Below are 72,089 nucleotides of genomic sequence, written 5' to 3' on the forward strand. Positions count from 1 at the left end.
TGAACTTTGTAATTGAGAGATATTTCAATGAGGTGACATGTTAACTATGGCATCTATTTTCTTTGTATCCACCTCAATACCATGATGTGAGACTATGAACCCTAATAGTTTTCCACTATCCACACCAAAAACACAATTTTCGGGGCTTCGAACGCATGTTGTATTTACAAATTCTTTCAAAGATTTGACGAAGGATCTTAACATGGTCTTGACGAGATATAGACTTAGCTAAGATGTCATCTACGTAATCCTCTAAAATTTTATACATGTAATCATGAAAGATAAGTCATTGCACGTTAATAGGTAGCACTAGCGTTTTTCAACCCAAAAGGCATCATAACCCAACAAAACATATCCAAAGGAGTAGTGCAAGTAGTTTTGAATTAATATTGAGGATTAATGAAGATTTGATTGTATCTCGAGAAACCATCCATAAAGGATAATAAATCATGACCAGCAGTAGAGTCTAGTATCATATCAATCTTTGGAAACAAAAAAATCATATTTCAAAGAAGCCTTATTAAGATCTCGAAAAGTGCACATCCTAATTTTGTTATCAGGTTTAGCCATGGCAACAATGTTCGAAACCCAAGGAGAATAATCAATAGAGTGAATAAAACTAGAATCTAAGAGCTTTTCAATTTCAGCGTTAACAAGCAAATCTATTTTGGGATTCATCTTCCTAATTTTTTGCTTCACAAGTTTAGCATCGGGAATTAAGACAATGTTATGAGTGACAATTTTAGGATCAATGCTAGGCATGTCGGAATAGATCTAAGAAAAGATATCAAGAAATTCATGCAATAATTCAGATTTATTTTTTTTGTTCCTCGTTAGTTAGACATCTCCCAATCTTCATGATCTTCTCTTCGTTACAAGGATCCATCTTGACATCAATAGTATCACTTATAAGAAGGTTACTTTGTTGGGGAATATCCATTGGTTGAGGGAATTCCTTTATCATCTCATCATTATCTTTAGTTAATTTTGCATCTTTCCCAAAGTATGCTTCCACATTCAAACAATAGGATAATCCATAATTATGGTGATATCGAGGAAGGCTATCATAAGCTCCTAGGAACTCAACCAAGGAATCATCAGTATAGATTACATCAAAGGAAGGTGAATGAGTATTAACATCAATGTATACGAAATGTTTTAATGAAAGTGAATTAGAAGAAGAGAAAATGACAATGACATTAAGGGATGGTCTCTTAGAGGCTTTGGTGGGTTTGAAGGGATTAAATTCAAGTCCAAAAGATGTTTCATGAGTGTTATTCTCTAAAGGAACCTTTATCCCTTGTTCATGAGCACCACAACCATTTCCATTGTATCCTCTCTTAGCTAGGATGTGGAAACCAGGACCATAAAGAGTAGCCTTTTCTGCAAGGGAAGGTGGGGTCTCATATGTCTGAATGTCATAATCAGATGAAGTAAAAGTGGATTGAAGTGTAGATTTTGAAGCAGCCACAAATTTGTTACTTAATTGCTTAGAGAAAGTGGGTTACTTTTTAGGTTCATGCATATCTTTCTCCTTTTCAACCTTAGGTTCTCTTTGAGGGACTTTATATTCTCCTACAAAGGTAGCTGTAAATTCTAAAGACTCCCAATCATCACCTAAGAGGACCTCCTCAGGAGAAGAAGTCTCTTTGGGAGAAGATGGTGATTTGGTTTGAGTGGAATCTTTTTCGATTGGAATCACTAGGAGTACTTGAAGAAGTAGGAATGTTTGAAGAAGAATCTGAAGTAGTTGAAAAAGATTTAGAAGATGATGTTTTCAAACAAGCTTGTAAATTGGTATCGGCAAACAAAGTATACATCTTATTGTTGTAAATGAGCTGAACTTGCCTATGTAAAGTAGAAGGAACAACTTGCATATTATGAATCCATGGTCGTCCTAACAAAAGATTGTAGGTCAAATTATCGAGCATGACATGAATAGGTGTGCGTAAAATAATGGGTCCAACCTTGACAAGTAAGTTATAATACCTAATGAAGACCTAGCGACATTATCAAAGCCCTGAATAGTAAGAGAATCTGGTTTAATAAGAGATGTGTACACCTTAAACTTATGTAATAGATTAACGCTATAAACATTAAGGTCGGAGCCATTGTCAACAAGGGTTCGTCTTATAGCATTACCATTAACGAAGACAACGATAATAAGAGGATCATACTGGTGTTGAACCTCATAAGAGGGTAACTCATCTTATGTGAATGTAATTTGAGCTTTAAGTGTCGTCATGGAGTCAATCAAAGAATCCATATTATTAGGTGCCATTGTGGGTGGGACAACTAAAGTCTTTAAAGCATCTTGTAGCATTCCATGATGCATGGATGAAGTTTGAATTAGATCTCAAAGAGATATCTTGGTGGGAGTAGCTTTAAGTTGTTTAATATGTTCATACTCCTTACCAAGAGTTTGTGAAATACGAGGTGCTTGTGGGAGAATAGGTTGAGAAGTAGGAAGTGAATATGGAATAACAAGAGGAGGATTAGGTTGCCTATTGTTCCTTGTATTATATGTATGAGAGACCGAATTGTAACTCTCTCTAGTAATTTGTTTATCATACTCATAAGGACTCTTAGTGGTATATCCTCCTTGCACGGTAATGATAGGTTTGTTGGGACTGCAAAAGGCATCGTTACTATAGCCACCTTGAACCACAAAGAGAGGCTTGTTAAGAGGTTGTGATGTTGGAGGACTAGCACCTTGGACCATAAAGAGGGGTTTACTAGGAGGTGTTTGAAATTTATGTTCATTCACATTTATCATGTTAATTAACCTCTTAGATGTGTAATCATTGTTTGAAGAAGTTGTAATAGACATGAAATCATTAAGAGCATCATCTAACATATCATGGGCATGTCTACTAAATGGTTTGTGTTTGGATTCCAAAGGAGACAAGTCACCATAAAGAGGATTGTTATAAACCACCATGTTACTAGATTTGGAGGATGAATTGATATGAATGACTTCATGAGGAGCATCATTCAACTTATCTTCATCATCACTACAAAATGGCATAGTAACTATGTTGCTTAGTTTTTGGCAAAATGCTGGTTTAGAAGGTTTAGGGTAAAGAAACTCATCAAGAGCCTCATCATGTTCTTCCTTACTAAATGCATAATCATCATAAGCACATGCATCATCATATGAATGAAAATATTGCAAATAAAGATTGGACATATTTGAAATGAAAAGTGCAAAAAAAACCTAAAACACACAATGCATACAACAATATTTTTTTGGAATTTTTATGTTTTTAAATGAAAAGAAAGATGCAATAACTAGATCTAATTGGAAAATGCAAAATTTAAGAAGGTTGAATTCATATCGGGTTCACCAAAATGTGTAGGGTGAAAATGGAATTGGGAAAATTAAGACCTAATCCCAATCTCGTTCACACATTGGAATACGAAAGAGCCTAAGGAGATGATTCACTTTGACTACCTCTTATGAAAGAGAGTTGAGGAATATATTTAGGGTTTCTATTCATTTGTTGCTATGAAGAGGAGATGAGCTAAATGCAAGAAAATGATAAACAAAGCTAGGGAGATGAATAGAAGTGTTGATATAGACTGAAATAACAAAGAAATGTAAAACTGAAATTGAGATATAAATTGTAGAATAGGAAATAAAACTCATATGTGCACTTGTCACCAAAAACTAAGTTGGACCAGGGCGATGGGCACTCTAGTCCTTGTTATTGTACTGGTTTAAAACTCTAAAATTTGTAAACTGAGACCCTGAGGTGCAGAACTGCAAAAGATGCCCAAAAACACAGAGGATCGGAGCTTTGGGAACCTTGGTCTTGGAACAGGGCATTGTGTGCCCCGGTCCCAGAAGATTGAGACCTTCTTTTGGATCTGGATCTAAACCTGTCTCTACAAATCTTGGTTTTCCCGAATTTTTTCGCTCCGTTGGATTTCTGTACCTACACCTGCAACTTGATAAATGGTGTTTGGGTGGCTATATAGGGTTTTTCCTTTGTCAAACCCCTTGTTTTGGTGATTTCCACCTCCACAAATAGTCGATGTAATATTGAAATGTGTGTGTGCCCTAGAATCTCATGTATTTGTAAGATCCTAATGAGCTAGAATGCAAATTAGAGTTCTACCCTATGTTTTGAGTAAAAACCCTAAATGAACATAATATAAATAAGAATGCTTCAAACCACAAATACAAAAATGGATCTAAATCAATAATGTAAATCTGAAATTAAGTGTTGTGAAACTCATATAAAGATATGAAAATAACATTAAACCATACCAAACCCTAAGGGAGAGGTACAAGACAATCAACAGTTGGTGATCTCCTATAATTCTTCAATATCTCTAAAGCTTCAATTGATGTTGAAAATGGTTTATGAAGATTTGATGAATTGCTTGATTTGCGGATTGAAGACTTCACATAAACCTGCACTTTCACTTCACAAGAGGCTCCCTCAATTGCTAGAGTTGTTGGATCCTTCAAATGAGGAAAGGAAAGGCTATATATATGAAACACTAACTTTGTTTTTGATGATAGGCCGACCTAGAATTGATATAATTTTGCACAAAGTTGGATTTAAACATTATAATACAACCAAAACATGATCCCGAAATTCAAGGAGAAAAAGTCCGGACCATGGTGAATCACCATGGTCTGACTAACTTTTTTGCAAATTTTTAGGGATGAAAGGTATCATGGTTACAAATTAAATCCCAACTCGGTGCAACAACTCAAGGTGTTTTGATATGCGAAATTGGGCCTTGAAGGTCGAAATAAGACCTAATTAGGATTTTAATGAATTAAAAGGATAAAATAAAAAGGGGCACACCTCGAGTTAGGGGCCCAATTTTATGATGTGTGGAGTGATAAAAGAGGACTTTAGATTTAATTAAATTAATTAAATACTTAAAGGGAATTTTGAAAATGCAAAATGCAACACACTAAGGCGAGTGCTAACCTAAGCGTGGAATTGTACAACCCTAATTAAGGGTGTACAATTTACTACACTACATACCCTCATGCATAAATGTGTAAGACTAATAATAATTGTTTGTGCATAGTCGATCAATTGTGAATTGTTTCCATAATAATGCATATATTAATGGTGTTTTAATATATTAGTGGTGATTTAATATTTAATTGGGAGATATGTCTTATTTATATTTGATTTGATGAGAATTGCATGATTTGTTTATGAGGGTCATTTTGGGATTTAGTTAATTCTTTAATTCTAATTTTATTTTATTATTATATTATTCCTTACTCAAAAAGTGAAATTATATTTTGAAATTGAAATTCATTTTAAAGCACTTCGTCATTTTTCTCTCTTGTGCTCTCAAAAAACCCTACATGTTGAATTTGGATTGTCAATTGCGGGAGATTGGATTTGTGAATTTTTCTTGCCTCAAAAAATATTCCCTCAACCAAATTGACCCAAATATTCAATTGTGATTTTGATGAAATGAAAGGTGTTCTTGGGGTTTTTCAATGCTACGAACATGATGTTGAGGCCCATTTTGCTTCAAAGCTGAAAAAATAATTGCCCACCTCCAAATCTACAAAAAAAAAGCAAATTTATGACCCTACAATGCTTCTAAGAAAAGAAACCCTCAAAGCTTGAGAAGGGGCTTGCAAAATCCACACTCTAATACCATGTTGAAGTGAATATTGAGCTTTTGTACCATATTGAATTTTGCAACACAAGCCTGCAAGATCAAACGGCAAACTAGAACAAATTCCAAAAACAAAAGTAGCAAGAAAAATATGCCATATTCTTCAAAAGAAAATATTGCAAGATGAAATTACAATGCATATGATGTGCTTATAGAGAGAGCACAAGAATACCCTAAACTATATTTAGGAGAACTAAAAAAAAAGCATGAGGAGTTAAATAAAGCTCGACTACAACGAAACTAAAGTGAAGCTAATATTAGCCTAATTAAATAAAAGCTAAAAAGCACATAAGTTTAGCTTAAGTGCAAAAGTAATTAAAGGACCTAATTGATAAATAATTAGATAATGGTCCTAATTACTCCAACGAAAACACACACACACACACACCTTCATACTCATCTTTCTCATTCATAACAATGAAGGTGTGAACATATTCCATTTTTAGCTCAACAAATAAATAACAAAGTTTTTGCACCTCAATTTGTAAAGGGTTTTGGGGTCCCTTCAAAAAATGTTTTTGCCTTAATCCAAAACAAAGTTGTTGCACCTCAATTTCCTTACACCCCAACAACAATGTTGTTGCCCCCCAAAAATTAACCCACCAACTTGACTATCAAGAAGAGTTGTATCCCCATTAGCATTGGGAGATAGAATCTCAATTGCAAATTTCCATTGAACAACATTAGCCCACTTGAACATCATGCTCATTTTTTTTGTTCTATACTTAGGAGGAGGCAACCTTGCACCAGGATAGAAAGCTTCACAATACATGTCTACGCATGAAATTTCATAAAAGTTGCACTCGAGTGAAAGGGTGTTAATAGTAGGAAAAAACTCACCATGACAACTAAAAACTAACTCACCATCATTTCCTTTGAGGAATTCCAAACTTCGATTAAAAAAAAAGGAGCAAGGTCATAAACATGTGAATTAATAAATTCATCTTATTCATTATTAAGCATTGTGTTTAAACTATTAGGTACTCGTAGATGCAAACTGATAATGAGGTTGCTCACTATCAAGATCGAGCATGAATATATAGCTTATTAAATCAACAAGCTTCGATATGAAGGGGTCAAAGAAACATGAAAAAGGTGTAACCTTTTAAATCTTAGGTGCACAATCAGTCATGCACTTGGATGGGGTAACATCGAATGGGGTAACATCACAGTATTCAAGATGACCCATGATTACAAAACATAATTCATGTTGACACATGACTGCAAGCAACCTGACAAAACAACAATCAATGCAAGGTGTTTAAACCTAATGAACAATCCTCACAATTTAGTACTTCATATGTATGATCGCTTCTTAGTTCAAATGTTTTTGAAGGATGTAGATCATAAGGGCATCAAAGATCAAGCCAATTAATAATTCACTTCCATCACACACTTTCCTAAATTCCAATGCCTACAAGTTAACATATTATCCCCTAGATATCAAACCTTAGCACTTAGAGGTTCCTACACCTCTAACATGCTCAACAATTTCTATTAACAATATTTGTGCAGCTACGATGGATTAATATATCAACAAGGTAAAGACCCCGAAGAGAAATTTAAGATAAACTTATTGTAGACACGTAAAATTGTCCTAGCCTAATTAAATAAATATTTTTATTTATAAAACTATCCCCTTTTCCTCTATTAATTAAATGAATTTTTATTTGTTTAATTAGTTCACTAAACCTCTTCAAAGTCTTTTTTCTATCCTAATTTAAATAAATATTTTTTATGTATTTAAATCCTTTTTTTTTTAAATTAAATAAATATGTATTTAATTAATTTATGTGACCATCCCTCTATTAATTAAATGATTTCTTTGATTTATTTAATTAATTCATTTAATGTTTTCCCCTCTTTTATCTTAACCAAACCCTTTATTTTATTATTTCCTTTACCTACCCTTCAATCCTAGCCCTCCATTTCTAGGGTGCTCTCGATAAAAGAGGCATCTTCCTCTCACCTTTCATATAAATCAATCAAGTACTAGTGCATACACACTATCAAATTACATAAAGGATCTATGCCCTCTCCTCAGGCTCAATATTTGGGTTCTAGTACGCTGGGTATTGTTTAACATTTAATTATAAGTTTTTGAGGCCTTTTCAACTAACCGTTTTGATAATATTCTACCACCATGCCATCCCATGAGCTCATTTGTTTGTGTCATTTAGTCAAACAACTCATTTGCCTCATCCATGTTTCCCATTTTAGCAGACAGGTTTACCCTGTGTTTAATAGGGTAATAAAATAACAACATACCTCAAGTTGTAATGCCATTCATTTGGAAGGGCCAATCTCTAATTTGTGGAGGTCCTCAACACAATAGGATCACTGAAAAGGTTCTTGTGCCCATATATTTTGGGCCTCTTCCTTTTGCCCATCGAACTTCTTTGATCCCTTGCTCTTCCTTTAATTTCTAAGGAAAGAATCCCCTCAAAAAGTAAAATAAAAGTAAAAAAATCATCAAATCATCCTCCACTTCGTTGAAACAATGCCCTCCATTGCCATCCTTTCATTCTTCCTCCCAACATTCTAGACGATGCCCATCTCTCCACTGCGAGATCCATACTTTCACCTTTTCTCTCTTCCTCCCATGAAAAATGGTTCTTTTTGGTTTATTGACCTCCTTTGACCCCTTTTATTAAAAGATCAATTTATTTTTTTTATCATTACTATTCTTTTGACCCCACAATGTCTACCATGGAAGTAGTCTATTACGGAGGATGTGACATATTCCAAGTACCATTGTCTCCTTCCTCTTCATCCTCTACATATTCTATCTTCTAGTGACAACCTCTTCTAAACTACTGGCTCCAATAAATATTCTAGCTTATCGCTTAATTCATACTCAATACTATTCTCATCTGGGATTCTTTCCTATTAATCTTCTGGATTTTGCTTGACTTTCCCTTCTTTACTCATTTTTCTCATTCTTTTCTGAACTATGTATTTGCCATCTAGAATCCAAAACCATCTATCCTTTCAGCATTTGGTATTGTAGCATGGATCTAGTTTTTTCAGCAAAGGGACTTTCCCTTTGCCAACTAAGCACACCCGTGGTCTGCATCCTCTATTGGTTGAATCCATTCAAACATTGCTACATTCGAAAAAAACAAAAATTTGAGTGTTTGATCAAATTCATTCCTAGTTTAAACGCTGCCCAAATGCATTTTCAGTCAAGTAACCCAACATTTGAAACATGGTTTCTCTAACTCTTAAAGGACATACAAGCATGGTCAATTGGTCTTCGGATGGCATTTACTCCATAGGCTAAAAACCAATGCGCTAAAGTTTCGTGAATAGTTGTTGCATTTCTAAATAAGTAGGAACCTCCTTAAAAGATCATGAAGGATCCTCCTAGGCTTCCATGAATCTTCTTGTCTCCATGGATCTCATTTTTTCTTCTCCCATCTAGAAATATTATGGATGAATATCGTACATTTCTAAGTTGTATTTCAATAATCTTGCACATTAAATTTCAAGGTACTAAATTATAGCCTTCACACATCGCTAGATTCTAAGTAGTCCTCGTTCAGTGGAAAATTAGGCTTTCTTTAAAACGGTCTGGGTAGTTATTTTACAAGCAACTTCACAAGTTTTGACTTTTACACCTAGATCCACACAAAAATTCACTGGTACAATTATTTATCTGACGAGGCTACGTAACTTCTATATCCTTCAATTCCAAGAACGACATTTTTCCACTAAAACTTCCTCTTGCACATGTAAGGAACACAGTTGTAATTGGCATTTCTTTCCATTCCAAAGATAAATTGTCAACTTGTGAAAGTAACAACAATAGTTTTTTATAGAATATTAGTGCATGTGTTATCATGCAATGTATACGAAATCTTACTATTCCTCGTTAAGAACATGACCATAGGAAATTAAGGGTGGGGTTCCATGAGGGGTCTTCAAGATCTATTTTTTGAGGAGTGGGAGATCCCATGAAACCAAAAAAAAATTGGTACAGGATTAACTGGAATCTTTTCCTAAAAATAGCAGCCTCTACTTTCTAAGGCTGCAATTTAAGCTGGTGGAAAAGGTGGGGGCAAGAAATTGCCTCCCCCAACATAAGTTTTTTCCCTGCCACTTGTCAAGTTTTTAAATTTTTATTAATTATTTTTTATATTTATTTATTCACGTGAATTGAATATGCTAATAACAAAATTAATGAGACCACCAGCTTCCATAAATTTTGGAACTTAAACTCTTAAATCTCAACTACACTGCAAAATTCATGGGACCACACTTTAAAATAATCCTAGAAATCTCAACAGCATCCACTCATGGGACCCCAGCCTAAGGCCCCTAATGCCATATAATAGAAATGCTTTAAACATTGAAGCAAACTCGTCATGTGTTTACCTTCAACATAACCAAATAAGTGATCCAGCTTGTAATTTGTCAATCTACAACACAACCAACACATCATATGCTATATATAGTAAATGAATATCATACTACTAGAGGAAGAGGTAAGAGAGCCGTTAACTTTTTAAAATAATAAGGGGCAATTTGAAATGGAGTTATCCACAGATTTTAAAAAAGTTGCGATGGAAAAGAAAAGAAATCTACTGCATACAATTTCCTCACATACAACATACCCATACTTATCAAAACAGCAACACCCTTCCTCTCATACAACAAATAGCCCAAAAAAGAATATCGTTATGAATACAACATGCATAACCAGCCATAGTAATTCACTTCCCAGAATTGATGAGATTCACATTTACTACGAAAGAAACCACTTACAGATATGTGCATCCCCTTCCAAAAAAAAAACGATGTCCGATGACGATTATTGTAAATTCACCATTTACTTGAAAAGAACTCCATTTGGATGATACGAATAATCAAAATTTATTAGATCCTAACATAAAATCCCTTCAAAATTCCCCTGCAATGCTCTCATCTTAATTAGCAAAACGCCATACTATGCATCCTTAGCTAAACATTTGTTGCCTAAACAGTCAAATAATCAAATCTAAGTATACTTTTTGATAAATAGGCAAACAAGATGACATGGTCTTCTATAGACAATCTAAATAAGGATGGTGCATTACTAAGCCTAAGGAAAATTACATAAATGAAATTGAAAATCATTCCATGACTAGGCTCTGCTTTTAGGAATGCCATTGTGTTAGGAGACGTTTTACTTTTCTTTAAATTTTCTCCATTTCAGATCTTTGACATATTGATATGTAGATAAATATAGAAACCCAAGTGTCATATCCAGAAGAATGATCTTGAAAGGGTAATCAAAGCAATGAAGCCTTTTCTAATACTTGAATTTTTAATCTACTCGATTATGCAACAGAAAATGCAATATCGTGCACAGAAAGCAACTTTCAAAATTAGTTTTCAAAATGAGATAAAAACTACTCACACTGTCATTTAATTTCGTAAGATATATAAATTAGTGCAGCTGGCACAATCAAATCCATAAAAACAATCAAACAAATGTAAGAAGTCAAATTACAGGTGAAAATAGCAGTCACTCTTCTGAGTCAGTTTGACTGCATATGTTAAATTTTTATCTCCTCAAACTGTCTCTATCAATAAAGATACAAGACATTTTTGTAATACAAAATTCTTGAAGCCCAGTCCACTGTCATTTCAAGCCTGCAAAATAAAACAAAAACCATAAGATCTAAAATAAAATGATTTATTTCTAACAAAGCCAACTAAACCAAAGTTGAATGGACACGGATACGGATACAAATATGGATACAGGTATTGGATACAGATACGGTCATTTTTTAAGACCTCCAATATGGTAAGGCCGGATACGACATTCATAAAAATCACATATACATATGTTTTATACAATTTTCTGAGTTATTAGAGGAGATTTTCATTACTTCCAATGCAATATGGACACATAATTGCTCCATAAATAATTATAAGTTGATTTAACAATTTACAATATGCAAAATTAGTAGAGTTGCACTGGAAGATAACCTACAAAAATGGGTTGCTGAAATAGAAAAACATTTCATTTGTCTCATTTGGTGTAGGTTTTGTTTATACCAAAAAAAAATTTAAATTGCTTGAATGAAGCTTTTTTAAATTAAATTTAAGAAGATTTACATCAAATTTTGAAAAAAATCAAATCACATGGTATTTGGCACAATTAAAAATCAAGTTTTTTTGGGCATGCATGGGTACAGTATCCGATGTGTATCCGGGCTGTATTGGATACGACGATACGTATTCGTTTTGGATACGGGGATACGTGCACCTAAGGCAGGACATAGGAGTTTCTGGCTACTCTGAACTAAACTATAATGTAGAGTGTAGACATTACCTTGTTTGCAATGTTGTTTGAAAGCCAATCCAAGCCCTCATACAGGCCCTCACCAGAAGTTGCACAGGTGCTTTGGATATACCTGAAAGCATGATACAAGTTTCATAAGCAGCACTTACACTGCACTGTAATGGATGATTACTTTCTACAATTATTAATACTAGAAAATTTTATAAAGAATGTAACACTCACCAGTGTCGCTGCCTAAGAGAATGCAACCCAAGTTTATCAGTTATCTCTGCAGCATTCATTGCATTAGGAAGATCCTGCTTATTTGCAAACACAAGTAACACTGCATCTCGTAGTTCATCCTGCAAAGGAAAGGAAACATCAATGATAAAAGTCTTCTACTGGGTAACATGAAAAGAGTTCTAACAAAAATGAGATCCATTTTACTAAACCCACCCAAATTTCTAGTAAAAGGAAACAGTTGGGTAGCTACAGGAAATCTTCTCAATCCATTTTTCAGGACAATGTCTAGCAGATGACAATTACCTGTCATAATCACGATACCACATGGGGAAAGTATGTGGATGGATTCCCTTGTCTAATAATTATGAACATGCCTTGATAAAACAGAATTGAAAATATCAATGTATAAATTGAAGTTCCTAATTGAAAAAGGCTATAGCCTATAATGCCCACTGTTACTTCAGATTGTGATCCTGCATAAAACAAGATAACATGGGGAAAGTATGTGGATGGATTCCCTGGTCTAATGATTAAGAACATGCCTTGATAAAACAGAATTGAAAATATCAATGTATAAATTAAAGCTCCTAATTTAAAAAAAGCTATAGCCTAATGCCCACTGTTTTTGATTAAGGAAAATCAGGTTTTAAGGGACCCGAAACCCGCTTACATAACGAGAAGAAAAGCATGAAAGAAACAAGAGAAAACAGGACATAGAAAGGAAAGCTGCAAAAGATCAGCAGAGAAAACAGCAGCAAAGGAAAAGGACAGCAAAAAGCCCACTGTTACTTCAGATTGTGATCCTTCATAAAACAAGATATCCCTGCTAAAAAACAGCCTTACTATCAACTCCCGCTTCGTATTTACTCTCAACTTCTTTCAAATTACGATGATCTCAATGTTTTGTCTACCACACATACAGTTGTCTGTGGTGGCTCATTTCAACATCCATCTTTACTTGAAAAGATTTCCCATTTCCTCATTCTTCCTCATTCCACGCAACTTAAACCCAACATTGCTTATCTCTGTCTAGTAAAGCAAACATTTTCATCCCTTTTTAGTATCCATTATCAGCATTGACAAAAGAAGTTATATTTAGATTCTGGATAATTTCTAGATTCTGGCATTCATGCAACCAATGTTTGCACTTCTCTGAATGGCATTGTCCAAAAGGGGAAGACACATTAAAAGTTGACAAACTTCACTGTGACTCTCTTTGGTCCTTATACAATGAACTCTAGATTCTTTATGCTCCGGAATGATAATTGCAATAAGTCGGGAAAATACTGAATGACAAAACTATGTTTGGTCCTTATACAATGAACTCTAGATTCTTTATGCTCCAGAATGATAATTGCAATAAGTCGGGAGAATACTGAATGACAAACTATGTACCATATGAATGCTAAGTGCCTAAAACATAAAGATTACACAATCCTATTATCTGTAGAATAATTGACCTGTAAATTATTTCCAGTGCCTACCCTTGTGAATCCAAAAGCATAGGTCCTCTCAATTATCATTCAAGTTCATTCAAGTAAAAACAAGAATACAGAACATATAAGGTAGGTTGAAAGTCAGACAGTTCATCTAGAGTCATCAATGCAAAGAGATACTTTTAAGTCTTCTTCAAGAAATAAGGGTAATGAAAAGAGTTGTTTATAAGATGAGACATATGTAAAAGCTTCCAGTTTATCCAAACAAAGAAGTATTATTTCTGCAGGGTCATAAATAAGATATAAATTATTTCCTCCCATATATTTCATGTCCATATGTTGATTTTTAAATCTTACTGATGAGCTGTGCATTAAATTAAGAATTCATAGTGTTGTATAGTGTTGTAGGTTCAAGAGCTCAACATAATAATAATGAGTTTTCCATAACTAATGTTCGCCCATCATCATTCTGAGGCTTCAAACTACTTTAATCTACAGTTATGAATCATCTTACTGCCTAGTTTTCATATTAAAAAAAGTTCTTATTTTCTGATGGTTTCTCTAAGACTTCAACATTCTCAATTAAATTCATCTTTAACAAGCAGATGCTCTCTCAAATTCAGAAGTGTATTGCACTAACTATTCATACATGTAGGACATTAAATTGAAAATAAAACATACAAAAGTTATCTACCTCATTCAGCATGCGGTGTAGCTCATCCCTTGCCTCCACAACACGATCTCTGTCATTGCTATCCACTACAAATATAAGACCCTGTGTATTTTGGAAGTAGTGTCTCCATAGTGGACGAATCTGTTGAACAGCAAAGTTAAAGTCATGAAGCTTATATCATAACATGCCTCGGTGAAAAAAAGAAAATACTCAGAATGAAAATATGTGAAGTTCCAACACAAATAACTAATAAGCAATACATTTTTAAAGAAAGGGTCTATTATAATCAGCAAAGAACAACCTTAGCTATCCAGTGGCAATTTATGATGAGTTGTATGGGTAGTTCTATTGTCCACCAAATAGCAGCTAAACTGGACCATAAAAAAAATTGAGAAAACATTTGAAAACTCGTCAACTGGAGTAGTTACTCTGTTAAGATTGGTTGCAATCTTGGGTAGATAAAAATGAATATGTTTATCTGGTTTTCTGTTAAGATCACATTTTACAGTTGACCTCAAGAAATCTTAAGGAACAAGCATCAGTCAATATTCATGGTAAATGGATTCTAGGTTTAAGCAATCTGTGAACCTGGTCTTTGTAGGACTTCTCACTTGTTAATTACAACATAACTAGTTCCTTGTGCTTATTTGCATGGGCTTAACAAAACAGGCACAGAATTCTTCCACAATCAACCAATCTGGTAATTACCTCTTACAAGGTGGTTTCATTAGATTTTTGTGTGTTGAATTTCTCCTGCATATAGTATGTAAGTCTAAAATCCAGTAATGATACAGTATCTCAAGAACAAGCAAACACCATGTAAGTTTGACCACCTCCTGATCAAAGGCGCAGCTTTAAGCATTTCGTTAAAAACATGGTCCTCAAAATCAAGAGGCATTCCTTACGTTCCCTTTCCTAACAGTTCAATTGGTAATCATTATGCTCATCAGCGGTGCTCACTGTTAGCAATATCTGGCATTCATTTAGTTGGTCTGTTGGTTGATTTCTCAATAAGTCAAGTACTTCAGCCACCACAATACACCATTCAGCTTCCTATCCATATTGGCAAAGTAATGACTCTTTTTACTTGTTTACCATGGTGTATCAGAATTTCAGTCTTAAGCTTGTCTGCGATAATTTATTTTACATGCACATCATGTTTCTCCATGGCAGACTCGTTAAGGCTCTTTGAATGCTGTTTGTCAATACCTGCAATAGTGTTGACTTTGTCCTAAATCTCCTAAAAAACGCATACAAAATCCAAAGTTAAGCTCTATGAAAGACTCAGTTAACTGTCTATGCCAGGTTTGAAGTCTGCTATTTAATTGCATTCAGAATCACATGCTGTTTTCAATGTGCAGATTCCTATGCCAAAACATTATAGCTTTTGGAATTAAGGGTTTTTCAAAAGATTTTTCAACTACAATTTGAATGTTTAGTGCTTAGTTGTTTCCATCAGGTTTAATATTATTTCTACTATTCTTACAATTACTTTTGGTATCATTAATAATATTCTTTTAGTTTATTTTGTTACTTTCATGTCTTCACTCATTTCCACTGCTGTTAACCCCACTCTCCTCACAAACGTCCCCCTCCCAAACCTTTTTCTTTGTTCTTAGCTTTTTCTCTCTGCTCAACTGCCTCTACACCTTGGCCCACCTCTTGCTCTCTTTCTTATTTTATCCCCTTTGTTCTATTATATTTATTATTTGATTGTCTTTTAATTTACTGAGACTTTCTTTGTCTTAGCTCATCTTCATCACTCTTATTAACTCACTCTCCTTACTGAACCCCATCCCCCCCTAACCTTCCAAACTTTTTTCTTTGATCTTAACTTTTTCTTTCATTTTTTGGCCTCACAGACCGACCCCTCTGAAGGCCAGCTTTTGCTTCGTCCTCCTATTTTCATTTAGTTCTATCATCCTTGTTATTTTAATGTCTTCAATATTGTTATCCCTGTCATTATTTTTTACTCTAATTTGCTTTTATTACCATTATCCTCCCTATTATGATTTCTTCATCATTTGATTAATATTCTACTTTTATTATCATTATTGGTTCTATTATCTTTGAACATGTTTCTTGTCTCATCCCTTAACATTTTTCCAACCTTCCCACATCCTCTTTTTTTCATTATCACTCTTCTATTGTTTTCTCATTTCCCTGTCTTACTAAGTTTTATTAAACTGTCTGCAATCCACCTGTCATTTTTTTAATCCTGATGAAGGATCACAGTGTGATCTGAAACATTGATGCAAACAGAACTCACAAAATTATCTAGATCAGAAAGAGATCCCGGTAAACAACACAACAGAAGTCACTGATATATAAATGAAAAAGGGAGAAAAATAATCACAGATACAGATAACAAAAGAGAAGAATTGAAAAGTCAATGATGCACTCCAGATACAGGTATTAACAAAGAATTTAACTTCCACTAATGTTGAAAAAAGATCATTTTATTACCAGCAATTTAAATGTCAGGCACCTACACTAACTCTGTTTGTGAACAAAGAAAAAGAATAAATATTAATATAAATGACTCCCTTGCTGAACAATTGATCACTAAAGCCATGCTAAAATTTCTCTCCCTAACCCTCAAACTAAGAACATTATTAAAATACTGGAAATAAGCATGTAAGGAGATCCCATGCATCAAGTTGTTCCAACCAGTTTGAATAGCGTCAATCAGGTTCTAAAAATCTTATTCATAGGAAGAAACATTCACCAATTTTCACCCTGCTGCTTAGAGATGATAAGCAATGTGACACTTTACATGTGTGTTAAATTACTGAACATTAACCATACACATAACGAAAAAGGATAGATAAGCATATTTTGTGTGAGAGAGAGAGAGAGAGAGCATACACTTGCCACTGATGCAATACCAAATAAACATTCATTCTTTATTACAAGAACAGAAATTGAGAGATGGCAGTTATCTGGCCAACATGAATCGTAAAATCCCTCCATTGGTATTACATACACAAAAGTGATCGGCAATGAATTTACATACCTTGTCCTGACCCCCAACATCCCATACAGTAAAACTGATGTTCTTGTATTCAACAGTTTCCACATTGAATCCTGCTCCACAAACGTAAAAACTTATTACTTGGCTCCCAGTTATGTCTATGACTTCAATATAGTAGGTATTTGAACCAAAAAAAGAGCAAAGGAGAAATGAGAAAATACAAGAAAAATCCTACACTATCAATATGTACATGCTAAGTTGAACAGAATTATTGAGTAGAAAAATGTAACTAGTCTTACTGGGACCCTAAGATTTAGCAGTGTTTAGAAAATTTAATAGGAATGTTTCTATTAAACAAAGTATCATTACAGGATGTGTCAAGTATACATAATTTTTTTCACCCAAAAAAGATAAGTATTCATAGCTTTTAAAATTAGAATGTGCAATTTCTGTAACACCACCCACACATGAGGAAAATTCTGGTGCACCCTTCCAGCTATAAAAGACTAACCAAAAACCTTACAGCTTGCTACCTTGCACATCAATTCAAACAAGAATCCAGAAGCAGGTTGCACTAACCCCTCCTAAATCCACAAACAACAAACACAAAATACTCCAACAACCATATTTTTTATAGTTTTCTGCTAACATACATTCAAAAAAAACGTCTTTCTTAGTATCACCATTTAATTCTCAAAAGTTATTGCAGTCTTGAAATCTTCCTATTTCTCTTCATACTTCATAAGGAGTGTGTCCAACTTCTCTGACAAATCTGATTCTGCATGTTGCTCTGAAACTACAACTTTCATTCTTGTAACTTGATCATTCTATCTTGGCTCCTTTGAATTACCTTATGCTTTGTTTTATAGACCCAGCTCTCAATGATCTTTAGTCATGGGAAGTCGGTCCACAAACAATAGCAACTAACCGACAAATAATTTCCCCAAATGTTGGCAGCTAACTGTACAACACTCCCTCAAAACTGTCAATTCATGATCATAGGCAATCACTTTTAAATTGGTAGCAGTTAATAGTCAGTCAACCCTCAATCAGTGAAGTTAACCGATAGGCACTGAAGACTCGCTGCTTAACTGGAAGACGCAAATATTCAACTGTTGCTACACCAGAGGAAAAAACTCAACCAGCTTATTCTTAAAATGCAACATGTCTTTCCAACTAAAAAGCTAAAAACTCGAAGTAAGTACCACCTTATCTAATAGGTGATCATAAACTGACAGTTCATTCACTAAATAGCTGCAGATTAAAAAAGGGGCGAGGACAGGAGGTCTGATTGGAAAGGAACATACATATCTTCCAGGATGAAGGGAGATCAACAGTGGAGATCCAAAGAGAGACAGAAATTCTCTAAAAGAGATATCATGTATTCAGAAGCTCATGGAGGAAGGCCTAAATTGAAAAGAGTGCAAGTATCTTGGAATATGAGTAAAATCTAAGGGCCTTTGTAATGTCCCCGATTTGGAGCAAAGGTGAAAATTAGATAAGGGAACAATAAGAACAATTAAATATGGAACCAAAAAGCTATAGTTTCATTTATTGGTATTTAATTATTCCCAATATCTAATAATGGGGCCTTTTTTTAAATTACGACATCATTTCTACTAGGCGATACCAACATGGGGGTTATTTAATATTTAATGTAAACCTTGGATATATTGCTAAGTCGCCTATGATGAGGCTTCTAGAGACATCGATGGCTTTTTGGCATTGCTCGAGTTATTATATAAAGAGGTTTGATCATTGATTGATGCATCAAGGAATTCATTCATTCATGTTATCCTTTTTTGGTTATTGCTCTGCAAGTCAACAGCACCTTCTCCATTCCTACAGGACAAAACCCCCGAGGAGACTTCATCTGGAAGAAACCCCAGATGCTTAATTCTGATTTTCAGTCAGTGATTCACTTACTTCTGCAAATCACCAGTGCCGATAACTCTGGGACTGGTCTCCATTGAAGTTTATACAGCATTCTATGTGGCAGGAAATACATTAGTTTGGGACACCAATACTGCCAGGTTGAAGCGCTAAATCCAGCTAGTGGAGTTCAACTAGTTTGTGTGCTGTATGATAACGATAGTTCTTGCATATCATGAAGTTGATCATCCAATGAACCCGGTGAACTGTGAACTGATAGGGCAAGCGTTTGCAGCCAGACAGTAGGGTGACACTTTGGTATGATTTATGCACAATCCTTACTATGGGATGCTTAAATGTAATAAATTAGTTTGTAATGAGATTGGGCAATTGAATTATTGAATAGTTGCATTGAAAACTACTCATTGAATACTTGCACATTGTATTTACAAATTACCTGTTGGTTTAAAAATCCATGAAATATATTACTTCCTTGATTTGCAGATTAGAAGAGTGTGAATTTTAGTGGGAATTGTTAGCAAGGATATTTCAGCCTTATAAATTTACTTCTGCAATAGCTCCCACTGAGAGAATGAAGAAAGTGGCTTCCATGAGACGAGTGTAAGTGATTTCAGTTCCGTACTTGCTGTGAATGTGCAATATTTATGCAAAAGATGGATCTGTGTGTAAGTTTGCTGGTGAGGGGTTCAGAGGTTTTAATTTTTCTTCTTTCTGGAAGTTTAATCTGTAGTTGGGTCATTTGTCCAATGCCCCAGGGGATATGCATCTCTTTGCTTCTTTTTGCCAACTCTGTTTCTGCTGCCTTTTATTGCCATTCTCTTATGTGGTATGGTCCATGGAGCCATTTGTTAAGAAGGATCAAACTGTTGATGTTTCTTATTTCTCAAAGGCTGAAAGCTCCAACCAAAAAAGTCTGTTCTGAATCAAAGGCAAGGGCACTAGCTGGGAGGTTCATAAGAATCATTATGAATCCAGAAATCTGGTAAGAAAGATGAATGTTTAGGAAAATGCACGTTTTGAATGGCCTAAGGAGAGGAGAGAGGTGTTGACCTATCACAAACACTTTTGAAAATATAAACAAGTGTCTGCCTTCCTTTCAAGGGCAAAGGTTAATTCCACAAACAAAAGAAAATCATTTGGGAAAAAGCTGTTTAGCTCTAAGAGGTAAAAAGCCAAGAACTAGAGAGATGATAAACTAAGGCAGGAACACCAAATCTTCTTTGATGAGCATAAGGAGATGGAGTTTAACAGACCAGCTTCAGAGGGCATGAACAATTTGTGTGATTAAGGCACTCACCTCCAACCTTTTGACCTTAATGTGAGTGCCAAAAAGAAGTTAGAGAAAGAAAAAAGAATTAAGTAGGGAGGAAGCCATGTCTCTTGGCAATTAAGAGGAAAAAGTAACGAACAAAAATCGACAAGTGTTGAAGGTATAGAAGCAAGTGACGTAGGGAAGAAAGCTGTGTTTCAAATTAATGGGACAAATATCTCTGATAGAGCAAAGCTAATTGAAAGTTAAGCTCGAGAAGTTAGTTTGTGGGTTACTGAAACTCTTATTAAGGGTACAAACAACCTTGTCTATGTTGAAGAGGATAATATTAATCAGGTGGATAATGCTAAGGCTGGAATGCAAAATGCTTGAGAGGCTTTGAAATCTGTCACAATAGGCTTGGAAATTCTTTAAGATCTTTCATAAAAAATTTACATGTGATGTTATTACAGTGAATAATGTGGAAAAACTAAAAAGTAACCCCACAGCAGGTGAAGGAAAGCTTTTGATAAACATGAGTGTTGTGTAGATAACACTTCTCTAACTAGCTGTTTAGATGTCATAAAATGGTCAGACAATAAGACCTGGTTCTAACAGTAATGTGCCTTATTTTCTTTCACCCCTAAAATGTCAGTGGCGATACGGACGGTGTTTCTTTGATATATCTCTGTGGACTTTTTTAACAATTTTCTAGTTTCAATAAATTTACCTCTACTTAAAAATAACACTTAAAAACCAGTGAAACAATTAGATCTATCATCATTACCCCAAAATGAATTTCCATTGTCAGGAACAATTCCAAGAGGGGGATCTGTATGTGTTTTTTATGACATCATGCAACACAGAATAAAATACTAAGTATTCTATCCTCTCTTGAACAAAATCTTCTCAAATGCTGAGTGGTAGGATCACAAGGTTCCGAATGTCAGGCCTTGATGTGCTCTTGGATATACTCACTGTGTAAGATGTGATGTTGCTAGAATCACAAGGGGCACTTATGTTGAACTTGAATGTTTAAACGCTGCTAGAATGTAGGAACTTACTTGACTTTAAAACAGAAGGCAAAAGAGATAGGGTTTCGAAAGCTAGTCTAATCCTCGAATGAAAGAGACTGAATGATTTAGTAAAACTTTACTAGACTTTGCTTTGCATGCTCCACAAAGCTAGTGTGAAAGGTAATCTTATGATGTTCAAATCATCACCAACAACATGGACACCATTAATGTGATGCATGCCAATGGGTAAGTAGCAATCAAAGTTTATAAAGAGTTCGGTTGACCACACAAAGTATTTAGCAATCAGCGAAATACAAGTAGTATGAACATGTGAATTTCACCATTAATCATCAATAATAGCTTCCATCCATCTAATCAACACCATCGAACATGAGGATACAACAAGAAACCATCCAATATGTAGAAGAAACAACACATTACACCATAAAATCAATTAAAAGGATGTTTATTTAAAAGCTTGGCAACGATCTCTCCCTTCTCCTCTTACTCTACTCCTAACTGCTAACTACTTGCTACCTACTATTGAACTATTAACCTGCTATTAACCTTTACAAATGAGGAAGTGGAGCCTTATATAGTGCTCTCAATACAATTGAATGTCCAAGACCGAATCCACATCAATGGCCAAGATTGAAAGATAGAAACCCTAATTAGTGATTGTTGCACCCATTAAATAGCATTTAATGCTTGACCACTAATAAAATTACAATGAATAGGAAACATGTCCCTCCTTGAATGCCAACCAATAAATGATGAGGTTAGGTCCATCGAACTTTGTGCCCACATGGTAGTTAACCTCCTCGTTTGATGAGTCAAGTGCATTGAATCTGGACACCCTGACTTGTTGTGATGTGATTGGGTTGATGAAGTTGAGTTATCGCCACCTCAGCTTGTTCATCTTGTAACTCAGCACGAATGTTTGTGATTTGAGGCATATCTCTTGATACTCAACATTTCCAAGTGCCCGATGTGATGGAGGGAATGAGACAATGATGGGAGATATTCCCAAATTACATCATCTTCTAACTTTGATTAACTCTTCTGGAGCTATCTCCTGCCTTGATCACATTTGCCTTCTCTATCTCTTTTGTGAAAACTCCTTCCTCAAGACGTCTAGAATTTGTTCTTGCATTGCTCTCCATTTCGAATCTCCTATCTTTGTCATGATTCCTTATGCTAACAAGTATTCTTATGTTTGGTCCATTTCTTGGATATCTATTCATTAAGTGCTTTGAATCTGAGGTTATTCCTCTACGACTTTATCATTTGGTTAGGATTTGTACTTGATTTGGAAAAGAATCACTCTCATTGTCTTGATACCGACATCTTTTGATTAATATATCTTTACACACTAATAAGCTCCGAGTCATTATGGTTTTCAGGCGAAGCCGTGATTAGTGAAAAATCCAAAGTCTTGCTTCAGGATCTCACCGCAATCATCAAACCCTAGTAAGCTCTATTGCTTACAAGCCAAAGGAATTGACGAAATATGAAAGCCAAGGAAAGTTATTCAAAAGAAAAGAAGATGAAGAAAAAAAAAATCAAGAAAACGAAAAAATGAATGAAAATAAAATATCAAAATTGGCTAATGGGAACATGCGAGTAACTCCATCGGGGCTATGGACGCCCGGTTGGCAATGGAGAAATATTCGTGAGATTGCGGCGATAACCTCGTCGGGGCTATAGACGTCTGACTGGCAGCGAGGCTCTATCCAAGATGCTTATGAAGTTTAAACAAACTACGTAGCTAATCACGATGGAACTTGGAAGTCATAATGTTCTTGTTGAGGGGAATGAACACACTTGCACACACATAAGTAATCAAAGACCAGGTGCCCTGATCCGGTTCGGGATTTTTCTTCCACTTTGAGTACACTTTCTAGTCTCTTGATAGGTTAGGTTGAATCTTCCACAAGCTCTAGGTATGGATTGAGTCTTTATCTTTGAAATGTTCATGAACATTTATTTGAGGTGGCACTAGATGTTGTGAGGTATTCACACATCGCAAATGAGGACCCCCACTTTTTTCCTACTTTCTAGGGTGGCGTTTGAGTCCTTAGCTATTAGCCTTTGCATTTGGAGAGGTATAGATGGTCAGCAAGCTAAGAGTCGGGTGGATAGCCTTGCATGAGAAGTGAAGTGAGCGAGTTTGTTAGCCTTCAGTGACGTCTTGATGTCATGGGAGTAAAGCCCATCAAGAGTTCAACCAAGGAGTGAAGAAAGATTGCTAGTTAGTGATGCTCTAAGTGCTCGAGGTTAAAGGCGAAAGCTGCTTCTCATGAGGAGCAAAATTCATTTAGAATACCCTTGACTGAGAGTGAAGTTGTTCCAAAAGCCTTATCTTGCAAGTTTGAATGGAGAGAGTGAAACAAGGTGAGTGAGCAAACACTTAGTATTCAATTTCAATCCACTCCATCTCCAAGCCTCCAAGAACGAACTTCATGTTTGAGCTCAGGAGAGCAAACTTCAAGTCCAAGCATAGAGGAGCGGATTTGTAATAAGATACAAAACTACTAATAGATCATTTCCTAGAGCTAATTTGATGCCTTAACGAGATGAGTGAACTTCATGTTTGGAGGGAGATGAGCGAACTTCACAAATTGGAGGAGATGAGCGAACTTCATGTTTGGAGGGAGATGAGCGAACTTCAAGAATCAAAGCATAGGAGTGAACTTCACAAATCAAGGTACAAGAGCGAACTTCACAAATCAAGGTACAAGAGCGAACTTCAAGAATGAAAGCAGGAGAGTGAACTTCATGTTTGAGAGGAGGAGAGCGAACTTCATGTTTGGAAGGAAGGGAGAGAACTTCATGATCAAGCCCAAGGGAGTGAATTTGTCTCATTTGCCCACAATAAGATACAAAACTGCTAATAGATCATTTCCTAGAGCTAATTTGATGCCTTAACAAGCCTAAGAGAGAACGATTTTGAATTTAAGATGATGAAAGGCTAGTAAGAGGTTTACTTCAGATTTTGAAGAAGATGAGCGAATTTCATGTTTTGAAGGAGATGAGCGAACTTCATGTTTGGAGGTAGGGGAGCGAATTTCCTCTTGAGCCATTCCCTAAAGACAATTTATCATGTTTACATCAATAAATGGAGGAAAGACTCAATGGTGAAACCCATAGAATGAATAAAAATGAATGAAAGCAAGTTCAAAGATCACTTCATGAGCAGCAAGGTGAGAGCGAACTTCATGTACATCAAGGTGAAAGCGAACTTCAAATGCCCCTTCCTTAGAGCGGCATCAACTTCAAGTGCTTCTTCATTAAAGCAAATTCTCTCTAAATGCTCTTATTAAACCTGCGAACCACATGAAATCATATAGTTATTTCAAACTAAGAGGTTATATAGAAGGTATATATCATAAGTATTTGATGCTCATTTGTTTGTTTTGCAGAAGACAAAGAAAGAGATCAAGGGAATCACATTGAAGGAGGATGGAAACAGGTCTCTCAAGGATCAAATTTCAACATCAAGGTTAAAATACAAGGAAAATATCCTAAAGGGAACTTCATAAACAAGCACAAGAAGGTGATTACACAAGAAGCATTCACTTACGCAAATACAAGATCTATACCTTGCACCTCCACGATTGAAGCCCTCAAGAGGATAATTTTAGAAGAGTTAATCAAAATTAAGAGATCATCATCATCATCGCAAAAGCTGGATAATGTTGAGTATCAAGAAAAATTCCTTCATGATGATTTATCAAGCCTACAAAGTGCAAGTTCAAGGTGGAATCCTAGTCATCATCCCAGTCACCACTCACCAGTCAGAGAAGTTCCACATCAGCATGTCTAGATGCAATGCACCTGACTCGCCAATAATGGCACAAACTTCAAGGCACCTACCCTTATCATCTATTGGTCACGCTAAAGTGTTGTAATTATTTCATTGGCGAAAGTTGAGTGTTGTAACAAACCCTAATTAGGGTTTTCATTGTAAAATCTTGGCCACTGATCCCAAATTGATCTGAACCATTGAATTGTATTGAGAGCACTATAAAAGGCTCAAATCTTTCATTTGTAAAGGTTAATAGTTAGCGAATAGAGTAGTGAAAAGTGAATAGAGCTAAGATGATAGCTAGATTAGAATAGAAGTTAGATTAGGAGGCAAAGATTGTGTCAAACCTTGTTGTTGAAGTTATGGTGAATTTGATTTGTTACTTCAACAACTTGCATGATCTTTACTTCTCAATTTGTTTTCATGTTGATTAGATTGAATGGAAGAATTTGTTGAATGTATTTGTGTGGAATCCGTTTAGTCCATACCACTAGCCTCTTGCTGATTGTAAGTGCGCCTTGCATGGTCAACCGAAATGATATGAGCTTAACTTCAAATTGTTATGCATCCATTGTTTATGCATTAACTTGAATGGTGAGCAATGTTTATGGTAATGATTTAACATCTTTGAAATGTCCTTAGAAGATTGCATTGAGCTTGTGTCAAATTGTTCAAGTTAATGGTGAGACCTCGCCCAGTAGGATTCCATCTAATCATTCATACATATTCTTACATTTTAGATCTTAGAATAGACTTTCTCAACCCTCCATCTTTTGCCCTTTTTTAAAACTCAAGCTAGTCTAGGACAAAAAGCATCACCATATTGCAACATCAAATGATCAAGTTCCAGCGATTCAAGTGTTTGACAATTCAATGTAAGTCCCTTTGTGATACCAGCAATCAAATCAACCAACTGTGCTTATCCACGCGTCGTGACCCGACATACAAGAACCTTGGAGTTGTCTCAAGTTATCCTTAAGCCAATCTTCAACATTTGAGAAGCTTTGTTCAAGAGAGGATAAGATACTTTTGGGTATTTTATTCTGTGTTCGCATGTGCGTAAAAAACAAATCAACAAGTTGCATTGGAGCTTCAAGATTTCAGCAATTTTCCGTTGTGTGTGTTCAGGGCTTCATTAATATTGTTGCAGCAATTCCAGATGTGTTTTAAGGGCTTTGCTGCTGTTATTAATCTCATATCAGATCATATTCTATGTATTTTACATTTGTAAATCAATCAATATCAGTTTGTGGTGTTTACAGTGACATTGGTGGTATTTGGTTATAACAGTTTTTGTGGGTTTTGCTTATAAATTGGAGTTTGAATGTATTAATGTTGCTGCTGCAGTACATCAGTTTCAGACCTGATTAAATGATGCACATATCAGAAAAATCATTTTCAATAATGTTCTATAAAGTTCCATTTAAATCAGCAGGCTCTCTTTGCAAAAGTAGCTAACTAGTTTGGGTGTTTTTGGTGAAGTTTTGTGTAATATTTGTGAATCTATCTTCCAGATCTAAGGGCAATATTAAATTTTTGGTTGGGGACATTACACCTCCAGTGGAGCAACGGTTGAATATTTGTGTTTTCCAGTTAAGCAGCAACTAAGTCTACAGGTCCTATCACTTAACTCCACTGATTGAGAGGTGGACTGACCAATTAAATGCCATCAATTTAGGAGTAACTGCTTGTGATTGTGGATTAATAGTTTTGTGGGACGGTTGTTCAGTTAGCTACCCACTTTTGAGTAAATCTGATGAATGAGGATCACTGACAGCTGGTTCTATAAAACAGAACATAAGGCAGGAGAGAGGGAACTTTTGGAAAACTAACAAACATTCAACTGTAATTCCAGTGTTTGTGACACTGCTACAGCAGCTCGGCACATTGGAGACAAAACTCTTCAGGCATGACATTATCATCTTAGGGGCAAAAAAACTTAAGGAGCAGTACATATCACTAAGTTAGAGTTTGTAAGCTGGGACTACCCAGTAAGTTGCATAAGACTTCCCTTAAAATGTATGTTGTTGGCAAAATATTAGAAAAACTATATAAAAAGTACAATTGTTGCTGAAGTATTTTGTGTTTGTTATTTGTGCATTTAGTAGGTTACTAAAATGGTATGAGACCTGTGATCCTGCTAGCCTGTAAATCGTGGAGGAAATTTTGAGTAGTCTGACAAAAGGAATGAGGGCAGACCTTTTTCATACCCTGATGGAAATTCAGAGGAGCCAAGATAGAAAGATTGAGTTACTAGAACAAAATTTGCAGCTTCAAAGTAGCATGCAAAATCCAGATCTGCCATAGGTGTTAGACATACTCCTCATGAAGTATAAAGGGAAATCGGAAGATTTCAAGGTTGTAGTAACTTTTGACAATTACTTGGCAATACTCAGAAAGAGGTTTCAAAACAGAAGAGGATGGAATGACAACAAAAGATAGATGAAGAAGAAACTCTCCACATTGCATGTTGAATGCAAAGATTTCATACTTGGAAGAGATACTCCAATGATTGATAGCAGTGCTCAAGAAACTCTGAAACATTCGTCAGGATCTCAAGCATTGAAAAGATGGAACCATTGCCATGCAAAAATGGTTTACAAGGTAGCCATGTTGCATATCTGTGAAGAATGTTTTACAGTTTTAGTTGATTCTTGTTCCATTAATAATAATCGAGAGAATTTGGATGCTGCTACAAATCTTCCAAAAATCGAAGGTAAACACTATGATCACCCATCATATTACCAATCAAAAAAAAATGGTTGCAAATATTTGTTGCACCACTTAACACCATGTCATTACAAGGTAAGCATTCAAGGTGAGGACACACTACAAAACCAGATACAATAGAACCCCAATATGCTCTCAAAAAAGAGGCAAGTACTAGTCAACACTGACAAAACTCCAAACAGCTAGGTATGCCATCTCAAGCAAGTCATAAAAAGCTCAAACTTCTCATCTGCAATTCATGGATCAGCAGCTGCAACAAAAACAAGCTCTACAACAACATGATGGAAGCCACAGAGAAGTCTTCCAAAACAATCAGCTTTTGTCTTACGAGCTTGGTTGTTTAAGTATTATCTTCAACCATATCCTAAAGATACTAACAATATTATGCTAGCAAATAGAAGCCAAGTTTACCTAACTTCTAGTTAGTCCTAACTAAAGAGCAGCAGCAGTTGTAGAAAAGCAGAAGGAAAAGATTACTGGAAGTAGGAAATCTGCTTCTCTAATTTAATGAGCATCTGCAAAAGATGAAAACTTTAAAACCAAGACTATAACTCCTCCACATGATGAATTGTGCTTGAGCATCTTGGGCAAACATGTTGAATTCATTGAGTCACTGGAAGGAATCCCTGATGCAACAAAGAACAAAATCTGTTGGGCTAAAGATAAGGTAAAACCAGTGTGCATAGTACAAAGTGTTGTCAGATGCCACTAGGCAGTTGGCTGACATCATAGATCAACCAGCTTTGTTTGCTCAAGGGCAAGCAAATTCAGGAAGGGAGAATCTACTATATCCCCTTTAACAATCTGTAGCAATTGAGGGAGGATTTATTGTGTTCCCTTTTGCAATCCATAGCTATTTAGTGAATGGACTGTCAACATAAGATGGCTATTAGATAGAGTAGTTACTTTCAGTTTTCAGTTAGAAATGTACATGGCATTTTAAGAATAAGCTGGCTGAGCACCTTGTATTCTCCAGTGGAGCAGTGATTGAATATGTGCATCTTGCAACTGCCACCAAATTTAGGAGCAATTGGCTATGATCATGGATTGACAATATTGAAGGAGTGAAGTTCAGTTAACTGTCTACATTTGAAGATATTAACTGTCAGTTAGTTGACACCATTTGTGGACTGACTTCCTGTTATGACGTCTTCACACATCACCCCATTGCAAATGGGGACCCCCACTTTTCGCTTTTTAGAGTAGAAGTTTTGCCTAGTTTACTAGTGTTTGCCTAGTGCCGTCTAGGGTTTTTTTGAAGTTATAGGATCAAGTTGCAAACGTTGATATTTTAATGATCCTAAGTTTTGTCCAAGTGTTTGACCTATTTGAACGTTAACGTGTTTTTAAAAACGTGCATCAAGTGATTTTAAAGTGCAAAGGTATTCACAGACCTTTTGGAGTTGTTTTCTTGCTCCTAAGGTATTATTTAAATTGATTTCGCACTTTATTCCAATATTTTCCTAGCGTTTTGCTCATATTTTTGGAAAATTTGCCTAAGTCCAGTCTAAATTTAAAGTTTCTAAGTGATTTTGAGTGATTAAAATGATAAAATCCAAAGGGAAATCCTTATTCCAAGGGTAAAAGGGTCAAATTTCATGCTAGAGGTGCTTTCCCACTCACATTCCAGACTACCCAACCCATTCCCCCACTCAAAATCCACACTACACATGGATTTCCCCTTAAATCCATGATGGCTACTATTTTCCCCCACTATTTATCCATACTCATATCGATTTTCCCCTGGAAGTGCTAAAATTTGGCTAAGTGTCAAGATTTATCCAGACTGCCATCGATTTTCCACCAGAAGTGCGGACTGGAGTGCAGACTGAAGTGCGGACAACGTTAAGGATAATTCCATGCCTGGGTTGATTTTCCACCAGGATTTTTGTGACAACTAAATGATGATTTTTGTCCGGATTTTTATCCAGACAGAGGTCGATTTTCCCCTGAGCATCTTTGTAAGGATTTTTGTCCGGATTTTAATCCAGATAGGGATTGAATTTCCACTGGGAATATTTTGAAGAGTTTTGAGCCCGGATTTTCATCTAGACTGAGGTCAAATTTCCACCAGGGAGTGATTTTTCTAAGTTAAGTGAGTTTTGGGTGTGGATTTTTGTCCAGACTAATATCGAATTTCCCCTGGGGGTGATGTTTTGCAAGTAGAGTGCATTTTTGTCTAGATTTTTGTCCAAACTCATATCAATTTTCCCCTGGGAGGGTTTTTGTGTGCATTTTGATGAAATTGAGCATGGATTTTTGTCCAAGCTCATATCAATTTTCCCCTGAGGCTTAATTTTGGATTTAAATTGCAATATTTTAATAAATAAGCCCCATTTTAACTGCTTTTAAATAATTATTAATGATTATTTAAAATTTTAAAGCAAAATTAAATAACTTGCAATAATCATTTAATATTTGAACCTTCTAGAAGCAAGTTAGGTTTTCACCAAGCAAGTATTTATACAAGTGTTTTATCCCACATTGCTTGTGTGGAGAAAGTGAAAGGTAAACGCAAGTATATGAGAGGAGTCTCCAACATTATTTTATTATTAAATTTGTCAGCTGTCTCCATGAAAGGTGATTTTTCTCCCTTATTGGCGAATTTTGGCAAAGTGCTGAAGTGAAGTGTTGGGTTGAGGATTCTTTTCTCCTCCATTTTTTCCAGCTTAGCTGTTCCAACCTCCATTGTTGCAGATAAGGGCTGCCATTAATAACATTTTTCAAAATTTGGCATTGGCGCCATAACTGGGAAAATTTCGATTTTTATTTGGGAGTGCTTTGTGCCGTTGTTTGGGGTGATTTTCTTCATGCTTGGTGGCTGCCATTAATTTCAGACCTTGCTGGGCGCCATTGCTAGGAGTGATTTAACCTCCATTGTTGGTTGGGAACACATTTTCAGAATTATTCTTCATTGCCCAGCTCATCCACACTAAGGCGATTTTGGTTAAGGGCTGTTTGGAGGAGTTTTCAGTGCATTTTCAAGGGCTGCCATTGTTGTTACAGTCTGAAACTCCATAGTTGCAGGTTGTCTTCAAACTGATTTTCATTTCCAGCCACTTGCCAACTTGAAAAATTTTACTTGGGCGTCATTTCTTATGAGTTTTTTGGGCATTTGGTGGAGCTTCCATTGTTGATCTAAGTCTGAAACTCCATTTTCAGATTTGTCTTCAGACTTAGATATTTTTTACCAGCCCTTTGTTTGAGCCCAGATTTGACAAACTTCACTTTGGAAAGGTGAAATTCATCAAATACAGGTGTTTCCTATGATTGCGACAAGTTTAAATGACTGATTTATTAAAGTTGCAGGTTGTCTTCAGACATTGGGCAGCCATTCTTGGACCTTGGAAGGGTGTCTTCAGACTTTAAGAACTAAAAATCAGACTTTTCGACACCCTTTTCCAAGCATTTTCAGAATTGTGGTATACTTCCGGGCACCATTTTTGACATTTTTCTGAGTATACCAGGTTGTCTTCAGACTGAAACTTCATTTCCAGCAACATAGTTGTGCCCAGATGTGACCATTTCTGAGTTTTGAAGGTCAAAATAATTCAAATGCAAGCATGTGACATGGCTGTGACCACTTCCAGCCATTGATATTCATCATTTTCAGTGTCTCTTCAGGCTTTTTGGAGCCATTTTCAGACTTTCAGAGGGTGTATTCAGACTTAAGAATCAGAAAATCAGACTTCAATACACCATCTTCTGAGTATTTTCAGACATTGGAGGGCGTATTCAGACTTTGTCCTCAGAAAATCAGACTTCAATACACCATTTTCTGAGTATTTTCAGACATTGGAGGGCGTATTCAGACTTTGTCCTCAGAAAATCACTTTTATTACAACTTTGATATAAAAGAATCAATCACTTTCTGAGTGTTTTCAAACCTCCAAGTGATATTTCCAGACCTGGACATTCATTTTTGGGCTCCAAATACTTGATTTTCTGAGTTTACATGGGTGTCTTCAGACTTAGCAATTATGATCAGACTTAGCAATTATGATCAGAAAATCGGTTTTTCTTAAGGAAAATCTTCCAAACTTTAATCCGAACCTTCCTATTTTCCAGAATTGGTGTTACAATTTTCTAAGATTACCTATCACATGTTGGGACAAAATGTTAGGAACAAAGTCCTGATGGTGTCCGGATTTCCACTCCATGGAATGGTGATCCAGTCAACATAAGATTTTCAAGGACAGTGAGTCTGGAGGAGGGTCGTATTTCCATTGCAGGGCGGAATACCAAAGGTGTTGATTTTGTAACTAGGTCAGAAAAATAAATAGGATTTGGATTGCCTTAAGGCATCATCCGAATCCTTATAGGGCAGGGCCCTATCTATTGTATTGTATTTATGTGTAAAACAAATAGGGCTGGCCCCTCTATATCCTACACGCCAAACATAAAAGAAACTCATGCTTCCATTATAGGGCCGACCCTATATTGAAATGTGAGAAGTTAAGACTACACTCCAAACGTGTGGACCTATCCACATCATTGTAATATGTAAAATGGTTTTAGCGCCCAAGGTTAAATGGGTCGACTTAGAGATAAGTTAAAGATGAACCCCATATATATACCAGCCACTTGCAAGGCTTAAACATATATTTGTATTTCATGCAATCATCTTCTGCTATATGCGAATTCTGATCTGCACTTCAGAAGGACAGCGAATTCTTCCTAGAGGACAGCAAAGTCATTATCATGCATGGCGAACCTGATTTCATGTGACATATTGGGTTTCTAGGCAAGCAAATCACTCTCAAGCCTAGTGAATCTCTCCTCATGTTTGTGTAGAAGATATTTGCCCAAATCTGCTCCTGCAGACTGTGAACATGAACTAGGGGTCTGCTCTTTATCATTCTGGAAATTCATTAAGTTCAGATCAGAACTCAAGTCTCAGATAAGTCTACTCCAATTGTGCCCTAGCTGGGTTGTTATTGTACTTACAATTCAATATAACATAATCAGATCTGAGGATCTGTTGTTGTTGGGTTTTTCCTCCTAGAGGGAGGTTTTCCCAGGGTAGTCTTGTGTTGTGTGATTCTCTATTTGTATGCTTTACTGTGGAACTTTAGTTTTCTGTTTATTGTGGATAATCTGATCATGAAAATTAACAAAAGGAAGGAAGTTGTCCAGATAGGCATCAAATTTCCACCAAGTGAAGAATGGACAAGGATAATGCGGATGGTTTTGAGGAATGATCAGTCCATATGCAGATGAATTTCTCACCAAGGTTGAAGTTAAGTTTATCATACTAGTGTTTGATTCAATGCTTATTCGTTTTGCAGGACTGTTACGAGGAAAGGAAGTACGATGATCAAGGCTTGAGGTGAAGGAGGATGCACGCAATGCGGATGAGGAAGATCAGTACTTCAAAGATTGGATGGGGATTTCCGGATAGAGGTTCCAGAAGGTGAAGATGAGGACTAGATCAATCATGAAGAAGACTTCACTTTGATGGTGAACAAATGAAGGAAAGCAAGTTCAAGAAATGAACACAAAGGATTTTACATCAAGAAATCCAGAACTACATCAAGGAATTTCAATATCAAAGTGCGTCAAGGAAGGAAATATTTCAAGATTCCAAGATTGGGAAATTTTCCAAACATAAGGAGAGAACAGTTTATGGAATTCCTTAGCATAAGGATCGAATGTAAAGTATCATAAAGGATTCCAAACATTGTGAAGATGAAGAATGTACAAGGCAAATTGATTAAGTGTGCAAGGCAAGTTGAGGTGGCATCCTAGTCACCATCCGTTCAATCAAAGGGTACCAAGTCAACATTCATTCAAGGAGGGAATAGGTGACACATGGCACTACATCAAATATTATTTATCTTACCTACCCTCGTTTCTTATTGGCCAATGTAATGGTGGTTGTACAAACCCTAATTAGGGTTTTATCTTGTAATCTTGGTCGTTGATCTCGAATCAATCTGAGCCATTTATTTCTTTTGAGGCTCTATATATGCCTCCTTGTCTCTCATTTGTAAGAGAGAGTTTTTGTAGAATTGTTGGTATATGCTACAGCTATTTGAATCCTAATCATTGTTCAATTGTTGGTGATTTTGCTCTTCAAATGTTGTATTTGCATTCATGGTTCTCAATTCCTCCAAGTTAGATTAGAATTTAGATTAGAATTTAGATTAGAATTTATTTTCATGTATGTTAGATTGAGTGGAAGATTTGTTGAATTCATTTGTGTGGAATCCTTAATCCATACCACTAGCCTCTTGCCGCTGGTAAGTGCCCCTTGTGTGGTCAACTGGAATTTAAGTAAGCTTAACTTCAACTATTACTCGTCCCTTGACAAGCATCAACTTGGATGGTGTCAACGTTTGATGGTGATAGCCTGAAAATCCTTAAGTATACCTTAGACGATTGCACTAAGCTTGTGTCAATAGCTGATTGTGAGACCTTGCCTGGTTTGATTCCACTAGATCCATTCATCATTTCCTACATTCCTAAGCTTAGAATAGATTTCCTGAACCCTATTCCTTTTCCCCCTTTTTTAGTAAGAATTAAGTTTAGAGCTTCATTGCCAAATCCTGAGTTATCGGCATACTTATCCTGATCCATGATAAGATTGAGCATTCATGTACAACGTAAGTCCCCTTGTGATTCCAGCATTATCACATCAAACCACTAAACTTATCCACACGTCAAGACCTGACATTTCGTAACCTTGGAGTTGTCTCATTTGATCGCGAAGCGTAGCATATGAGAGACTTTGTTCAAGAGAGGATAAGATACCTTGGTATTTTATTCTGTGTTCGCATGTGCATAAAAAACACATCAACACTTCCCATGATTGAAAATAACTTGGAGCTGTATCTATAAAATAGAGTATAAGCAGAAGAGAGGGGACAACTCCCATTTCAGTGTCTGTGGTATTGCTACAGCAGCTGGGTGAATTGTAGACAAAACCCTTCAAGTGTGAACCTATCATCTTGGGAGGGAAACCCTTGGGAGAAGTACACATCAGTTAGTATAGAATTTGTACGCTGGAAACACCCACTAAGTTGAATAAGATCAGTAGACTTCCCTTTGAATGTATGTTTTTTGCAAAAAATTATAAAAAAATACAAACAACTAACAAGTATAATTGTTGCTGGAGTGTTTTGTGTTTGTTATTTGTGCACTTAGTAGGGGTTATGCGCTACAAGTTTGAAAGTTTCAATTAAGGATTAGAGAGTCATTCCAGCTGTGAAGCACAAGCTAGTGGATGCTGCTCTGGTCTCCATAGACAATATCCTCAGCCAGGCTTTGTGAGGAAGGCAAGCCAAGTAAACCCGTATTTCTGCTTAGAGACATGATGTTTCCACAGTCCATAATACTGTGAGCGTGTGTTTCTGGCATTGATAAGTGTAGAACTTATTTTTGGCTTGGAAATGAATGTGAAGCCAATCAAAATAATTGTTGATAAACACTAAATATTTAATGACAAAAAACATAGCAGCAAAAATCGTTTGGGGAAAAATTCAGCAAACCAAAAAAGTATAAGATATTTTGAAAAAATTGGGAATAAATCAGGAAAAAAACGGATTTTAGAAAAAACATTAAAAATTGTAGAAAAATACACAAAAACTATATTTTTAAAAACTTTAAGAGCATTGTCCATAGCATAGAGATATAGAGAACAAATAAAATAGAGTTTAACCCATGAATTGTAGAAAATAGATTTTTGTTGTTTATATTCATATTGCTGATTGTATAGGCAAAAATTCAGTTAACTTTTTAAGAGGGCAGTTACCAAATACACCAAATATTTGTCTAGGTCTGAAATCAAATATTAGCTAGGTCTATGAGGTAACCTGAGATCAAAATTTATCAGACAGCGATCCAGCTACTGTTAGGAATTTAGTAAAAGTGGAAGCCATTTTGAAGTGATCCAAGACTTTCATTGTGATTGAGGCAAGGAGTTTTCTAGGGGTAGTTCAATATTTGAGAAAGCTTATCAAATCATATTCCACAATTGCAATGCTTTATATTCCCTAATGGCAATTGGTAAATCCTTTATCTGGGGTAGAATTCAACAAAAGGCATTTGTTTCGTTGAAGTAAAAGATTGGCAAGCCACTGGTTTTGGCAATACCTAGTTTGCAACTACTATTTTAGGTGGAGACATGTTAATGATTATGTGTTGGAGGTTGTTTTATTACAAGTATGTAAGCTTGTTTGTTGTCATTCAATTTATTTCATGGAGCACTTTGGATATATTGCTCCTACAATGAATTGTATGTCTTTGTCTAAGCAAAAATTAAATATATTAGTTATAAATTAAAAATCATATATATATATATGATAGGATGATTGAGGCCTTTTCAAATTCGGTTGATGACTGCCATTGCTCCTCTAATTAGGGTTTTCCAAAAGGTCAGAAAGAAAACTAAGGGACAAAATAACAAACCGTTTCCACGTTGATTTCGCACTGACTCTGATTACATCTCAGAATTGGCCATCATATTTTTGAGTGATTCGGTAATTTCACAAGTTTTTCTAGAGTTTTGCGGGTTTTTGCAACGATCTTTTTTTTTCACTTTTTTTGCTGTTTTTTGGGGGGGCTTTAACATGATTTAAATGTGAAAAATTGTTGAAAATTGGGTCAATGATTGGTCAACAATTTTTTCACAAATCAGGATTTTTTCAGGGAATAAATCGGCTGACTCCATGACCCACAATTAATCAGGTATAATCACAACTTTTTGCAGATTACTACTTCTTTGACAAAAATAATACCCTGGGGAATCTTATTGATGAGTTGAGGAGAAGACTCTTAGATGCCAAGAAGCCTGCAGTTCAAGGTCCAGAGGCCCATCTAGAAAGTATTGGGAGGAAAGAAGCTGAACTCAGAACCCTGCTACTGGGAATAGAGGAGATGGGGAGGATCGTGGGCTGGATGATTCCAAAAACCTTTGATACATTCAAAGTCTTAGAATAGATGGCCAAGGAAAATCCATGCAGAGAGTTGACAAGGAAGATTTTGTGAAGAATTCACCAATTGCTTGCCCCTTGCTGGAGGGCTACCCCAAATTAATGGTTGGTGATGATGCATCAGGATAGTTACTCGACAATGCACATCAACAAATTTATAAATTCATTGATTCAAAATTCAGATTGCAGATGCCACCAACGAACGGTGACCTCTATTCTGTCAGACAGAGAATTTTTTATTTACTTGTGTAATTAGAGTTGAGTAAGTCAATCCATTTCACTCAGTCATGCTAACTGATTTAGTTTTTATGTTTCCAAATGATCAAGAACAAGACAAGCAAGCCATCAAAGATGCTTTTAAATTAAAGGACTGATGGCCAAAAGGATAGACATTCTGTTCAATTTAAAATAATAGTGCTCGTATGGAAAACTCACCAATGGTAGGGATGGTAGTAACAATTTCCCCAAGCTTCAGCTTGTACAAAATGGTAGTCTTACCAGCAGCATCAAGACCCACCATCAAAATGCGCATTTCCTTCTTAGCAAAAAGCCTGCTGAAAAGCTTGGTAAATGTGAGCCCCATCGTGTAACCTGGTCAGTCCCAAAATACTGATCAGTACCATTCAAAGATCTACTAACATGGATAATTCCTCAATGCAAATAAATAAATAAACAGTCCACAGATAATGAACAAAGTAACAGTTATCTCAGGAACCTTATTTCTACCAATATAAACCACAAAAAAGGGATTACAAACTAATTGGATAATTTCTCACCATAAAAAGTTGTCCCAAAATACTGATCAGTACCATTCAAAGATCTACTAACATGGATAATTCCTCAATGCAAATAAATAAATAAACAGTCACAGATAATGAACAAAGTAACAGTTATATCAGGAACCTTAATTCTACCAATATAAACCACAAAAAAGGGATTAAAAACTAATTGGATAACTTCTCACCATTAAAAGTTAACTAATTAGATTGCTTCCTAAAACGTAAAACAAAATTACTAACGAATGTCTTATAGACCTGTATTAAACCCTAATCCTGTCCAAATGAGCTACACAGAAAGATTAGAAACTAATTGTTATGATGAATCTAAGTGTCAATATGGAATATAATAAGGCTGTCCTATTTAGTCCTATTAGTCCTATTTAGGCATCCAATAACAGATATCACATACCAGCAAAATAAAATAACAGAGAACGCAGGGAATATAATAAGGCTGTCCGAATCCCAATATCATGCACAATTTAGGTTTAAACGTCCAACAATTAAGATAAATCTGAGGGTCAAATCCAATATTCTTCATAGGCGAAAGACTCAAATTGAAAAATTTACATAAACTTTGAAATCCAATAAACGTCAAATTCGCAGCCTCGCTCAAAAAACACAGATCGCCCTTCAAAAGTACATAATAGAGACTGCAAATCAGAGAGAAACATTGCTTGGAAGGGATTACACCAGCTTCTCAAAATTGACTCCTGTATGACCTAAAAACACAATTTAAGGTTTAAAACCAGTAATTAAGATAAATCTCCGTGCCAAATTCTAGATTTTTCTCAGTTAAAAGACACAATTCAATATTAAAAAATCCATGAAACCTGAAAATTGTGGAATAACAAAGCGATCTCCCCTCAAATATATATGTATATATTTATATAAAGATCCTAGTTATAATATTGCAATGCTTATCGCAGCAGCGCGCTCCAAGTAATTTAAGAACACCCACGGTACCAAATCCGACATTTTCAGCGACAAAAGACTCAATTCGATAAATTAGCATTTAGTCGAAATAGACGAAACACGAAAATTACGGCTTCAACGGATGACAAAGATCACTCGTCATTTTAAAAACTAATAATAGAGATCTCAGATCATATAGCGACATCGCTGCAAACAGCGTTAGAGTCCCTTGCAAACCCCAATCCCATCTAAATCAACTACAAACTCTGGCACAAAACAGACAGACAGACTAAATCTCACTACGCAATCTATACTTTTCAGACGCAATTGACACAATTCAACAGCTAAAAAGAAGCTGAAATCGAAGAACACTGGAGCTCTTAAGAATTCGTTATTCGAAATCAAAGCGTTTTAGCAGAACCCTAACAAAAATATTTTGAACAAAAAAAAAAAAAAAATCCTTCAGACAACAAATGCATAATCTATAGCAATAAGAAAATCTACAGCATACCTGGTATAGATCTCGGCTTCGAATCTCAGATCTGGTCAGAGTGGAGGCAAGAGAGAAAAGTGGAGAGCTTCTCCAACGCAGGAGAAAAAACGAAGGGCAGAAGACAGAGATATAAAAAGTGAAAGATAGCTTGGTTTTGACAACGGTTGACTGCTGTTAGTCGACTGTAGTTATTGCATGTGAACGAGGTGATCTATTTTTGTGGGCTGGGTTTGAGGTTAAGTTGAGATTGTGAATGCCACGAATTAGGCTCAGATTTTTTAAGTTTTTATTAGGCGATGGATATTATAAATTGGTGTTTTTAAATATATTGCATCAAAGCAATAAAGTCCTATAGAATTAGGCAATGAGAAGGTTATTCTGAAAATAAAAGAAATTTAATCAATTTTTGTACAATCCATTTAATGTTTAGAGTAAAGAAAGAATCTCAAAGTAATAGGACAACAATTTTTTAGTTGTAGAATTTGTAATTTGCATGTATCATAATGCAATCTTATATGGATTAGGCTTTGTTATCATGTTAAAATTGTAAAATTTATTCTTTAATTTGTTGGAGATGCACTATAGCCTTACTATTCCTCTTGCATAATACTTAAACCTTGGAGAAAAAAAAATGCAACCAAAGGAGTATGTCAAATAAAGACTTAGGTCGGAGTCCCATGGAGGGGAGCTTCCTAAAAAATAAAGCTAGAGCTATTGGTCCCATGAATTTTGTAGTGTGGTTCATCTTGAAAATGTAAACTCCACAATTTTAGGAAGGAGGTGGTCTCATGAATATAATATCTTTGTCTTCTATACTATGTGCATAATATAATTTCTAGCCCCACCCCTTTTTCATGCGCTCAAAATACGCAGCACTATTTTTTTAAATTCATGGGACCACCTCTTCCTTAAAAATAGAGCTTAAGCCCCTCATGGGACCTATCTTATTAGATTGGATTTTTTTGAATTTTTTTACCTTGGACTAAATAATTTAATGGTGATTGTTTGTTGTTTGAAATAGGAAAGGTTATATTATGGGTTGGGTTTTGTGGGAAATATGTTTCACTTAAGAAATAGCTTCCCCTTAAACAATTCTTTGGTGGTTGTTTGATGTTTTGACAAAGTAATAAAGGTTAGGATAAATAATTTAAATTGGTTTAATGGGATTTTAAAGGTATGTGTTTCACTTAGTTTTCATATGTAATGTGATACTTTTTTATTGAATAAAGGTAAAGGTAAATAATTAATATTGTAATTTTTTAACATCAATTATAGTTGTTAGTGTTGAATAGAATGGGGGACAAAATGAATTGTATTAAATATTGTTGAAGTAAATGTAAATCAATCATGTTGTTTTGTATGATGTGGGTTGTGTTGAGTAAATATAGATCAGCCTTGGTAAATATTTGATTTGGTTTGTTATGTTGTTCAGATATTTTATTTACTTCTAGTTTATTTTTAGCACACTTTGTAGCTACCAAATGCATCATCTTCTAGAATGTCTATAAAAATAGTCCATGATGTATAGAGAAATTCGCAACATTTGCAACAAATTGTTACATGACTATATATATATATATACACTTATCTTTTGTAACATGGTTAATTTTATTAATTATGTTAGCCTCTTTATCCTTCCCAAATAATTATTAAATTATATTTAATTCATTTACCCCCATTTAATATAATTAATTTATCAATTAATTATATTCCCCTTTCCTCCCAAAGGTTTGATTTATTATAATAAATCAAATTCCACTTTAGCCCATAAATCAAATATTCCTCTAATCCAAATTAGTTAATTAATTAACTAATATCCTTGAATCCTACAAACCCTTCCACTAAACTCAGTAATTAATGCCAAAATAATTAGTGGTTTAGGCTAACTAATCCTCCTTAGAATTTCTTCCAATTTAAAATTCTTCACACCTACCCAAGTCCACATGTGACTCCCCTCTTAAGTGACTTGCATGCACAAGTCATTTTCAAGCCTCCACATCACTCTTTGACCATGGGTACTCACACGTGTGAGAATTCTCTTCCTAATAGAGTCACCCTACATTTTCCCTTTTCATCCATTTGTCATATCCCCCATCCTACACCTCTTCCACTTTGCCACTTTTGCTTCCACTTGTCATTCTCATAGTCTTCCCAAGATGTGCTCACACAATGACAAGTGTTCTTCCCAATACCTCCACCCTTGTGACACTTGTCATGAGGCTAAGCCTTCAATCCAACTCAAATTTTCTCCTTGAATTCCAACCTTCCATCAACTTTTGATCTCAACCATCCATTTTGTCTTCCAAAAATCTATAAATTGGAGCCTTCTCCTTCATATCCATAACACAGTCTTGAGCTAAACTTATGTTGCTATTTTAATTCTACATTCATCTTTTGTTGTGCAATTCAGAGAGCAATCCGCATATCAACCATCAAAAAATAACCAAGTGAAGAAGGGTGCCTTCACTTCTAGCTAAGTCCATGGAGTAGAGAAGGTATAAGCTTTTGGTTTTCCACTACATTTAGATGCTAGATCATTGCTCAAGCTTTTCCTTTTCTTGCTATATATAATTTGGGTTGTAAATAGAATGAACGTTGGTGAGATTTAGATAGGGTTAGACAATTCAGTAAATATTTTAATCTTTTTATTTACAAAGGCATTCGTCGAGTGTTGTTTTTGTAAATAAATGGATTATTATTCTATGCATATGGTGTTCTCGATCACTAGGTACAATAGGGTGCAGGTGTGACTATAAGGAGTGTCTACATCACTAATCTTTGTAAGTACCAAAATGTTTTTGGGGTGTATTTGTTGTAATTTATAGTTATGATAGATCTTTTTGTATTTATTTGGCTCTTACAAATGCATATGCATTTTTTAACAATTTTAGTATCTACATTTAGTAGAAGTCTTTTTTTTTCTTTTTTATGCTTATTTGGACTATATAAGTTATTTCAGAGCTAATTAAACTTGAAAATGCCAACTTCCTCGTCCTTGATTTCTTTCCATCCTTGTTTCATCATGCTTATTTTCATAGACTTAACCATGGCTTGATATTTTATGTGTCAATAATTTTGTGATTTGGTTAACGTTGCAAGCTTGAAGAGTTAGCAATTATCCTTTTTAGATTTTAAGAATTCGTATCATATGTTTGAGGCACTATTGAACTACTTGTAAGGTGCATGTTCATTTGATAGAACTACAGAGAATAGATATATTATCCCATGCAATAAAGTTGATGGTAGATTTGGGCCTCTATAAGCAATTCTTGTATGTATTTTCCTTTAAAATTATTAATTACTCTTGGATTTGAAATTAATCATTTAATCTTGGTGTCATTTTAGCCTTCAATATTGTCATAAACCTCATCATCTTTGTCAAATATGGGCATGTTATCACCCACATCACAATAGGGAACATTTCAGAGTAGGTGGGCACTTTGGTGTACTACACTTTCAAGGAAGAACATATACCCTCTTCCAAGCCAAGCAAGTTTTCCCTTAGGATTCTCCATGAAACCCTTACCAATGAGTAAATACAAGTTAAAAAAACTTATTGAAACAATTGCAAGTGACTTACCTCAACATTTTGCAAGAACCAAAACCAATTTTCCTATAGTTGTTGCTTCAATCTATTTGCAATGAATAATAATATTGGTTGCCAACTAAAATTTATCTTTCAAATTTGAGGCAAGGAATGTTTCTACTACTTAAAATTTGTTTTTACATATCACGAGATGGGCATGTCACATATAGGTAGGTTACTATGTAGGGATGCATGTGTGAGCAAATAGAAGAGCCACATAGCCTTATCCATGCACCCACATTTGTTGTTTAATTTAGATAATATTAACTATTATCTCTATTTTAAAGTTTATATATGTGTGGAATTGTTATTTCAAACCTAAGTTGGATGAACATCTCCTACATTGACCAATAATGTTCCCCTAAATGCTTCAATTATAGCATCAATGTCGATTACTTATCATGTACCATCTAGTCTTCTTTTGTTTGATCTAATACTTTTCTCTGTGGAACTTTTTTTATTCTATCCTTGATCATTTATCATTGGGTCATAGATCTAATGATGGATATTTTGTGTACTTTTCTTGCCATAGAAGACAACCCTATTTTATGAGGGCATCATATAACGATTGTGTGTTGAGATGTATTATAAAAGTCTAGTAGTTGTTGAGTTGCCTCTGGATCTTTGTTGGTGATACTCTTGTGAAAAGCTTGCTCTATGAGTATATTGTAATCTATTGTTGATTTCTAAATAGTACATTGGATGACTTTTAGAGTGTGGGGATTTTCTTTTGAAAGGTTTTTTCCCACATAAATTTTTGTGTTATGGTATGCATGCTATTTATGTTTATTTCTATTAAGTTATTTAACTATTGTAAAGATCTATAAAGTTTTGCACAACCCTCCTCTCTAGTTTAGTGTAGGGATTTGTTCCTCTACCTTAACATCCTTTCAAGGGGTATCAAATCTTGATCACCTTTGATTTCAATTATGGCTTGTCGATCTTTTTGAACTAATCTAGTTTTTAGTGGGAGCTTATGTAGAAGATAATTTGTGATCTTGTTGTGGGAATTTTCAAAATGACAAGCTCTTAAGGGAGAATAGAGGTGGAGAAAAAAATTTTGAAATAATTTTAAGATGTGGAAGCTGAAGATTGAGGGTTTGTTATGTTAATAGATTTAGATATGTGGGATACTATTGATGAGAATTTTTTTAAGACCGACATATGGCTACTCAATATGATTTTATGGACCACAAAGCTAAGGGTATAATCAGATTGTGCTTGGAAGACTCTCTTTTGATCAATATCCATGAAAGAGTCCTCTATAAAGAAGTTACGGAAGAAACTTAGTGAGCTATATTAAGCCAAATCTTTATGAACAAGATTATCTTGAGGAATAAATTGCATTCTTGAGATGAGAGAGGGTGGATGAATTATAGACCACCTAGAAGCATTCAATATGTTGGTGGCTCAATTGGCATCTCTTAGTGTCAAGATAATTGAGGAGGAGAAATTTTAGATCTTGCTTTATTCTTTACCTGATTTATGGGATTATTTTTTATGGCTATCGACAATACTTCTATTATTTTGAAGACTAAAGATGGTGATGTGTTCATTACAGTTTCAGCCACTCATACAAGTAGTGATGCATGTTTAACTAACTCAAGTGCATCTTTTCATATGACCTTTAATAGAGATTGATTTTTTAATATGAAAAATTGGATGGAAGTAAGGTACATTTGGGTGATGATTCTAATTTAGATATTATTGGTCATGGTAAAGTTAAAATAAGGTTTCTTGATAGTAGAATAAAAAGGATTAATGGTGTGTTTCATATCCCTGTACTAACAGGTAATTTGTTATTTGTGAGAAAACTAATAGATGCAGGTGTGTGGGTAGTCTTTTTTTGATGCAGTATGAAAAATGGTGAGAGGTGTTATGGTGATTGATAGAGGTGTCAGATTTGACACATTATATAAGTTGGATGCATGCACTATTGAGTGTACTAGTACTTATATGAAAAGAAAACTTGTGGATACTGTTGTCACAAAAGTTGCACCATGTGATGATCAACCTCGATCATCAACCTTGTGAAACATGGAAACAACCTCTCAAGTGTGGGACTTGCAGAAGTGAGGTTGAGTCTCCAGAGAAGGTCGACTTCCTCTTCAATCTAATGCAATAGGACCTACTCTAATGATTCTGACAAGGAAAAGGGAGTGTCGAGGGGAAAAAGCAAGACCAGGTGACTAGGACCTAATCCCACTTTTGCCAACACATTGGGAATACGAAAGAGCCTAGAGAGATAGCTCACTTTGGCTACTTCTTGTGAGAAAGAGAGAGCCAAGGATTATCTCTTAGGGTTTCTATTCCTCTTATTGTAAATGAAGGAAATATATGCACAATTGAATGTTATGATGAACTATGCTAGGAGATAAACAATGAAGCATACATAAACTAAAATTGCATACACTTGCATATCTGATACTGAAATATTGAAAGTAGAGAAGGGGGAGGAATTTGGATGTGTACCTGATGCTGAAAACTGAGCCAAACTAACCAGGACCAGGGCGTCACGCCCTTGTCCTTGATGATTTGATAGAGAGTTGCAACTGAAAGGCTGCAAACCTGAGATCCTGAGCCTTCACCCTTTTAAAATTCATTGCAATTGAGGGAGACCAGGGCACCACACTCCTATCCCTGATGGATTTGGGGTAGTCTGAGGCCTTGGGACTGTCCTTGTGCCTTTTGTTGATTTTGGGAAGCCTTCCGGGTACCTGTTTCTACACCTGCAACTGAAAAAGAAGGGGGTTTGGGTGGCTATAGGGCTTTGCCTTGGTTAAAACCCTGTGTTGGTGATTTCCACCTCCACAAATAGGCAATTTGTATAGTAAAATAGTGTGTGTAGGAATCTTGTGTGTGTGTGCAAGACCCTAGGATGAATGCAAACAATCTAGAGCAACCCTAAAGAGTAAACCCTAAATGCTTGTAATTGACAAAGTAAATGCTCTAAATCAATGATGCAAAGTGATCTAAAGCATGAATGTAAATATGTAAATTGATGTAATAAATATCATATAAAGACATGAGAACAACATGAAATCACACCCAACCCCTAAGGGAGGGGTACAAGCCAATCGTCAATTGGTGATCTCGTATTATTCTTCAATGTCTTCAAAGCTCCCAATTGATGATGAATGCGTGACAAATACTTGATGAATGCTTGATGAATGTTGTTGAATGTTGTTGAAGAATCCACATAGGCTTCTCTTTCACTACATAGAAGGCTCCTTATGCTTGCTTCGCCCAAAACTTCCTTGTTCTTAGATTGATTAGATTAGCTCATATTAGATTCCATTCCATTCCTTCAAATGAAGAAAGAGAGCTCTTATGTATGAAACCCTGGATCTTAATTTCGTCTTTAGGCCAACCTAGGATTTGACTTTCCCACCAATTTCTTAGGGTTAAGCATTATAATATCATAGGATTATGCTCCCGAATTTTTGAGAAAAATGTCAGGGATAGTGTTGTGCTTGCACACGGTCCGACCAACTTTTCACCAAATTTTCAAGGTCATTAAATATGATGATATTAGATAAAATCCCAAAGTTACAACTGATTTCGAGATGTTTTGATATGTGAAATTGGGTCTTAAAGGCCGAAATAAGACATAATTAGGGTTTATGATTTAATGATTTATTGGAGGAATAAAATAAAAAGGGTCACACTTAGGGTAAAGGGCCCAATTTTATGATGTATGAAGTGATGAAATGTGACTTTAGATTCAATTAAATTAATTCATTAAATGCTTAAAGGGAAATTACAATGCAAGATGCAAACACACTAAGGCGGGTGCTAAACTAAGCGTAGAATTGTACCACCCTAGCAAGGGTGTACAATTTACGATGTTACAGGGAGAAAGAGGGAATTCTTGAAAGAGGGGAAAAGGTTTGCACCTAGATGAAATATTGACCTTCCTTCCTGTAACTACACAAGACATTAACAAAACCTGTCCAAGGTATACACAAGATTCTATCTAAATCAGTTATCTGAGAAAAGATGAAGGCTAGGGTTCTTGTAAGATACAAAGGGGGGATACTCACAAATTGCATTCAAAGATGGATTCAACACAATCAACTACAACTGAGAAAACTAAAAGAGATGCATTCATAAAAGGAGGTGATAATTCACACAGATTTGAATGAACTAAATCTAGGTAAAACATACAAGCTTTATTAATGTAGGGCAAAGAAAAATTTACAAAATATAGAAGAACATAGTTTTATGCAGAATAAAAGAGAGAAGATCCTAAGGAAAATATACCAAAATTGCCTTTATAGTTGAGGCATAACTCAAAATTGAATCACAACTGAAACCCTAACCCTCCTAGGATTAGGTTACAAAATATCCAAGAGGAGGAGAAGATCAGCTCGACAAGTTGATCTGATGGTGTGTAATAACCCTCTACAAATGGTCATCATCTCTGAAAGAGGCAAAAAGGGTTGCAGGATAAGACATCTTTGTGACAGATGCATCATGGTGGCATGACAGAGGCAAGGAAGTCTCCAAAATGTATTAAATGGGCATGGGCAACCTGGCAAAATGGGTCTACAGAAATCCAATCTGGAGTAATGGTGAAAATATGTGGTTGAATGTAGAAAGGATCCGACTTGGGGCGTTAATTGAGCAAAATAAGGACCTCGACCATGGGGTCAACAACCACCTCCTGCAGACGAATTGAATTCCAATGGCCACCGAGAAAATTGAATTTCAGCCATCGATTGAGAGATTTCACGTGCAAATGGATGCATGAGATCTCGCCACATAAGCGTCCAATAGAGCCCAATAGAGGATTAAAATGCAGTCGTTTGATTAGAGATTAAGTGATCATCAACAATGGAGAAAGTTCGGGCCCACTACATCTTTGTCGCATGCATGCCATTGTCACTTGCTAGCCCGCTGCACAAAAAAATGCTTGCCATAAGGATACATGGGGGAGCGGGAGGAGATAAATGAGTCTCTCGCACGCCTGCAACACCATCGTCAAGAAGCCGGAAGACCCTGCGGGGGAATGGGAGAAACCAAACTAGCTCCCCGCTCGCCCGTGAAACAAAAGGGAGCGTCCAGAACGAACACGCGGGGAAGTGAGGAGGGAAAAGCAAGTCTCCCGCTCGCCCGCAACACCAAATAGGAGCAGCCAGAAGACCCTTTGGGGGCGCAGGAGAAACCAAAAAAGGCAGCCTGTCGACTTGCAACATAATCTAAAGGGAGCAAAAAGGACCCCACAGGGGAGCGGGAGCAAAAGGAAACTGTTCGCTCGTCTGCGAGACAAAAAAGGAGGAGCCAAAAAGGAATGCGACGACGCAAGCAAAGCCAAAAAACCTTTCAGCTAGCCGATGGAAATGACATAGAGATCGACCCGCAGATGAATTAGAACCCTCCAACCGGTACCCCATAGTGATTTGACCGCCCCGATCGATCAACTAAAAAATAAAACATTGAGCCTAAAAAGAGTAATAAGGCAAAAGAAACTCCTCTCCTTTGATGCCAATACAGTGCGCATAACACACAGGTTATGTGATATATTTCTCAAGCCTGATGAAGTTAAGTTGACACAAAAATAGTCAACAAATACGTCATTGGAAGATGTCAAGGTTTCACCTTCAATAGATGGTCATGGTTTTTGGGTAACTATGGGTGCTCTTTCTTCTAAATCAAATTTACAAGCAAAGAATACTATGTTATGGCACCTGAGACTTGGTCACATTGGAGAAAATGGTCTACGAACCTTCAAAAATAAAAACCTTATTGAAAGTTTGAAAAAAGTTAATCTTGATTTTGATTTTTGTGAGCATTGCATTTAAGGAAAACAAAACCGCATTCAATTTTACTTGACTTCTCATAAATATCGTGGTTTATTGGATCTTATTCATTCTAATGTGTTTGTTCCTATATATGTTTCTTCCATTGAAAAATTCACATATTATGCTTCATTTGTTGATGATTATAGCATAAGGACATGGGTATATTTTCTAAAGATTTAATCTAAAGTTTTTAGTAGATTTAATGAGTTTAAAGCAATAGTTGAGTTAGAGATTGGAAAGAAAATAAAATGTTTGATTGATAATGGTGGTGAATTATGCTTTATTGATTTTGATGGATTCTATAAATATTGTGGTATTCATAGACAAAAGATAACTCCATATTCTTCATAGAAAAATGGAGTTGCACAAATAATGAACAAGACACTGATGGAGAAGGCTAGGAGTATGTTGAGTGGTGTTGGTCTAGAACAAAATTTTGGGCTGAATTTGTTGTCACTGCTTGCTACTTGATTAACATGTCTCCTACATCATCTCTTGTTGATAAAATGTCTATGGGGACATGGTCAGACCATAAGTCTTCATCGAGACATCTTAGAGTTTTTTGTTGCGAGACATATGCACACGTGCCAAATGAGAAGTAAACAAAGTTGGAGAACAAGGTTGTGAAGTGTATCTTCATCAAATGATGTTATGGTGTGAAAGAATACAATCTTTGGGAACCTGTTGTAGAGAAGGTAATACATAGTAGAACTGTTATTTTCTAGAGAATATAAGCCTCATGTTACATTGCAACCAGAACAAACTAACAAGGAAGATGTGATTCAATTTCCTTCTACTCCTAAAAAGTTGAATCGAGATCCCTGGATAGACAAGAAGTTAAAGAGAGCTCATATAGCTTTGAATCTTCAAAAGAGGAGGAAGAATATTCAACTCAACTTGTTTAGAGGTCTAAAAGACATAGACAACCACTTGAAAGGTGTTCACCTAATGATTGGAGATCTATGTTTTCTTTTAATACTAACATGGATGAACCTAGGTTTGTAGAAGAGGAATTAGGTATGAATGATATAAACTTTTGGAAGATTTCTATGGATGAAGAAATGGTAGCTTTGAAAAAGAATAATACATGAGATTTTGTACCATTACCTGAAGGAAAAAATAGGTGGTTAAGAAAAATATCGGTATAGATGGAAGTACTGAGAAGTATAAAGCGAGGTTGGTTGCAAAAGGCTAATCTCAAGTTGAGGGTGTTGGTTATGGTGAGATATCTTCTCCTGTTGCAAAAATGACGTCCATTAGATTTTTTCTTTCTATTATTGATACTTATGATTTAGAGGTTGAACAAATGGATGCGAAAACTATTTTCCTTCATGGTGATTTGTAGGAGGATATTTATATGACACAGTCAAAGCACTACATGGTAAAAGGTAAAGTAATTTGGTTTGTAAATTGAAGAAATCTTTATCTGGCCTTAAATAGAATCCTAGGATGTACGCAAAATTTGATACATACGTGTTAAGTTTGGGATCCACGTATTTTAAATTAGATCAATGTGTTTATTATAAATCTAATGGTGATCATTTCCTAGCACTGCATTATATGTTGATGATATGTTAATCATTGGTAAAGGGAGAGGTATGATTTCAAAACTAAAGTCTCAGCTTGCTGCTAAATTTGAAATGAAAGATCTCGGTGCAGCTAAACACCTTATTGAGATGGAAATTACAAGAGATAAGAGTGAAAAAAAATCTATGCCTAGGCCTAAGTAAGTATGCAAACTCAATTTTACAGAGGTTTAAGATATGGGATTATAGATTATGTGTTCCTTTTACAATTGGAATAAAGATATCTATTTTAGGTTGTCAAATATCCTACTAATAAATGGAAGAGATGAGCATAGCACCTTACCAAAGTGCAATTGGAAGTTTGATATACTATGGTTTGCACTAGACAAAACATTGTCCAAGTAGTGGGAGTTCTATCTAGATACATGTCTAATCCTACTAGAGTTTTATTGGGATGTAGTTATTTAAAGTCTTCAGATATTTGAAGGGTATCTTAGAGTATTTTTGTGTTATCGTGGTAATTTGATAAGAGATGAGACATTTATTGATAGTCATGGTTATGTAGATTCAGACTGGTCAGGCGATGTTGGTAGAAAAGGATCCACCAGTTCTTATGTGTTTACTTTACTTAGCGGTGCAATAAGTTGGATGAGTAAGCGACAATGGTTGCTTTGTCCACTACTAAAGTTGAGTTATAACAACTACACATGCTTGTAAAGAATCCATTTTTCTTAATAGACTAATTTCAAATATTGGAATAAAGCAAGGTGCAATGACACTTTATAATGATAGCCAGAGTGCAATTTGCCTAGCTAAGAACCCAAGATTTCATGCCATGACCAAGCACATTGATGTTCAATGTCATTTTGTCATAGATATGATTGAGGATGCCAATGTGAAGTTGGTTAAGGGACAAAATTTGATAAATTCAAATTATTTTACTGTCTATGAGCATAGAGAAGCTCATATGGTGTTTGATGTCTAGAGGTTGCACACGCTAGTAGGGGTTCAGGGTCAACACCCATGAAAGATATATTTTATGTATAGTTTAGCATTGTAAATATTGATCATATATCACTAGGTCATAGGTCTAATCGTGGATATTTTGTGTGCTTTGCTTACCTTAGAAGGAAACTCTATTTTATGAGGGCATTGTATTACGACTATGTATTAAGATGTATTTTGAGAGTCATATAGTTGTTGATTTGCCTTTGGATTGTAAGGAAGTTAAGGTTGTAGAACAACTTCCTACACTGATATTGAGAGGAGGGTAATGCAATTTTTTTTTATATATGTACAACAATTAAGCAAAAATTAAATAGAAAATAACACAATAGCATTCATACCATAACACAATGATTTATGTGGGGAAAACCCTTTCAGGAGAAAAATCCCACACCCCTAAAGTTGTCCAATATATTATTTAGAAATCAATAACAGATTACAATACACTTGTAAAGCAAGCTTCTCATAGGGGTATCACCAACCAAAGGCATGGAGGTAACTCAATAGCTAAAAGACTCTTACACACAACCTCCATCTAATGCACCTCATATATAGGAGATGCAATACATGAAACCGTCAAACATTATTACAAAACCATGGGCTAAAACCACCCAATAAAGTGGCATCCATATTATCTCCAATTGAATATTTCCTATGTTGTTTCAAAACACACACCAACACATTTACCTCCCTTTTACAACTCTCATTCATGTGTCCAACATGTTTTTACATTTCCCATTTTAAGAGACCCAACTTTCGGAGGTCATAAGTTTTTAACCGGGTGTCTGATTAACGAATCGTTTGAAGTGTTGAAAAGATCACGACGTGATCTATCAAGCTAAAACTAGATACGCTAATTACAAACACTTTCAAGCTATTTTAGAGTCTCTAAGGCCCTCAAAATTGACTTTGAAATTTTTGTTCGCAGTTGTAAAAAATGAAAAATTTAATATCTTCAAATCTAGACATGATCTTGCAATGAAAATTTATTGACATGTTTATCTAACCAATTCTAAGCTTTGGAAATTTTTTTAGGTCAATCTGTTCTCAAATGAAAACTTACTAAAAATAGTAACTTTATGTATATGAAAGGTTGAGACACCATTTTATAACATGGATCTTCGTTGGTGATACTCCTATGAGAAGCTTGTTGTGCAGATAAATTATAATTTGTTGTGACTTTTTGAATAATATATCGGGTGGCTTTTGGAGTGCGAGTTTTTCTCCCAAAAAGGTTTTCCCCATGTAAATCACCATGTAGTGATATGCATGTTATTTATGTTTTTTTGTTAAGTTTATGAAACTATTGTAAAGATTTGTAATTTTTTGCATAACCCTTCTCTTAAGGTTATTGTAGGAATTTGTTCCACTACCTTAACTTCCCTTCACACATGCTCTCCAACACCCATTTAAAATAAAAAAAACATTTTGTATGCAAAAGTTATGCTCAAAATTGTAAAATAGGGAACATCTAGCTTACAGACCCTAAAAATAACTAAAACAATAAAATCAAGGAACCAAGCCTATACCACTACATAGTGTTTAGAGAGATATTTATGTTGATTGTAAGAAGTGAAAAAAAGGACAACCTAGGTAAAATTTATGCCCATTTGAAAAAATGCCCAGTTTAGTTATATAGGCAAGTAAGTGGTGGCCCCCGAGTAGAGCCACCGATGATAGTGGCACACCAACGACACTCTAATGGTCGAGTGGTGGTGCGGGTTGGAGGGTTGACAATAGTTGGACTTAAGGCAAAATTAATTTTGATCTTTAATGGATTTTTTTTTTAATTTTAATTTTATAGCACCAATGGAGTTTTCTGACTAGGCCGAGACCACCAATAGTGTTGACTGGTGGCTGACAGTGGTTGGTTGGGACCATTGTCACGGTACCAATATATTGTTATTGGTTGATAGTTCGACCCTGTCGGGTATAGGGTGGGGGATATGTGAACCTCAACCCCCAAATATAATTTTTTAATTTTTAAATACTTTTTTAGGCCACAAAGTTGTGATTTTTTTATTTTTCTAAAAGAGTTTTAAACAGTCAATAGGGAATAAAATTATAGAGATTCATTATTTTTTTGATGCCTTTTGTAGGACATATGGCCGTATAGCTAGGCAGGGGTAATTTTTTTCACCGTTTTTTTTACTTTGGCCAAATAGGTCAAATTTTATGTCAATCTTCATCTATTGAGCCTCCTAGATCCAATGGTGAGGTATGTTTTGGTCCAAGGGGTCATTTTTATAATCTCTCCACAGATTTGTTTTATGGTGAACACCTAAAAGAAATCCATTTTTCAAAAAAGATTCATAAACCCAAATCTACAAAAAATGCTCACAAATCGGCAACCCCACAACCCCAAATTTTAAAATAACAACTTACACAAAATCCTTATACCTTGCCATGTATTCATTCTTTCATGCAAGCCCCAATTTCAACTTAATAATAGATTCAATCCAACAAAGGTTATACAACCACAACCATGGCTTTGATACCAAATGAAAGGAAACTTACTGTAACCATCGAATGACAATTTCCACACAACCTAAAAGAGAAATCTATGCAAACAAGTATTCAAAATCCATGTGCAAAAGAATAGACAACACACATGTAGATGTTACAAGTGCAGTTGTCGTTGCACCAAAAGATCGACCTATTAATGCCCAATACAACCACTAGACTTATAGAATCCACAGGAGGGGGTTAAGCCACGTCACAAACCCAAGCGCTACGCTACACAACACAACGAGACCAAGGGAACACACCTTGCAACAATCCCCCCCAGCGCAAACGAGGGGTTTGAACCTGTGACCAAGCTCTGATACCACTTGTTACAAGTGCGGTTGTCGTTGCACCAAAAGATTGACCTGTTAATGCTCGATACAACCACTAGACTTATAGAATCCATAGGAGGCGCTTAAGCCATGTCACAAACCCAAGCGTTGTGCTACACAACACAAGGAGATCAAGGGCGCACACCTTGCAACATTAGACACCTAAAATTGGATCGCACCTGTAAATGTTAATTTCACTAATTATTCTTCCTTGTTAATTAAATAATTTTAATTATTTAATTATTCTAGCTTTATTCTTCTAAATTAACATTTTAATTATTTAATTATCCTAGCTTTATTCTTCTAAATTAACATTATTCTTCCATTTCAAATTCAAATTTCATATTTCCCTCCAACTCCATAATTAAATAATTTTTAATTATTTAATTAGCTAATGTTCATCTAATATTAATTAAATGATCTTATTATTTAATTAATTAATCCTCCTTGTTTACTTTAATTAAATAATCTTTATTATTTAATTTAATCAATTATTTCTTGTAATTAAATAAATATTTCAAATAATTTAATTAGTTAATATTGTCTTCTCGATTAAATAAATTCCCAACTTATTTAATTTTATTTCCTTCACACTTCAATTTTATTTTATTTCTTGCTCCTTTCATTTAATTTAATTCCTCTCACATTTCAATTTCATTTCATTTCTCTCACATTTTCAAAAACCAAATTTCTCCAAATTCAATGAAATATTGAATTCATCCATTTTCCTACAACAAATGGCTAATTGCCACTGACTCTCAGTTCTATTGATGACTTCTCCTCCGACTTGTTAAACACTTTTTCTAATTGGTTAGTCAGTCCACCATTTTCGAAATCACTTTCCACTAACTAAGTCAATCAACTATGTTAACTTATCAATCAATCCAATTACATGAGTAATCGGTTCCCAACTATCTCATCTTGTTGATTCTCCACCTTTGATATTTTTGTTGTCAAATCAATCCTGATTGTCAATTTCAATCTCAAAAATCTATTAAATCATCATAATTTTTAATCATTATCAATCACATTCATTGAATTCTTGTGATCACTTTGTAGATATTGTACAACTCTAAGAGCTTCTACCACTATATGCAACAAGGAGGAGAAGAGCAATGGAATCCACTTGCTTGAATTCAGCCCTTGGTTTACATTATTGTTAATTTGTACTTTGTGTTGAATTTTTTTAGCATGCTTCAATATTTTATGGTTTGAATTTAGTAGTGGATCTTAGTTCGTGGTTGCTTATTTGGTCTATTGCATTGTTTCCCCAAAATTTTCAGTCATTACAATACCATCAGAAGATGACATGAGATACACCTTGGTAAAACCCTCACAAGGGAAGAACCTAGCCTCCAAAATCATCCATCCTCAATGTATTGTTCAATAATAAACATTACAATACATCTTTAGAGGCTCCATGAACACCTCTAAAACATCAAGCCTCTCTGGTGCATCCTCCATGTATTTAAGCATGAATCCACCAATTTGATGCCATACTTCACACATGTACTCTTTCGAAGAAGACTCAAAACCCCAACTAGCCAAAATTAGACAACTACCCTTGTGTTTTCTTTTATAGAAACAAGCTCCCACAAAATCACAAACTGGTATTAAATAAAAGCATGTGACTAAAATCACGAGATTAAAAAATCATTAATGCCTTATTTAATATTAGATACCAAGTTTTCAATTTCTTAATATTTTTCAATATTAAACTAGATACATTTTCCCAATGTGAGACCCCACATTAAATATATTTCCCAATGTTACATACAACACATAAAGTGGCCCCAAGAATGTTAACTCTTAGTGATGCATGTACTTCTAAGTCCCCCTAGGTGCACCACACACATAATAATAAATTAAAAATTATAAACATTATGTAAGTTGTACAACACCTAATTCCTATCATAATCCACCTCAAGATTCCAATATCCCTCCTCCACTTCACGATCTCCTTCCATCTTAAGGTCCTATCATCCCTAGATCCAACCTATCCATGAACCTCCACCTATCAAATGGGTTCCTCCACTTTCATCTTATCTACTTTACTCCATGACCATATAATTATTTCCACTTCATCTTCCCCTCAAAATGGACTTGTGTCTTTCTTCCAAAAAAATAAGTATCCCATTGGTAAAAGGATTTATCAAAACATTTACTATTAAGGCAAAGGGTTAGGTTTCCATGAGCAAGGCATCTTAGAATCCATTTAAATCACACCAAATACAAGTTCTCATGGACTTGGATACAAAGTTCAAGATGTTGGTACTCCTTCCATCCATCCCAAATCCTAAATCCCTCCATCTAAATCTAAATATCTGCATTCCATTTGAAGCAATTTGTATTGCAAATACCAAATGTGTTAAGACTAAAATACACATGCATGCAAGGATCAACGTGCCCCATTAAAAATACATTAAAAAACTAAGAAAAATTGATTCACAAATAAAAATATTAATATAAGAGCCACAAAATCCCTTGAAGAACATATAAAAATAAAAAACTATGTGGATTCCAAAATTACTCAAAGAATCAATGCATCCCAAAGCATAATCGCAAGTGGCATCCAAACTTGCCAATCTAATAGCTTCTTCCACTCACAAATCCTCTAGTCCTCTATCTAAGAATCCTTTGTCTCTCATATTAATTTTGGGCCCTTATGTGCCAAAATCCACTATCATAAGTTCTCCATCATCTCCTACATCCATTTTGGGTCCTTATGTCCCTAAATCCACATCATTTATACCATTCTGCCACCCCTCAAGGTGTGTGCTTATATTGTTCTTGATAAAAATTTCATCCACTCATCCACAAGTATTCCAACCCCCCATCCATCATCCAACATTTATCCCCCGTCACACTCCTTTAATCCAAGCCTTTGCATATGTCCCCATCTATTTCATCCTCCTTACCATCATTTTACCCATGTCTATGAGCATATTTCTAAATCATCATGGTTTATTGTAGCACTTAACAAAGGGATACCATCTATGGAACTAGGTGCTTGAGTCTTTCCTTTGTCTCCTTATTGTACATCAACTATCTCCCAAATTTACTTATCTGTGTTAGGTTATCCTCGTCCCCTTCAATTCTAAGAAATAAAATAAAATAAAATAATGAAGAAAAAAAAGCTAAAAAAAAAATACATCCAATGGTGAAATCTACTTTTATGTGGTCCCTTGGATAAGAATCATGATAAAAACCCAACAATAAAACATCATATGTAATCTCCTATCCTCTTGTACTCTACACTTTGGGACAAGCTTCATTTCTGTTATCCTACTTGTCACACCATATCCACATCCTTCAGTATCCTTCATCCACTATCTATCATCCCATCTAAGTCCATCCTCCCTTTTTCACCTTTAATCTTGACAATTTTAAGTATCCCTTCAGGTAAATGAGTTAGGATAAATTAATCTCTCTCCAGGGGCTCTGTGCTCTCCAAATCTCCTAAGTGTGTATTTGACAATGACCCTTCCTTGGGCCCCATGTGGCTTATGTAGGACCCCCCTAGCCCTGTTTTCTCGCTCTTCTCGCATTATCCCTCTTCCTCTCTATTCGTATTTCATTTTCTCTTCCCTCTTTCTTTTTCTTTCCCATCCTCATCATTTTATTCTTTTTTTGAGAATTTTCTCAAAAAATTTGCATATTCCCAGTTAAATTCTCAAGGGGGCATATACCACTCGCGTCTTCACGTTGGGGCATCTTTCTTTCTGTCTTTTACCCATCGCCAATTTTTCTGTTGCGTAAAAGAGTGGCAAAATGTAGAAGTCTAAAATTAATTAAATTTAATATTTAATTAATTTATCACTTCTACATAACTAGTTAATTTAATTATGTCACTTCTTCCTCTCAGTATTAATTAAATTTATTTTAATTAATCATGTCACTATAGTCCAGAAAATTGATTTATTTAATAAACCAATTATCCAATTATCCCGTATTCCTCTAAAGTTCCTCAATTAATTATTTCTTCCAAATTCCCTTTAGTTATTTAATTCAAATTAATTAACTAAATCATGTGATTCCTACAAATCACTTTTCCTAATCCACACTTAGCCTAATTACTTCTTCTAGAAACCCACTCAACATTATCTCCTAATTTTTAATTCCTCCACTAATTCTCTCTCCTCTTGTCAAATCCTCCTACAAATCCCACTTGTCTTCTAATCTTTCATTAACCCACCTAATCACCCACATTAATCGTTTGCTAGTGGCTAATCCCCATGATTAGCCACCAAGTCAACCAATAGCCACAAATGGCTAAGTCCTCTTGTCCCCTCCTCACCTTCCAACATTAAATGCACCCAATTGGGTCATTTCAAGGATTTCAAAATCTCACATTCTCCCATGTCTCTCACCTTCCCAAGGAATTTTTAATTCCTTTTCCCATTTCATTTCCCCATGCAATCCATTATTTGGGAATTTTTAATTCCCTTGTCTTCTCCCAAGGAATTTTCAATTCCTTTTTACTTCCCCAAGGTACTTGAGGATCTCTTCCCCATGCACCTTGTGGAGTGTGGAGACAAGAAATGCCTTTATGACAAATCTCCTGGTCTCCACACCATGTCCTCTCAATCCATGTGCCTCATCTCCTTCAATCACCACCCTTGATTCATCTTCAATATTGACCGTCCATTCCTCTCTCTTCCAATCTATAAATTGAGGTCCCCTACCCTTCATTTTTCATTTCATGCTCAAGTAATCTTATGTTGGCCTAATAGCTTTAGAATTCTCATTTGTGCATCCATACTATAGTCAATTGAGCACCCATAATCACTTAGCATTCACAGCAATCCACTTCCTCCATCTATCTTGCTTCCATCATTCCACCACTTAGCCATTTGTTGTGCAATTGGAGAGCATTCCACATCAATCAAGAAGGGCAAATCCAAACAAGTGGAGCACAAGGGCGCATCTTTCACTTCATAAATCCCAATCCGAAGGAAAAGGTAAAATGGTTCGTTTTGTGTTTTTATTGATTTGTTTGCATATTAACCATTAAATCTTGCCTTTCTACTTTTCCCTTGCTTCATTTTGGCATGCCCGGTGGGACCCACGTCCCTAAGTACTAGTCAAAAATTTGAGTTTTTGTGGCTTTTAGCTCACAGGTAGTGGTTCAATGCCTACGCCTGTCGAACGACGTTTCCGAAAATTTTGAATTTTTAACCCGCCTTTTTACGGGTTACTGTCTTTTGACGCCTCCGCTATCTTGTGATGTTTGCACCTAGTGTCTTTTGATACTTAGTGTTAGAATTTACTTTCCGCATTTTCAAATTCTTCTATCAGTTAAAATCAACAAAAACACCTAAAAAATCAGTCAAAAAAGAACAAAAACAATCTTAGATTAGTATTTTACTTTCTGTTTGTGCAATTTTAGCTAATTTTTCTAGGCAATTAATTAAGTTTTTGAGTTTTTTGGCATATCAACGCTTGCACAGATGGTTGACGTCTATTGGCCATTTGGAGGAATTGATTATGTGTTGCATTGATATTTTGTCATTGATGTCAACACTAGTTGTTTTGGCTGCTTTACTGGTATCCTTCTGGTCCTGATAGGTTGTTTGGTTTCTGGTTGGATTAGATCATGATGATCCGGTATTCTTCGGTATGTCTTGTCTTAAGGAATTGGCTTATTCATGCTACTCAGATTCATGTTCAATCAGTTGGTTTTGATTTGGTGATAGAATGCTATCCTGTATGCTGGTAAGCCTGGTTTGTTGATCCGGTGAGGGTTTCATCGACAAAGCTTTGTTGAAGATCTTTGATGTTATGCATAAGTGGTGTTAGTGTGACTTTTAGTAGAGATTCAGGATGCTGATGGTGATCATGTTCGAGACTTGGTTGATTGGGATCATTGCTTTAGTGTGTGTGGACCTAAACTGGGTCCCAGTTTATCTAGGTTATGGATCGACTTAATGTAACGTGTTGATTGGACTTCTCAATGTGTTTTTGGGATTTCTTATGGGTTGGATATTATTTGTTTAGTCTCAGACCGACATGTTTTATAATTATGTAATTGTTTTATTGTCTGGTGGTTGACCTTATTGTTTGTGGTCGAGGGTTTGTATATATATTATGTAAGATCTCATTGTAGATCATGGTATGGGAATATATGTGTAAGGGATATGGATATGTAAGGAGAGAATAATGTAATAATCATTCATGTAGAGGATTTGGTCGATCATTGGTGATCGAGTTGGGTTTATGTAAGAGGATTTAGTCCTCCGATATTGAGCTTAACTGGAACTGTACTCAGGCATAGGTGATGCTATCTTTGCAGTTCATTCCTTCTTCTGGATTGTAGTATGGATTTGTATATAGTCAGTGAGACTCCTTTTGTAATGAGCAGTGTGCTCTAGGTTGTTAGCCTTCCTGCAAGTGCACAACCCCTCTATTTGTAATCACATACTTACTTCAGAAGTATTATCTAACTGTGGGTAGCCTTCCCACTATGGTTTTTCCCTTTACCGGGTTTTCCACGTACAAATCTTGGTGTCACGTGGATGGTATTTATTCTTTGATTGTTTTTTATGCTTAATTGGTTTATTTGCTATTTCGGTAATTGGTTTATGCATTCCGATATTGATCTTTTGGGTTCTGATATTAAAGTTTTAATTGCTTAAGGTTCTGGTAATCTGGTCACAACTGATTCACCCCCCCCCTCTCAGCTGTCTTCTGGTTATTTTATTAGTCTAATAGACATCTGCGCACTACTTCAATGTCTCCGTTGAGGTAGAAAAATCTCACTCAGATTTGAAATTTTGAATTCAAAATAGTTGATAGCATTTAGTTCTATGTACCTCGACGTTTGCTAAGCCTACGCTTTGCATAGTTTAAATTTCAAATTTTTAAATTTTGGATTCTATCAGTTTTTCCCACCCACTATCTAGCAGGGTCCACGCAGACTCTTTTGGCGTCTGCGCTTGTGGTTCAGTGCCTACGTTGTAACCTTAGATATTCTTAGTTACTGAGCATATTCTTGGTTTTTCAAGTTTTCATCGTTTATCCAAGGCATAAAAATCAAACTACTAACTATTTTCCTGCAGCACCGCATGTCAAAGACAAATTTTGCTCACTAGTATAGTTTTTTTTTTTGCAATTTAGTTAGAAAACCTTGAACATGTGGGATTAAAATGAACATGTGTATTTTGTGATGTTTTTTATTAAGGTAAAAACAGGTTTTGAAGGGACCCCGAAACCCTTTACAAAAGGACCTTACAAGATAAAAGATTAAGCAACCAGGAGGAACAAACCCAAGAAAAGCCAGCGAAATAACTAGAGAAAACCAGCTAAAGCCCCAAAAAACCAGCGAAATCCGGCCAGACTCGACAAAAGAAACTAATTAATATTTTTCAGGGCATTAGCCAAGTTATTGCTAATCCCATACAGGTATTTGATATTTTCCCTAAGATTAGGGGTCTCCTTAGCAGACGCAGCAACAACTTTCTTAACACTCGCTCTAGTTCTCTTTCAATCTCCACCCGGAGTAGCTTCACCACTTCCAATCTCGATAGCATCTTCATCCATGTCGAGGTCCACCACCAGTTTGGGAGAGCTGGAATTATCAAGGACCTTCGAAATATCCTCAAGGTTTTTTATGACAGCAGACAAGATATTCGGGATAATACCCAACAGGTTTTTCATCGCCACTTTCCCTTCTTCCAACAAGTTAATCTGAGCAGCCATTTTATTAACTTTCTCCTCCATTTCCTTCTTCCACTGCTTCTGATCCCTGTCATCTTCTTTCCTTTTGTCATCCATCTATTTCCCATTTTTCTCCAGGTTCTTCAATAGTTCATAAGTCCGTCTGTCATAAGCCAATCTGGCCTCAATGAGTTTTTTAAGGTTATCCAAGAATAACCCTTCTCCAGCACTTTCCTTTTCCTCACTCAAACTATCCTTTGACATATCCTTCTCGGGTTCCTTGTTCTTCTCCCTCTCAGAATTCAAATCTTTTTCCTCATTATCCTTGTCATCCACATCCACCATAGGTTGGTTGTTGTCGTTGCTAGGGCTAGCACTGTGAATTGGGCTCTCATTGTTGGACTCGTTCTCACCTTCTTCATGCTTTGCACCCGTATCCTCATCTTTCTAGCTGTCCTCACCCTCTGACTCGTCCATTTCCATTTCACTGCCCTCTTTTCCAATTTCCTCTATGTCATTCTTATCTTCATGGGCTTTCATCCCAATGGCACTCTTGCTTTTTTTCCTGGAGGTAGCCTCCTCCTTGCTAGGTTCCCCTTCCTCCAGCATTCTCTTACCATTCCCTGGAGAAGCGGATAAACTCTTGTTTTATAGCATGGCAAGGGTTTTACAATGCTCATAAATGAGTAGCAAAAGCCCACAATGGAGTACCAGATTTGAGGGATTCTTGTTGTGTTTATTGAGAGACCTAGAAAGGGACCTGAAGAGATAGTAGGGCAGGGATACCTATTTCTCATGTCTAAAGTGGTTTAATAACACAAAGTGATAAGTGTGGGCCCTGGAAAAGTGACCCTCAATAGTTATATATTCCATTATGGCATTCAAAACCCAGCCCCAGATTTTCTTGATGTTGGAGGCTTCGTAATAACCCCCTATGGCTTTTCCAATTTTAGCCCTCTCCTTTTCCTTACGCGGGAACAAATTTGCCGCATTATTGGAAACCTTGAGATCTCTAAAGAAATTAAGCCCTGAGTGGGGCATACCTTACACAGTTGCGATGAGGCCCGCGTCCACTTTGAACCTAACACCATAGATTTTAAAGGACCCATTATACCAATTTTTAGAGATTTTGGAGACAACGAGATTAACCCTACCTTTGTCATAATCAACCAGCTTCTCCATGAAACTAGTAAGGGAACCTTTTTCTAGCTTTGCCCAAACTTTCAGCATGTCCTTCCATCTAGATGTGTTGTCCGGTTCCTCCCTCCTTAAATCTCCTCCCATATTCAATTTCAGACTTTCACCTCTGTTCTTCTGCAAACTCAAAACTTTCTTCCCGTTGTCGCTCAAGATTTTGAAAAAGATGACCCACAAAGTGTGCGAAGTGATATTATATTTGATTGGGATTCTTCCACTTTGCCAGGTAATCATAACCTTTCCATCAAAGCATAAATTACTCATATAAGCTATCATGATTATGTGGTCCTTCTTTCCTCGTAAATCTATCATTTCTGAGGAGCTCTTTAATACTCACATTAATATCTTCCCCGTGCCAAATTATTTGAGAATCAGAGTTAACGCCTAGGTTCGCCAGACAGTCTGCCACCATATTTTTCTCTCTAAAGGCATGTTCAATGATAATAGCTTTAAAACTAGCAATGATTTCCCTAGTTTTAAAAATAATATTTTCCATGGACCACAATGGCTCGGTTTCCCCCTTCAAACACTTAATGATATTAAGTGAGTCTCCCTCAAGCCATCATTTATCATGATTTAGGTCCTTAGCTATAATAAGATTGTTCAGCGTAGCTGAGGCTTCAGCAAAATGACTGGTTTGACTCCCCAAAGGACCAACAACTGCCACTAGGTAGCTTCCAGTAAAATTCCTGACAATGCCCCCATAACCAGCTTTACCTAGATTCCCCTTAGAAGCCCCATCAAAGTTGGCCTTTAGCCATCCCTGAGGTGGAAAACACCAAACAAGACCTTCTTTGCCCTTCTCCTTACTAGGTTTGGTAGTTGAGAGGTTCCACCTATCATTGAATTCTTCTTTAGCAACTGGTCCATCATCAATACCATTGATGCATTCAAAGATACTCCTATAAATTTTATCCACCACCACTTCAGGGATGGCACTTTTATCCCTAAAGATCCTATTATTACGCTCTTTCCAGATATTCCAGATAACATTTGGGAAGATAAGTTTCCAAAGCTACACTATCTTTGGGTTGGAATTAGGGCATTGCCATTGCTGCTAGGATTCCCCAAGAGAGTTCGGAAAGACCCAACTCAGCTTCCACCTACTTAAAATAATTTTCCAAATTTCCTGGTTGAAGGTACATTGATGGAGGATATGACAAGCAGACTCTTCTTCCCTGCAAAAAAGAGAACACTTGTTAGGAAAAACAAATCCTCGCTTTTGAAGGTTGTCCAAAGATAATACCTTGTTTTGGATAAAGATCCCAAAAAAAATATTAACTTTAGGAACTAACTTTTTGTTCCAAAGTTTAGCCCAAATAGGAGTTTCTTCCACTTTATTTTGGATAGCCACGGTCGAGGACATAGAATACTTCCCATCCGAGGTTTCCTTCCATATCAAACTATCCTCTTTGTTGTCTCTAAGAATTTTAGAAGAAAGCACAACCTCAAGAAACTTTAACTCCAGACTCTGCTGGCTAAAATCAATCCATTTCCCATTTCTCCAGTAATCTCTGACCAGACCCCCAAACCCGCTTTTGAACCAATCTTTCCACTCATAAAGGATTGGAATTTCCTCCAGAGGTTTATCCATTATCCATCTGTCTTCCCAAAATCTTATACTTCTACCATTTCCCAGATTCCACATTCTACTAGTTGCAGCCCAACTTTTTGCCGATTGAACTGCATTTCATATTGCAGAACCTTCAACAATAAAAGATTTATCTAAGAATTCTTCCTCAGAGGGTTGCATGTGAAGATATTTGTTTCTCTGGATTAAATTCCACTCTCTTTCCTCCCCTTTCATTCTCCAAATTTGTTTAGCTAATAAGGCATTGTTCATAGAACTAATATTCCTTAAACCCAGCCCTCCAGAGGCCTTAGGAGAACATATTTTATTCCAGGCAATAAGGGGAATTTTGTTCTTGACTTCCACTCCCGGCCAAAGAAACTTTTTTTGGATTCTTTCAATTAATTCCGCAAACTTTCTAGTAATTTTAAACAAACTGAGGGCATAAACAGGCAGGTTTTGGAGAGAAGCTTTGAGCAAAGTAACTTTGCCCGCTTGGCTAAGGACATCCCCTTTCCAACCAACCAGTTTGGAGTTGAATCAATCAACCAACTTAATCCAAAAATTATCCATAGGATTGAAATAAAGGGGAAGCCCTAAATAAGTAGAGGGAAGCTCATTAATTTTACAGCTAAGAATTCTTTCAATCCTTAATTGTCCTTGAACAGGGGTATTGATGAAGAAAAAAGAACTCTTATCCCAATTAATTTTTTGACCAGAGGCAGATTCATAAATATTCAAAATGTTCTTCATATTTTTAGCTTCCCTAATGGTAGCTTCCCCATAGTAATTGAATCATCAATAAACTATTCATGGGTACAGGTAAAATTGGCAGAGGAAGGTTTCAGTCCTCTGAGATTGCCTTCTTCCACATTTTAAAAGATGAATCTACCCAAACTTTAAGATAAAATGGTAAACAAGATAGGGGAAATGGGATCCCCCTGTCTAAGACCGCTGGTACTTTTGAAGAAACTTGAAGGGGATCCATTAACAATAATAGCAGAAGAGGAAGTTTCCATCAATCGAGAGCAAAGCTGAATAATTTTTTCTGCAATCCAAACGCTTTCATAATCCTTAAGAGAAACTGTCAGTTCACTCTATCATAAGCTTTTTCCATATCTAACTTCAGAAAGAAACCCTGATTGTTAGCCGCCTTTAGAGAATGAATATTTTCATGAACTGAAATAATGGAATCCAGTATCTGTCTACCAGGGACAAAACCATTCTGCTGGGCTGAGATAATTCTTGGAAGAATATCTAGTAGTCTGGAGGTAAGAACCTTCGAAAAAATCTTATAAATAGAGTTGCAAAGACTAATGGGTCTAAACTTAATAAGAGAATCAGCTCCAGGGATCTTCGGAATAAGGACAATGAAGGTAGCATTCAGTTCTTTGAGAAGCCTTCTAGAGCCAACGAATTCTTTAACACCTTTACAAATATCAGTCTCCACAATATGCCAAAAAGATTGGAAAAAGAACATAGGAAAACCATCCGGTCCAGGAGACTTATCTCCTTGAAAAGAGAACACCGCCTTTTTGATTTCCTGATTAGTAGGAATTCTAGATAGATGTTTATTGTCTTCCTCCATCAAGGTGGGAGGAATAGCTTGCAACAGGAGATTTTGGTTACTGGCGTCAAGGTTATCCACTTCTCCCAGAAGGGTACTAAAATAATCCAGAGCTTCCTTTCTTATATCATTATCCTCCTTTAAAATCCCTTTATTACAGGATAACTTGGATATCCTGTTAGCCGCTGTAGCGTCCTAAAATTGCGACACTTGCAATTTTGACTGCATTTCGGTCTTCACGATGGCGACGCAACACGGAACCTGAATGGAGACCCCGAAACCTGATTATGACACTGAAAACTGCATTTTCTTGCACCCTGGCCTGAACCTCCTTTGCACCCTGTTGTCCCGGGAGGTGGGACCAGAGCACCCAGCGCCCTGGTCCCTGGCCCTAATTTGGGCCCGGTCTCCTATGGGGTCTCGGGTCTTTTTGTTTGCAATTTGGAAATTAACTTTCCTGGTCGGCCTAAGGTCGGGAAAATCAGTCTATTAACCCTAATTGGCAAGTATATAAATGGCATTTTCCTCTTTCATTTGATATGATGGAAAAAGCGTGGAAACTATACTCAGGCATTCAAGCATTCAAGCATTCCTTCAAGTAATTGATCATTTCAAGTCTCCATTCAAGGCTAAGTGTTGCATTCAAGACAAGGATTCAACCATTGAAGAGGAGATCACATACTACATGCTACATACAACATACAACATATAACAAACAACAACATCTATACCTTCGCACATAAGGATACAAACATCCTTACAACAAGGTATTAGTACTTGTTTTACATTACATTTACAGCAATTCCTCATTTCTTGGTTAATTCCAAAACCGGGGTTTGACCTAAAGGCAAACCCCTAATCCCTAACCCCCCAATCGTCTTCGCTTTTCTGTGTGTAGGTTGCAGGTACGCGGCTGAAATTGAAGATCTGGAATCCTTGTGCAGAGACGAACAGATCCCCCTTTGTTTCGCGGATTTTTCGGAGGACCGTGGCGCTCGGGCGCCATCGTCCCGACAACTTTTGCTCAAATTTGTAGGACAGTGCCGTATCGACATTTTACTGCTAATTCCAGGTCCGCAGCTTCATCCTATATCCCTATCTCAGTTTATAAGCGAACCTTTGTCACTTTCTATGCATGCCTAGCTTAATTCTTCTATCAACATTCTTTACAAAAGAGGGTAGCCTTGCTTTCTTAACCCTTGAAACGCATTTAGCATCCAATCTTGCATTGTGTGGGATTGGATCTTGTGGGTTTCAACCCCTCTTTTGAATGTAAAGTCCCTCCTAAGTGAAAACCATCAACCCTAGAGTGACTCTCCCTTCTCTCTCCTTGGAGTTGGAAGAGGGGAGAGCAACTAGGGTTCGATCGCGATTTTTTGCTTTACATTTTGGTGAACCCGACGTGAACATCCTTTCTGATTATTCATAGTTAGATCTGAAAATTGGATTCCTTGATTGCATTTCCATGTTTGATCTTTTGCAAAATTTTAGAGGTTAATTGCATAAAAACCCTAAATTTTCTTTTTAAGTAATTAAACTTGTGAAATGTTTAATTGTTAATGCTTATTTCAGATCTGCCCTTCTATTCCAAATTATCAATTCATATTTGTGCATTAATTTTGAAAATTAAGTGGTTAAGTGTCAAAACCCTAATTTTTGAAACCCTCTTGATTCAACCTTTGTCCGACAATTTCACTAATCAAAATACTTCCAAATCGGCTGTAACTTTGGATTCCGGCATAAAATCACAATATCTTTCATCCCTGAAAATTTGGAAAAAAGTTGCGAGGACCGTGTGCACTCCGAGCGCCATCGTCCCCGACATTTTTTTCGAAATTTCGGGAGCTAGATCTTACTGTATTTTTCTGCTAAAATCCAGAATTTTGGCTGATTTTATCAATTTTAACACCTTCAAAATTACAGTCAAAGTTGGTCTAGTGATTGCTTGGATTGAGGCTTCTAAACATTCAAAAATTGTTGAAATTGAAATTTTGTGTCAAAATTGTGTTTCTTACAGTCCTAAATCTGAAAAGTGTGTTATCATTCATTCGAAATTTCAGTAATTCATTCAAATTTTTGCAATTTGTGACTTTTGAAATTAAGTGCTTAATTACAACAACTTTGATTTCCGCTTTCAAAATTGAATTTTGCGTGAAATTGAGTCAACCTTCAAATTTCAAAACTTGCATTGCTTTTGGTATTCCCTCTAAAATCATAAAATTCAAAATTTCAGTTTCCCTCTCTTTTTCAAAATTCAAATTTTGCATTTTTCGACAATCTTGGTAGGGTTCAATTTTGAGATTGCAACTTTAATTTGGCCTATCTACAGATCGTAAAATCACTCAATTTTTTCAGGTTAGCTGTAAAATCATCATAACTTTCATCCCTGCAAATTTCGAAAAAAGTTGCGAGGACCGTGTGCACCCCGAGCGCCACGGTCCTGGACATTTTTTCCGAAATTTCGGGAGATTGTCCTGATTGTATTTAACAGCTTAAATCTGGAAGATTGGCTGGCTTTACTGAAGTTTGTTGCCTCTAAAAATCAAAATCTTCTCTCTCTCTTTAGTGCGTGAGTTTTACAACAATAAGCCCTACTTACACTATTCCCGTTAGACGAAGCCTTAGAATTAAGTCCTTCCAAGGTTTAATTACTGAGGAGATGGAACCTAATTTGAATGGTCTTTTTAACGAGGACATGGGTAATTCCTCTAATCCTCTTAATGATGAAGAAGCTCTCCATGAGGTTTCTGTAGAACAACTTTCAAAATTGGATAACCAATTTGACGATTTTCGACAATGGATGTCTCAAGAATACCCTGATAGTCAAGCTCTTCCTTTAATTGAGGGTCTAAAACGTATGCTTCAAAGTGATAAGAATGGAATTGATATTTTGCGTGGTATTGCACACATTGTGGATTCGAATGTGATGCCTATGAAGAGTTGTGCCGAAACTTTAGGTTATACACAACCTCCTACTCAAGTTAATCATTCTATTCCTTTGACAACTCCTATTGCTAATATACCTACTTTTACATCAAACATAATGACTACTTCAACACAAGACATTCCTCCTATGATCACCAGTCATGGGGGCAATCCTTCTTCTTCAATTAACCCTCTTCCTTCATTCAATCCGACTTCTTCATCCATTCCTTCAATGAGTGTTCCTATTATATCTTCACAAATGAACATGACGCAAGGGGGCAATTCATTTAACCATTCCATTCCTCCTTGTAGTGTTCCTCCTGTCCAATCATCTCCTATGACTAACTATCATAGTGTCCCACCACCTTACTCTCTACCTTCTTTCAATAACATAACACCTCCATCACAATCTAACACATCTAATATGAACTCTTCGACTGAAGCGACCATTAACAATCTTGCACAAACTGTCTCTTCTTTACAGCAACAAATTGCCTCTATGAATCAATCTAAGTTTAGTGTGCCCACATTTGACGTTGCGAGCCCACTTTCTCTTGACATTGTTCGAGCTATCCCCCCTAAACATGTTGAAATCCCACATTTGGAGCTTTATAATGGTAAGGTTGATCCTCTAACACATGTTAAGACATTTCAAACAATATGTACCGATTTTGCTTATGACCAAAGGTTGCTTGCAAAACTGTTTACTAGAACATTAAGAGACAAAGCCCTACAATGGTATTGCTCGTTGCCTTCCTATTCTATTACTTCTTTCGAACAACTTGCAAATGCTTTCATTCAACAATTTCAAAACAATATAAGTCCTAAAGTTACTTTGATTGATTTAATGCATTGTAAACAAGGTGTTAAAGAAAAAGTGACTGATTTCATTGGTAGATATAAGCATTTGTATGCTCAAATTTCTTTTCCAGTGCCTGACAATGATATTCAAAGAATCTTTATTTCTAATTTACAAAAAGACATTAGAGAAAAACTCCCGTTTTCTGAGTTTACTTCTTTCCAACAGTTGTGCGCAACTCTTCACAATTATCAACTGACTGTGAGTCAAATGGAACAATCACATCCTATGGCTCCGAGTGATAAGGGTGATAGTAGTCAACAACCATTTGGGAAGTTTAAACCGAACAGAGAGTCCATTAAATTCAATGAAAACATCATCAACAACAATGTGAATGCAGCATCAGGTGTGTCTCCTATTTCTAAGTTTTTCAAGAAAGAAAGAAAGTTTACTCCTTTGAATGAATCATTGCATAGTATTATGAATAAGTTATTGGAACAAAATGTGCTTACTCTTCCTCCTATAAGGCAAATTGATCCTGCAAAGATTAATTCACCCTATTTTGATAACAAATCTTTTTGTCAATTTCATCGTCAACCTGGGCATGATACTGAAAAATGTTTTGCTTTAAAGGGGAAAATTCAAGATTTGATTGATAATAATACTATCTCTGTTTCTGGAGTGAATGATAAAGGCAACACATCTGTAGCTCCTCCTAACCAAAATCTTCAGATTTTCACTGATCCATTGCCTTCTCATACCTCTAATGCGATTGATACTATTGATTCCTCTGTCTCACCTGATGATCTTGTGTCTATGACTCCGAATGTGATTAACTTTGTGGAGCAACAAAAAATCCCTAAAGAACCTTCCATTACATTTGATTCCAATGAAACTATCAGGGCACCTGATGGTCCTTTATATATAGTTGCAAAAGTCAAGAATACACCTTGTCGTGGAGTGCTTATTGATCCTTCTTGTATGGTTAATATCATTACTGAAGAATTTATTTTTACTTTGCAATTGAATCAAGTGATTTATGACAAAACAGATGTGGTTATGAAACTATTTGATGCATTTTCTTCTCCTGCAATTGGTTCTATTACATTACCTATTGAGGTCCGTAACAAATCCCTTGATGTGAACTTTGCTATTATTCCATCCTCCGAACAATTTCGTGTGAAGCTTGGCTATCCTTGGCTATCTTCCATGAAAGCTATTGCTTCTCCTATTCAAAAGTGCTTGAAATTTCCCCATAATGGTGAAGTTGTTACTGTCAATCATAGTCTCTTTAAACCAGCTGAAAGAACTTCTAGCGTTCCTATTGATTACTTTTGGCCTAAACAATTCCAATCTCTTCCACCGCGAAGTGATCATCTTTTCAAATCTTATCAAAAGTGGAAAACAGATATGATCCTATCTCCAAGTGAACCTAGAACACCCAAACTTGACATTCCTATCATTCTTGAGAAGGAAGTTCTTCCTTTGAAAGATAAAACTAATGTCTTTCCTCAAGAAGATTCCCAACCTATTCCTATGGATGTGACTATGCCTATATCTAATAAACCTCCTAAGAGTAGATCTATCCCTCCTCGTCATGATGGACTTGGTCTCCTTCCTAAACCAAATATTCCTCCCTTATATGGAGCAGTTCCTCCTCCTTCCTCTTATGGAGAGAAGAGACCTTCCTCTTCTCCTATTATTCAACCTAAGAGACCATAGCCTAAACACCCAAGTGATAAGGATGAGAACATTCCTCCTCTTCAATCTCCTAATCTTCCTACTAAGACTAGACGAAATCGTTCTGCATGTGAACGCCGACGAAAGCATCGTCTTAGAGCTCAGGCAGCTGCTTCTCAAACTTTGCAATCCCCAAAAACACCTTCAACAAGCATTATTCCATTTTCTCCTCAGCCGACGATTGAGCCGAAATCTCCTAAACATAAGATGCATGATGGTCTTGATCCTGTGCGAGTTAAAGATCCTATTTTTATAAATCTTGATGATGATATGGATGAAAATGTTATTCATGATGAAAAAGCTACTTCTCCTGTTCATTCTGATAGTGAATATGAATATGTTGATGTTGATAACCATCTATCTAATGAATTTTCTAAAGCACTTATCCTAGCTCCTAGACAAGAACAATGTGGCTCGGAACATGAACATAGCCCTTGTTTGGATCTTGTGATAGCTCCATCTGCTGTGTTGGATGTTCCTCCTCTAGCGTGTTCCCTACCTTCCCGAAACATTGATCAGCAAGATCGGGGGGTAGATGACGTGCTAGACTAGTTTCATTAGCATAGCAGATTCTCTCCTCCTCTCTTTTTTTTTTTCACTTCTTCTATATGTTATTCTCATTCTTCTATTTGTTGTCCTTAGTGTTGTCTACTTGAGGACGATGCAAAGCATTGAGATCTCTCGATCTCTCTCATGTTGACTCAAAAGACACATGTGTTCCCTTCTTCTAGGTGACCTTCCTTGATTGGGGAATGAAGAACAATTGTGCATACATACATATGATATACATGAATTATCAT

General features: G+C 36.0%; 1 protein-coding gene across 1 annotated transcript; it reads right to left on the minus strand.

Annotated features, from left to right (window-relative positions):
• Positions 1–11,049: 11,049 nt before the first annotated feature.
• Positions 11,050–39,284, minus strand: LOC131071899 (ADP-ribosylation factor 2). Its single transcript, XM_058007870.2, has 7 exons — positions 39,096–39,284; positions 37,329–37,484; positions 17,307–17,377; positions 14,312–14,431; positions 12,182–12,300; positions 11,990–12,071; positions 11,050–11,304 (listed from the first exon to the last, which is right to left on the minus strand). Exons 2-7 carry the CDS (start codon positions 37,474–37,476, stop codon positions 11,299–11,301), a joined length of 546 nt encoding a protein of 181 aa, XP_057863853.1. The 5' UTR covers positions 37,477–37,484; positions 39,096–39,284; the 3' UTR covers positions 11,050–11,298.
• Between the last annotated feature and the right edge of the window lie 32,805 nt (positions 39,285–72,089).

This window comes from Cryptomeria japonica, chromosome 10, assembly GCF_030272615.1.
Source record: "Cryptomeria japonica chromosome 10, Sugi_1.0, whole genome shotgun sequence".
Classification (NCBI taxonomy): Eukaryota; Viridiplantae; Streptophyta; class Pinopsida; order Cupressales; family Cupressaceae; genus Cryptomeria; species Cryptomeria japonica.

What these genes read in the sequence shown, in the direction of transcription:
- LOC131071899 (XM_058007870.2), bottom strand. Translation starts at nt 37,476, where the DNA reads ATGGGGCTCACATTTACCAAGCTTTTCAGCAGGCTTTTTGCTAAGAAG. An exon ending in ATGTTGGGGGTCAGGACAAG is followed by an intron (nt 14,432 to 17,306) that starts GTATGTAAATTC and finishes GCTGTTCAACAG; the next exon opens with ATTCGTCCACTATGGAGACA. An exon ending in TCTCTTAGGCAGCGACACTG is followed by an intron (nt 12,072 to 12,181) that starts GTGAGTGTTACA and finishes TCATGCTTTCAG; the next exon opens with GTATATCCAAAGCACCTGTG.